Consider the following 72089-nt stretch of genomic DNA (forward strand, 5'->3'; position numbering starts at 1 on the left):
AAAGTAATATTAAAATAAAAACAAAACAGACCTGAATATTTGCATCTGTGTGTATTTATTTTGCTTTTCCTTTGGCCTGTTGCTTTTCTTTCAGTTTGTTTGTTTTGTCCTATTCAGGTCATAAATCCTATGATTTGGAAAGGCTAGAACTCTTTTAAACAATCAAACTTCAAAGTCATGAAGACCCTATCATTGCAGTCTTCAATGTATCTGGATTATTTCTGTTGCAAAGGCCTTGATGCTTATTTATACATCCAGGATAAATGATATTTTATTTTTTATACAGAACAATATTTGAATTTTATATGGAGAAGTATTCTTTAAACTTTGCTTATGCGGCCAACCTCAGTCATGAATATGAAAGAAGAATATTTATTAAGATCCTCCTCTTGGTTTTTGTGGGAGCCACACAGAAGTTACTACACACCAAATTACCAAGTGGCAAAAGCCTGGCAGCTCTTCTCCTTACATTTTGGTAACATACAGTGACACCAACGAGCTGACATTCCCAGGCAGCAGCTTCCTCATCCACGATACAGGATTGTAGAAAATGTATAACACTACTTGCCCAAACCCAGTACGTAAATGTCTCTAAATACTGTCCAATGAATATAATATGTTTAGAACTTAAAAGGAAATTATGACAAAAAGCCAAAATCAGTTGTCTTCTAAATAATAATACTAGTAATACCATCTAGTTAACATTAAGGTATATCTTTGTACACATACATGTGCAAAAAATCTCCAAGATATATAAGCATATTGTACAACATGTACATGGGTATTTAAGAGAAATGAAAGCATCTCTAGTAATTTGACAATAATAACTGTAAATATTAAATATAATACAAACATTAACTGGTCTTATATAACTAAATGTATTTGAATGTTCAGTTTTATTTTTGTTGATTTATGTATAAATTCCTGGTTTAAATTATTTCTACTCAAGGAAATTATTAAATATGCTTAATGTGCATATTAGTAAATGTCAGTGGGAAATAAAGGGAGCATGATCTTCTCTATTAAAGCATTTGCAAATAAGGTTGGAAACCTCACATTGTATATATATATATATATATATATATACATATATATATATATATATATAATATATATATATATATATATATTACTCAGAAAATGGAAAGGACCATTAAAGAGATTGTCAATAGAAGTTTAAAATACTGAGTTAAAGTGACTTGCTCATTCATATTGTTTGCAAACTCCTTTCTTTGAAAATAATTATCAGAGCAATTATTCCTTCACTTCATCTACAATTTGTCTACAAATTATCATTATAAATCCCTTATGATACTGAGTTGTGGGATATTTGCACACTGTGTGAAGTTGTATTTCTGTCATTGGTGTAATAAAAAGCTGAATGGCCAATAGCTAATCAGGGAGCATAGGTGGGATTTCCAGTGAGAGAAAGGAAGAGGAGGAGGAACATAGACACAAGGGAGATGCCAGGAGACATGGGTAGGAAACAGGGGTTGCAAGAGATGTAACATCATTCTATAGAATGTAGATTAGTATAAATGGATTAATTTAAGTTATAAGATCTAGTTAGGAACAAGTCTACGATATAGGCTGAGCTTTCAAATTAATAAGAAGTCTCTGTGTCATTATTTGGGAGCTGGCAGGTGGGACAGAAAAGGACTCAATACACTGAGTAGAAATCAGTAATTTGTATTGTGTCTCTTTAATTCCTCTGGAATGTCTCAAGTGACTAAAGACTAATAGAAATACAGCTAAGTTAAATATTATGAAGCTGTCTTATCCTAGTGATCATATCATCAATAACAAACATTTATAATAAAAATTTAAAAGTTTAGTTGTTTGTTCAAGATACTATGTAAATGCATAAGAGCCTAAATGCATCCACTCATTAATACAATTTTTATCCTGTATATGGCATCATAATTCATACTGATAAAAAGTCCATAATGACTAAATTTTAATCTATGATTAGCTTACTCTTCTAACCTATTTAAAACATGTTAAAAATAATTCTAGTTCTACCAATATTATTCAAAATCCATATTTCTAAATCTAGATCTCCATGTGTTGGCCAAGACCCATTTTTAAGTCAATTTCAGTCAAATATCTAAGTATAAATGTATATAATTTTCCAGTTAACGATATGTTTGCAATCTAAGAAAATGATCCAAAATGCAAATGCATACATTTTACATTCTCTTGAGACCAATTTAAAGATTTCTCTTCAGAATATAAAATAAATTGCAGGCAGTGCCTGGTTTGGGAGAAGCACAAATGGTCTGCCTTCTCCCTGCTTCTCTTAACTTACCTCAAATGCAGAGTCATCTCCTTTCTCTTTCCTCATACTGGAGTCAGGCATATCTAATGTCCCTAAAACACAAAGAACTAATGTAAATGTGTGATCACAGGTGGCCCTTACCACTCTAGTTGCTAAGTCCAACTTTTACTTTATCCACTTCTGGGGGAAAAAACCTTTACATCTCTCCATCCAATGGGAAAACCAACTCCAGCACAATGTGAGCATGCTGGTCACAGAAAGTTGCCACCACAATGAGACCATGCTGGCTACTGACAGTTGCCACTACAGTTTTTGGTGATATGTTGTGTACCCTAGTAAACTTGCTTGAGGATAAGAGGACAGAACCAGCCACTAGATTAGACATACAGGTCAGGCAGTAGTGGCACACACCCTTAATCCTATCACTTGAGCAGCAGAGATCTGTCTGGACCTCTGCGAGTTCAAGGCCACACTGGAAACAGCCAGGCAGTAGTGGCACACACCTTTAATCCCAGTATTGGGAAGCACACACGCCTTTAATCCCAGGAAATGATGTCTTGGCAGAGAAAGGTACATAAACTGAGGATTTCATAGAGTTAAGAACTAGTGCTGGCTGGCTGCTCTGCTTCTCTGATCTTTCAGCTTTCACCTCAATTATCTGACTATGTGTTTTTTATTAAAAGACCAGTTAAGATTCAAACAACAGTTCTCACAAGAGAAGGTCTTGGAGTCCACTTCAGGCCACAGTGGTTGTGTCCACAAGTACAAACTGATGATCTTACCTAGTCTCTACAGTTTCCGTGGAACAATCCAGGTATTTATTCTACATGACTCTTCATAAGGTCTCCAGGAGAATGGAGGCCCCCTTGCCCAAAATAAAAATAAAATGCACCTACAAACATAGACTTTATTTCTATTTTCTCCTTCCTAGTTCTTTTCCAGTACTTTTTCATGTGTGTTCTCTCTGATCACCATAAGGATCCCATCTCCAAGTCTCCACTCCCTACGGCTTATCTTAAAAGATCAGGTATATGCTGAATGGCACTGGAGTAGGTAAAAGCTTTATTGACATTAGGCAAAACAATGGCTAGAGAAATGGAAGGCTGCCTCCCTGTTTATAGTTTTCTGAAATGGAAGTGTTAGAAGTTCCAGACACACATATACTCTTGCACACCTCTTTCTTCATGAGCTATTTTCTAACTGAAGCACTCTTCTCCAGATTTCTCACTTGGATGACATCTTATCTACAAGAAGCAGCTCACTGGATGCTTTCAACCTCAAAGCCAAGCTTCTCCCCTAACGCGCAGCACAGATGCCATGTTCTGACCCTCAACACACACCCATTTTGCCATATTATGAGTTATTTTAGGACAAAACACATAACTTACTTGCCCTTGAGATTCTAGGAAAGTTTAATGTTTGGAATGGACCAGGCTTTTAAAACAATAAATGAGTTAATACTTTCTGCTCCCCCCAAAAAGCACTTAGAAGATGCCAGGCAAAGTTTTAATGGTTATAGCTATATTACCTCCTTCAATCCTCGTGACAGCTCATGGAGCTGGCTACTATTATGATGATCATTTTAAAAATGGGGAAAGTAAGGTGAAATGAGGCCAAGTGACCTCAGTCAGAGAGCTGTCAAATGAGGAGGCCAAGACCTATCAAGGCTAGGATGTGTGCCCTCATTACCATCTGTCATTGAGTTGCTTGAATTAAATATTAAACAACAGTATTGGCTGACTTAAAACACAAATGTATTTTATACTACTTTACTTTGATATTCATCATATGGGCTAAATTCTGTTTTGTCTCTAAATAGTTTCAATGAAACAAAAATTCTCAAACATACAGCATCATTTTTCTTACACTGGCATTAATTATAAAACTAAATGACTCAGGGTTTGCAAGCAACCAATACAGATTTGCTTTCTGACATATTAGAAATCAGTCTAAAAGTCTAGCTAACCCACAAAAAAGGAAGCCCCAATGGATTGTTAATAGATTTCAGAAATTAATATTCTTTGATAAATACTAGCTATTATTTATGAAAGATACATGATAAATGTTAAACTCTCAGTATATTGTTTGACTATGTAAATAAAACCAGAATGTAAGGTTCCTAATGTATATCCAGTTAATGGCAGTGAAATTGGTAAATTTAATGGAACAAGCTTCCAGTGATGCTGCAAGCCATGTTTCACACTCTGTGTATCACACTGTCTCCTGTTGACAGTGGCTTATAATAGGCACGAACTAAAATTAACGCACTATTTAATCTGTAAATGTTCTGTATTCTTAGCCCTTAGCGATGGAGATATGTTGGCACATTTATCTTATATAATCCCTCTTCCCTCTCAGTTTTGAGGTAAATTTAACTATTATGAAAGTGTAGATTGTTCACATCATTGTTGGGGCTACAATAATTTTATATCTACCTAAAGAAATCAAATCTTATTGTAATTATCTCATCAAAAAAGCCTCCAGAACACATCTAGGATATAGTTAATCACAAGAAGATTTGATTTCATCTTCTACATAAACTTGGAGACTAATTTTAAATGTAGAAACATCAGGCCAAAACCTAGATGCCAGACAAAGCACCTAGAGCAATTAGTGAAGAGGATGGTGAAAAGAGATTGGGTTTCTTAGTCAAACTGCTTCATGTCCTGTTTCCTTTTGAAATTTAGATTGGTTACATAGTTTGCTTTCTATACTGTCATGTTCTAAGTGAAATTATAACATGCCAACAGATTATAATTTTTTAATTATAATTTCCCTCCATGTTTTTTCTAGATTCTAGTCAATAGATTTAGCAAAACATGAGAATCTGAAGAAAAACTCATACTCAAGAAACACTGGAGTAATAAGTAGACCATTTTGCCAAGTGAGTGTTGTGAACATGTGGATCCCTTCAAATGTGCTCTTTGTATGCTCTTTTCCTGTTAAGTCTCCATAAGCTGCACATTTCTCACCAGTGCAGAGAGCTTGGCGAGACAGTTCTTCAGGACTCAGTGATCAGTATGCTGTCAGAGATGCTCAGCAATCAATTTTCCCTCCCCAAAAAAGTTGAGTTTATCAAAAATGAGCAAATAACATCTTCAAGGCTTAAATCAGAACAATTTTGTTTATTAAAATATACTTATATTTAGTTAGTTAGTTAGTTAGTAAGTGTATGTATGTATGCATGTGTGTGAGTTGCTGTTCATGTAAGTGCAGGTGTGTACATGCCATTGAATTCATATGGAGGTCAGAGGACAACTAGTGAGAGCCGCATGTCTCCTTCCACTATGTACGTTCTAGGGATCAAACTCAGGTTGTTATGTATGGCAGTACATACCTTCACCCACAAAATCATCTCTCTGAAAAAAAATTAATGAGAATTTTACAAAATGAACACTTTGAAAAATTTAGTCAAGAGAATTGAAGCTACATTATTGAGTGATTTTAATGAGTATACTCTATTTCTATAATTTAAATTAATTTAATCTATATCTTTTTGCTAAAGATATGGATTATCTAAAGACATATCCAACTGCTAGAGAATAATATAAAACATAAATTTACTTTAATATTTCCTTAGATTTTTATATGTAGATTTTAAGAAATTTAGATTTTTTTTCAGCTTAAGTATCAAAAAATTAGGAACAGCATTGAAAAACATGTTATTCCAAATAATTATTAACAGGGATTAGAAGACAGATTTGAAAAGGTTATAATTTTAACAAGATAGCTTAAAATCTGATTTATTATAATTTTTTTCAATTCAGTATTATTACAAAGGTTTATGTATCTGAATTTCTTTGTGTACAAAGACATGAACATAAATAAATATATCCTATTGTATCATGCATTAATATATTCTGGTGTCTGAAACATATGTATGTGCCATAATGAATAATGTACATACTTACTTAAAACCATTATTGAAATCACTGCAGTTTTCTCCCAACATATTTCTCACTCAGTGGATGATGCAACTACCACAGCTAAAATCGTATAAAAGCATATTTATTCTCAAGACAAATTGTGTTCAAAACATAAGCAATACATTGCTGTGGAGGGCCTGCTGCTGATGTGAAAATTATTCATATTCTCTAGTTCTGAGTATTTATCACCCATTTAGCTGTGACTGGTAAACTATCTTCAATGCATCACTATATTACAAAAATAATCATCTTTTGCATGAATTGGGAAGACAAAAGAAATAAATGGATTTGAAAACCCAAAAAAATCCTATTCAATACATAATCACATTTTCATTAACAATTCAAATTTACTGTGGAAGTATCTCTCAGAGACACCAGGCAGAAATGTATCTGAACAGTAAAATACATGTGGGCACAAATTCACCCTTAACACTGACAGGATGCACTGTCATTGAGCCAAGCTCCAAGTGTCAGGATGATTTTATTTCTCACCAACTGGTTATCTATGTTTTTCCTGTTATGGTATGTTTGGTAGAAAAATAACCTTCCAAAGAAATTCAGGTTCCGATCTCTAGAATATTTTGTTGTTTTACTTTACATAGTAAAATAGAATTAAAGCAACAGATGTGGAAGAAATAGCTAGTCAGTTGACTGTAGAAAGAGGGTATCAACTTGTGTTAGCCAGGTGGGGCCAACATAATCACAAAGGTTACAAATATAAAACAGAGAGGCCAAAAGGAAAAATAAAAACAATGAAGAAAAAGGAAGAAAGGAAAACTCAGACATGGGCAGTCATAGAGTGAATCAAGGGATTCAGACAACCAGTACCGATGGGATGTGAAATAAAAATATATATCACTGTTGACAGTTTGATTTTTTTTTTGATTTCCCATTGATGATGCACGTCTTTGGATTCCATCTTCTAAAAATGTCAGATAATTATTATGTAAATTTATGTTGTGGTCATCAATTTTTAACATGTAAGAGTGTTTTGCTTGCATGTATGTATGTGCACTTCATGCATGCCTGGGTCCCATGGAGGTTATAAGAGAGTCAGATGTCCTGAAACGGGACTTAAAGATGGTTGTGAGCTGACATGTTGATGGGGGTAGTTGAGCCTTGGTCCTCTGCAAGAGCAGTAAGTGGTCTCATATGTTTGTCTATCTTTTCTGCCCAAAGTCATGGCCATTTTTAAAGCATACACAGGAAAATAGTACAGTATGCAAAGGTACATGCACCCTATGAGTATCACAAACATGCATTTGCATGAATACTGAATGAATTAAAGGGAGATAATGAATTATGCTTGCATCCTCTTTCTTAGTTGCTGAACATACAATTTGTATTGTGGAATCCAGTGTATTATAATGAATCTCATCCCTGCCTTCCCCTAAGAGAACACTGTATGCAGTAGAAATGAGCAGACATCTGAATCAGTCAGGTTGATGGTACAGAGCACTCTAACAAAAGGTCTCAATGACGGCCATTTCAGGACCACTTAGTCTTTGAATTACTCATCACAACAATGATTCTCTATGGGGATGGGAAGTATAACTTTGCAGAATTCATGATCCTTACGCGTATGAGTAATCTGTAGAAGAATTTAGTCATCTTTGAGGAAAAAAAATCCTGAAAGAAAACAATAAAGCTAGAAAATAAATTATGACTTTGAAATGTAGTCCCAATAACTACAGTTTTATTAGCAGCAAGTCCCCATCCTTAAGTGTAGAAAGGGTTAATGGTTTACTTTCATTTGGTGTTATCTCTCTGTGAACTGGTGATAAATTGGAGAATGAGACCACAGGAGCCAAGCATCTGCATTCAACCATTTATATTGCTATAACAAACTGCAACAATGGGGTAAAGAATCAGAACCTGCTCCTCATGGTCCCAGAGGCTGTACAGATACCTGCAATCTGCTGTCTAGTGAGGGGCCCATTCCCCACAAACTGTGCAGTCCAGGAGTTCTCACAGAGCAGGAAGCAGTGGTAATTCTCCATTCCCCCCTGCAACCCTTTAAGAAGATATTGATGCACCCATGGTGGGGGGCTTCATTATTTTATCACTTTCTACAAGGCTCTATCTTCCAATACCTCTACAGTAGGCATTAAGTTTAGATACCTAAAGTTTAAGGATAATTCATAGCACAGTAGCCTTAAAACTATTTTATCTTTATCTTGAAAACAGTTGATGAATTATCTTTACTCAAATTCTAAATCTAAGTCCAGTGAGCTGAAAACTAATGTCACTTGAAATACTATTTCTCTCAATTTGTTAAACTGAGCTGGAATGAAAATGTCAAATTTTAGTATTCAAATCATTTTTATGAACTTTATGTGGAAGACTTAGATACAAAGTCACTAAAAATGCTTATAATACAAAATACTATTTATTTGTTACTTTCTATTTTTACTTTTTTTTCTCCCTAAAGGTAAAATTGGGAAACATGCAATTTGAAGATTGCCATTCTCCATTTTCAATGTTCTTCAAAGCAATATTTTAAGTTGAAGCATTTCCAAATAACCTCTGTCCCTGCCTATCTAAATATCTCTATCACATACATACACATATGCATGCAGACATACACACACACACGCACACACACACACACACACACACACACACACACACACACATACTTGTAGTACATTTTGCTTGCTATTAGCTCTCTGTTCATATTTATATCAACACCATTTTAGATATTATTATTCATTTTTATCTATGTTGTATTTTCAAAAAAATTGAAAACAGCTGGAGACATAGTCTACTCATAAAAAAAGCTTGCTGAACATGCATAAGAAGATAGTGATATTTTATTTGTTCTAAAATGTGGTTTGTATGTTAATAAATAAAGTTGCCCGGGGGTCAGAGCTATTAGAGCCATAGCAAAAGCTGGGCAGTGGTGGTGCACGCCTTTAATCCCAGCACTTGATAGGCAGAGCTAGGTAGATCTGTGTGTTCAAGGATACAGCCAGCATTGGAGACACATGCCTTTAATCTCAATATCAACCATAGAAGACCTGGAAGTCTGTACAGACAGGCAGTGATGAGGCAGTCATGTGGTTGGGTTTACAACCAATTAGAAGGCAGAACAGAAAGTCTATATAAAGACAAAAAAAACACAGGAAGTACGTCTCTTGGCTGAAGATGCTAGCTGCAGCAGACAGGTAAGGCTCTTAGCTCTGATCTCTTGGCTTTCTTCTTTGCATTGGTTCTGTGTTTCTTATTTATAAGACGGTTGGTTACATCTACATAAGAACCTGAATTCAGATCTCTAACAAGCACATAAAAAAACAAGGGATAGCAGCATCCATCTGTTAACCCAGCATTAGTGAGCTATAGGAAGTGATTGACAAGGCCTGCTGGCAAGCCAGTCTAGATGAAACTGTGAGCTCTGGGATATATGAAAGATTTGAACTAAAATAATTGTATCTACTTAGGGAAATGACAAAATGTCAGTCATGCAAATATAATGACCACATTTTAGATACCTAGAGTCAAAGTAAAGGCAGATAGCATAGTACATATCTATAATTCCAATGTGTCTATGGTGAAACTAGAGGTGGAGATGTAATCAGGAAATGAGGCAATGCCACTTTCTTTTATTAGTACAAGTTTAAACTACATTCTAAATACCTATCCTAATACCCATGGATAGGTGTAAGTCTCACCCCTCATCAAAGAAGCTTCTTTTTGGAGCAGACAGAGATCATTACATATAGACACAGTCAGTTAAAATACAAACAACTGACCATAGGATGCTCAACCCCAATAGATAAATCTACACCTAAGTTTCATAGAACATGACAGAAAGATTGCAAGAGCCAAGGGCCAGATTCATATAACAGGAAAGCTACATCTAGAAAGTATCAACAATATGGCCACCTAAGCAAGACATAAATGATAGCAACACTGGTTGACAAGGTGATAAGGAAAATCTCATAATTCCCTACTCATAGATGTTGAGCTGCAAGTGATTAATGACTGCCAAAAGAAGGATAATTCATATTTTTAAGGAATGAGCTCCTTAGTTGGTTTCCCAATATCAAATAGTTAATCCTAAAAACATATATACACAATCAACACTATATGGATTCATCACATTGTATTTATGCATTTATTCAAACACACAAATATGTGTGGGTATATAAGTGTGTGGGTTTGTGTGTCTACAGTAATAAAGAAAATAATTCCTGAATTATAGAGAGTAGAAGAGGTTGTGGGGTAGAGTAGAAGGCATGCAATTATATATATAAATGCATATATATGTGAAATAAAAATAAATTTAAAAATAATAAAAGAAATATTACCTAAAATGAGTTGGAAGGCAAAGACTGACATTTAAGATCGTCTTCTGAACTCCACATATGAAAAGCATATGTCCATACTCACACACTTACAAACATACACACACAATAATGCTCACACAGGAAGATACACACACACACACACACACACACACACACATGCACACACACACAGACAGACAGACAAATGTATAGACCCCAAAACAGAGAAAACAGGCACATTTTTTTGTTATTATTTCAGGAATATAGATCTGAAAGTTGAAATATTCAAATAAAAATATAAAATTGTGACCATAGAGAATTTTCACTCTTTTCTCCAAGGTTATTTCTTTCCAAAAACTCCCTAAGAACAATCATGTCTCATACCAGAAGGAAACTCCAAATCACAGGTAATTGTGTTAAACATCAGCATATTCATTCAAAACCACAAAAAAATTGTAAAAACATCAGCAAATAGCAGCCATCTTTACATTTCAAAACAGAGCAGTGTGAATATTCACATGTAGAGCTGGGAGAAGATTCCATAATGAAACACTGCAGTACTTTGTGTGAAATGTTTGTAAAATTAAAAATAACAACAAATTATGCAAAATTTCCAACAGCAATGCCTAAAATCACAGTATGAGCTTAGTCATTGCTGGAGTCCTGATTTGCCACACATCTATAATAATATGAACTGTGGGCTTATGAGAAAATATTAACATTAATAAATAAATATTTAGTGCTATAATGGGCTATAATAGGATTTCATGGGTTGTCTATAATTCCTCTATATAATCTCATGATATGAAATTGTGAGTACTCTATTTGCAGATATCCACATTCATCAAAACTTTTCATGACAGCTTATTCTTGCTTTGAGCAGAGCATGACAAATTATTCCACATGATTCCTGCTCATGAAGAGCTTTTTAAATTTCTTCTTTGAAGACAAAAGTCAAGCCCAACATCTCATAGGATAAGATCACAGATTCTCAATGCAAATTCCTCCAGTACATTGCCTTTGTATCCTCTCTTGACTCCAAGCTTCCATGAGTGCTTTGGACAGTCTGGATATGTCAGCTCTTTCACCAACATGCCACTGCCATTACTATATGCAGTTGGTTTGGTGATAAGGTATGGAGAAGGAACAACAACCTTTAACTTCTGATTAAATCTTAATATTCCCAGGTCTGTACCACAGGGAAATGGCTATCATAAGTGTCTCTGCAGTTATAACTTTTTCCCTTAAACTTCTTCTACCTATAGTTGGCTGCATCATTCATTTTCTAATAATTTTGTGCACAGGATCACTGATGCCTATGTTTTCTCCACAAGAGGTAGTAAATGAAGACAAAGGAGGTTCCTTGCCTACAGTTCAAATAGTTTCAGAACTTGGCTTTCTCCTAGAAATTATGCTTTTGATATGTTGAAGGCTCCATCAAAATCCATAAGCATTGTTCTTTTCCCTTCCCACCCATGCCCCAAAGGAGATCTTTCTTAAGCCTACACCATAAAAATCTGATGAGATGGCTGATCAGGCTACCTATCCCCTTTTTAGGAGTCTTAGCTCGAGTCATCCTTGTAGATTCATGGGAGTTTCACTTGCACCAGGTTTCTACCTGACCCCAAAATGTCCCCCATCAAGACATTGCTTTCATTCTCTCCACCTCTATCCCACCCCAAACTCAATCCTTCATGTTCTCATCCCCATCCACCCCTAGTTTACCCAAGAGATCTCTTCTATTTCTCCTCCCCAGGGAAATTGATAATTGAAACAAAAACTACAGTAAATACCCTTGATGAGCACATATGCAAAAATTCTCAATACAATACTAGAAAATCAAATACAAGCATGTATCAAGAAGATCATCCATCACAATAAAATTGTCTTTATGGCTTAAATATAGGGATGGTTCAATGCTTAAGTCAATAATATAAAAAAATGTATAAATGAACTTAAAGATAAAAAGTAATCACCTCAACAGATGCAGGAAATGCCTTTGATAAAATGCAAAATTCTTTCATGATAAAGGTTTTAGAAAAAAATAACACTGGAGGGAACATACCTCACCACAATAAAGGCTATATGTGAAAAACCCACAGCCAATCTTATGTTAAGTGGAGAAAAACTTGAAGCAGTAACCTTAAAATCAGAAATGAGGCAGGGATGTCCAGAACCTCCAGTCTTTTTCAGTGTAACATTGGAAAAATATAGTTGGGGCAATAAGAGAATAATAATAAATTAAAAGGAGAAGTCAAATCATCCTTATTTTCAGATGATATGATAATATACATAAGAGACACTAAAAATTCCACCAGAAAAATGTCAAAAAACAGTAAATAATTTCAGCAAAGTGGGAAGCTACAAAATCAACCTACAAACAACAGCAGCCTTTCTACACCAATAACAAACAAACTGAAAAAGAGATTATGGACACTTTCTCATTTTCAGTAACATCAAAGACAATCAAATATCTTGGAAAGAGCCTAACCAAGGAGGTGAAAGACATCTACAATGAAAACTTAAAATCTCTGTAGAAAGAGATGAAAATGATACTAAAATATAGAGACATTGCGTTTATGGACCCATAATTATTATTGCAAAAATGATCATTCTACCAAAAGAAATGTACAGATTCAATTCAATACTGAATAAAATACCAATAATATTCTTCACAGAAATAGAAAAAAATTCTAAAATTCTTATGGAATCAGAAAAGACCCCAGAGTTGTAAATCAATCCCAAGCAAAAGGAAGAATATTAGAATAATTGTTATTCCATACTTGAAGCTATAGCTACAGTGATGGAAAATGTGGCACCAGTACTAAAACAGACATGTAGACCAAGGGAATAAAATAAAAGATCCAAACATGAGTACTCAGAACTACAGCTATGTGATATTTGACAAAGAGGCGAAAAACACCTTGCTAGAGAAAAGACAACATCTTCAACAAATAGTACAGGAAAAGCTGGATGGCCATAAGCAAAAGAATGAAATCAGACCAGTATTTATTACCCTGAACAAAAATTAGATTCAAGTGGATCAAAGACTTCTATCTTAAGCCTGAAAAAAATAAAACCTCTAGAAGAAAATACTCGATTTCCAAACCCTTATTGGACTGGAACCTGGAAGTAATAATGTATGCTTGTGTTTATATATAAACTATATTTCTATAATCTCTAAAATTTTCATAAACAAAAAAATTTACAAGAAATTCTCTTATTTATTCTTCTTCAAAATCCAAGAAAAATTAACTATGAAAACTTTATCTTGGTCAGGAGGAGAAAAGAGAGGAGATCTCTGGTTGGTATGTAAAATGAATAATTAAATATATATATATATATATATATATACAAAATAAAATATTATAGGGAAGAAATTTACAACATATGACTTGTGTGTTTTATTTTAGACCAATAAAACAAATATAACTTTTAGAAATATATTTAAATATGGTTATAAAGTATATATGTGCGTATATAAATTATATATGCTATATATAAATTTTATATGTGCATATATATATATGTATATACATGTATATGTGGTGATATTATGTCCCCCAATATATTTTGCATCCTAATAAACTTATCTGGGGTCAGAGAACAGAACAGCCACTAGACAGACTTAGAGGCCAGAAAATGGTGGCACACACACTTTTAATCCTAGCATTCTGGAGTCAGAGATCCACCAGGATCTCTGTGAGTTCAAAGCCACACTAGAAACAGCCTAGCATGGTGACATATACTTTTAATCCCAGGAAGTAATGGCAGGAAGCAGAAAGGTATATAAGGCATGAAAACCAGGAACTAGAGTATGTTGAGCTTTTAGGCTTTTGTGCAGCAGTTCAGTTGAGATCCACTCAGATGAGGACACAGAGGCTTCCAGTTTGTAGAAATGAGATCAGCTGAGGCATTGGTGAGGTGAGGTTAGCTTTGGCTTGCTCTGCTTCTCTGACCTTCCAACATTCACCCCAACATCTGGCTCAGAGTTTGTTTTTATTGATACACACACACACACACACACACACACACACACACACACACACTCTCACTCACACATACATTACAAGGTTGATTTGTAGCATGAATCTTAAAAGTTCTTATTAATAAAATCAAACCCGAGGCCAGTTATTGGGGTTAATGCTGGTAGATCAGAGAGACACAACAAGCCACAGCTACCTCACCTTGCCGGATCCTCAGTTGATCTTGTCTCCTCAGACTGGAGGCCTCTGAGTCCTCATCTAGAATGGGTCTCAGCTGAATTGCTGCTCAAAAGCCTGAATGCTTAACTAGCCAAATGCTTAACCAGCCAAATGCCTCTAGTTTCTGGTCCTCACGCCTTATATACCTTTCTGCTTTCTACCACCATTCCCTGGGATTAAAGGCTTGCTTTCTGGGACTAAAGGCCTGGTGAGTCACCATGCCTGTCTGTATTCTTGAACACGTGGATTTCTGCCTCTGGAATGTTAGGATTAAAGGCATGTGCCAGCACTGCCTATCCTTTATGTTTAATATTGTGGCTGTTCTGCCTCTGATCCCAGATAAGTTTATTAGCATGCACAATATTTGGGGGAATACAATACCACATTGATTCGTTAGCTATTCCTGAAAATAAAAACTGTGGTATCATTTGAAAAATTAGTAAAGTTCAAATAGAATCATGTTTAATTATAGTAATATGCCAATGGTGCAAATGTGCCATGACTACGTAGGATGGTAATAATGTTGGTATTTGACTTAAAAGTATTGGAAAACTTTCTACTATCTTTGCAATTAAAAAAAAAAAACTAGAATTCTCAAAAAATAAAAAGCTGCTGTCAACTGAATATTTACGTTACCTCAAATCTTTATGTCAAACTTAATGCTCAATTTTATGGTATTAATTCCAGTGGGGCCTTTGACAAACCACTAGGTAATCAAGACGACCTAATGATAGAGGACCATGATCTCTTTTATGGTTTTACCATATGAGGACACTGAAAAACAGAGTTTTAGAAGAAGGCTCTCACCAGTCCAGAATATCAAGGAGTCTTTAGCTTGGAGTTTCAAAGCCTCCTGGACTATACAAAGCAAAGTCTGACTTTACTAAACATCCAATGTCTGCTATTTTGTTATAGATGCTTGAATATATTGAGGGAAAAAGTAAATTGGAAAGTTTCTCATCAAAGTTAAAAAGAATGCCAAACTATTCATTTCCTAGAAGTAGTTTATGTGTTTAAAAAGCTCTTTAGATGACTGAATAGTGGAAGAATTCCATCAATCTGTGGGTCCTGCAGGAATGAGAATATGAGACCTATTAGAGGATGAGAGTCTAAAGAGTGAAGGAGGGGCAGCAAATAAATAAATTAATTAACTAACAAATAAATAAATAAATACAGAGTTCAAGAAAAGGAGGGGGGTTCTTATATCATTCCAGCAACATTTTAGGCAAAGTAAAAGATGCTACAGCTGAAACATGAGTATATTTTATCAAACAAAGCCATAAACATTGGTAGAATTAAATTCTGCAATAGATATAGAGACCATTAGAAAACCATTAACTTTTCTCATTCTAGACTCTTTCAACTGTGAGTAGTTTTAATTCACACTTTCTTTTTTTTTTTTTTTTTTTTTTTTTTGGTTTTTCGAGACAGAGTTTCTCTGTGTAGCTTTGCACCTCTCCTGGGACTCACTTGGTAGTCCAGGCTGGCCTCGAACTCACAGAGATCCGCTTGGCTCTGCCTCCCAAGTGCTGGGATTAAAGGCGTGCGCCACCACTGCCCGGCAATTCACACTTTCTTAATTTTATGGAGTTTACAAAGGCAAACTTCTCATTGTCTTTGGATATGATAGAGTTTAAAACTTCATTACAAATATATATATTATTATATTTAAAGGAAATAACATTTTGGAGGTACATTAGATATGCCTTAATACTTACTCTGGCCAATTACTAAGTTTCAAAAGAAGCAATTAGTCAAAGGACTACAACTTATGTAGTTTTCAATTTTATGACTGTAGTTAATGTTCTCTTTAGTACCTGAATAGTTTTTCTGTAAACACCAATCAGAAGCAATATGATATACTGAGCTGCTCTGCACAAGCACAATCAATTCAACAATTAAATTCTAACAAAATAGGGGATTGATATCCAATTAAGAGAATTAAAAGTTATATTCAGTTGAAAAGATAAAATAAAAACTATATATATATATATATATAGTTTCAAAATTATATAAATGTAGTTTCAAATTTATATATATATGTGTGTGTGTGTGTGTGTAAATAGTTTCAATAGTTATATATAGGCTATAAGGTTATAAAAATGAGTTGATTGTTATGGAAAAAGAAAATACAATATTTGTCATTGTAGTGGTTCCTTTGAGTAGCTGGCAAAATAATTATTACTGACTTGAGTAACAGTTACAGAACATTTAATCTCATAATAAATCTTCATTTAGATTTATTCATGTGGTTATTAATATTTTATTTGCATTATAATGTATAGTTCTGTCCTCATTTCATTTCTGTTGCTGTAATAAAATATCCTGACCAAAAAAAGTGAAGTAGAGTAGAAATCTTTTATTTTGATTCACATTCCAAGACAAGCTGTGTCACTGAAGGGAGAAGAAGATGGCCAAAGCTTGAAGAAGCTAGTCACATCACATTCATAATCAATAACAGAGATAATGAATGCATCCATGCTTTTGCTCAACTATGTTTCCTTATTCCCATAGAGCTTTGAACAAGAGAATTGTGCTTCCCACTCTCGGTTGAGTCTTCCCACACAATTTAAGGCAATCATGACAATCCCTTACTTACAGAATTACAGGTCAACCTGACCTACAAATCATTCTTTAAAACTCTTTCTCAGATCATTCTTGGCTGTGTAAAGTTAACAATAAGTATACATATGTAGTTTAAATGAACTTTTATCATGTGAGCTTGACATCCAAATGCCAAATACCACCTGTCAATAACTCTGATGCCAGGCATGAGAAGCACTCTTTTGTGATATTGGTCTTGACTGTCCAAGGACTTTCAAAGCACTGAAGACTATTGTTACTGAACTTGGCTGCCTCCCAAAGATGGGAAGTATGCTTCTGAAGACACCATACACTTCAAGAAACAGGACCCAGAGGCCCCTGAGCTGTAACTTACCTGAATGCTTCCTTACTGATGACTAGCTTAAATGGTACCAAAAGGAGCCATGGAAGCTTCCAGACAATCCTATTCACATATGAAACCTATGAACCACCACCATTGGCAGCATAATCCTAAGGGTGCAGTACTGGCAATCATACCAGGGAAATAATCAATATCTCTTTAATTGGCCATAAGACCAGATCACCACGAGAGAAACTATGCCTAGTACTAGAAACCTAGTCGTTAACTCAAAGGTAGTGAAATCATAGATGCTGGAGAACCTACAACTAGAACTTTACTACATCACCAAAATCCCTAATTATATTCTTAGCAGTTGTCATTGTACACACAGGTAAGTGTAGATTCACCACTCATCAAGAGAACTCTTTGCAACAGACCATTAAAGAAAAAAAAATCAATCAAAATACACAGTTGTATACCCAACCCCAGTGGATACATCAATGAAGCATTCCTGCATTTACGGCTTTGGGAAGCTTATAGAAGAAAGGACAGAAACACTATAAGAACAGTAGAACAGGGAGTTTTCTGTCAGAGTATGTCTCCTAGTATAGGCAGAAGATAAACTTATAACGTCTCACCAACATAATTGTCTAAACATGAGCTAAAAAGGACCAACCACAATAAACATGTCAAAGTGCATGGAGTAAAGCCCAATAGGCCTCAACCCTACGCACAAAAAATGTATAGGCCACCAAGAAATGCTGAAAGTAGGAGAAATAGTCTTCAAAGAAGAGCACACCAGCTGATTATCCAATACCAAATGTTCTGCCCTGAAAATATACATGTGAGTGAAATTACTCAGACTGAGCAAGTTATGTTTAAGAATACAAATGTATATATGCATACCCACATAAAATTTTTTAAAAGAAAGGCCATGAAATTGGAAAACATCAAGGAAGGGTATAGATGATTTAGAGGAATGAAAGGGAAGGAAGAATGATTTAATTATATTATAATATCAAAAATAAAACAATCTATCACACTATCTATAAGGCAATATTATATAGACTATGCAATTTTATCATAATAATTGCCAATATTTGTTATATTTTATTTTCCTCTTTGTCATATTTGGTTCTAGGCTCCCACTCACTGAAGTCCACTGGCCTCTGCAGCATGAAGATGTTATTGTGATGGTTAGTTTTAATTTTCAACTTGGCACAAAGCAATCTGTGAAGAGATTCTCAATGACTGAGTGTCTAGTTTAAGTTGGCCTGTGGACATGTCTGTGGCGGATTCTCTTTATTAAATTAGTTAATGTGAGAAGCATAAATAAAGACATCATCCTCTGCGTTTGAACCCTGGAATGGATAAAGAAAGGGGAAAGCAAGCTGTGTGTGCCGTGCCTACTTTTATTCTCTCTGTACTGGCTGCTTTCAAGTTCCCTTTCCACTCCCTGAAATGACTGATTGCAACATGGGATTGTGAACCAACAAATCCTTTCTTCCTTAAATTGCTTTTCTCAGGAAATTTTTATTAGAACAACAAGGAATGAAACTAAAAGAGGTTGGACATTCAGTTTTGTATAGCTAATCAAACAAATGGCTTTGGAAAAGAGATGTGTCAATAACTAAGCCAGAGTTTAAAGATTCATCATTGTCTCCAAATGAACAAGAAAAAGAACCATCTAGAATGATGATTTCAGTTACTATTACTTAGCGCTTTAATAGGCAAAATCCTAACCCTTCTAAACATGCAAATAAAATACATAGCTGCAATTTTAAACAACAAATTGAGGAGATAGCAAGTAGGATGTTATGTAAGATTCCAAAGAAAATCTCAGTAGACATACATGTTAGCCATTAGAATTTCGAAATGGATTTATAAATGTCACAAAATGCATCAGTATCGCTAAGACAGAAATCAAATGCATTCTCATTAGATTAATTTGCATTTATATAAACAAACTTGTAAGTGTTTAACAATTTATAGAATTGTCCAATACCTAAAATCTGTGAAAGAGCTAAATAGCTTCAAAGAACACACTAGACAGGAACACTCAGAAACCATTTCACTCTTTCAAAGACTCCAAAAACCTTTTGTGACAGAATAAAGACCATGCATTATAAAATTGAATGACTCACTATACAAATGTAAAGAATAATGTGTTGTTGGAGCTCAGGGGATTGAAGAGACAGGGTGAGGTTGAATAGATGTGTAGGGGCGACCTCATGAAAATTCATTTAGCTTTGTTTGGCATTAGGGAATGGGCAGCAACACATTTGAATGAAACAGTGGTAATTTCCACTTCTGCTTCTGCAGTGTAGGAAGACTGTTGCAAACATTTTTGAGTTAGCTCTGCAAAAGGATGTAATCAGCCCTGAAGGTTCTTCTTTTCTAATAATGGAATTTCTTCAACCAATAAAATCTCATTGTTAAATAGATTCTACTGGTCTTTATATATATTTAAATATGTAGGCAGGAGGACTCTCTCTTGGAGCCCAACAAGGAATGTATACATGTATATAATCCTATTTGGATTTCTACTTCTCTATCTTTGAAGTTCCTTATTTATTATTTGGTTTATTAACCAAAACTTAACATGTTCACTATGTGATGTCAAATTTTATTTTACTTTTGTATTAGTGTCAAGAATTTTGTTTCTGTCTTAACTCTTATTTGTACCAATATACGTAGTAGTATATTTTTGATTTTTAAAATTATAATTATAGTTCAGAAAATTCATAATTCTATTTGTTAATTGGGGGTACTATACATTATGGAAGGTCAAGTGTAAGATCATTTAAACTGTTATTTGGGAGCTGAAAAGTAACCTAATTTTTATGAATGAGTATAGTATTAAAGTAATTGTTCAAAGGAAACTTAATCACTTTTTAGTAGGTGATTTCCTTTCAAGTTCCTGTGATTTCCTTTCAAGTTCCTGTTCTTAATGCTCTTGACACAATTAACTTTCAAAATAGATAGCAAAAGCCGGGCGTGGTGGCGCACGCCTTTAATCCCGGCACTTGGGAGGCAGAGGCAGGCGGATCTCTGTGAGTTCGAGGCCAGCCTGGACTACCAAGTGAGCTCCAGGAAAGGCGCAAAGCTACACAGAGAAACCCTGTCTCGAAAAAAAACCAAAAAAAAAAAAAAAAAAAAAAAAAAAAAAAAAAAAAAAAAAAAAAAAAAAAAAAAAATAGATAGCAAAATATTATGTTAAATTTGACAAATTTTCCAGAGCAGAAGATCTATTTCATAGAAAACTATAGACATTCTGGCTTTCAGGTAAAATCTATTAGGCAAAATTTAGTCCTTAATTTGCAAAGACACATTTGAATTATTGACATATCTTTCATTAAATCCACAAAGGTAGCTGAGAGTTCTGTTTATTTCAATTACATTCTCTTTCTACCCATTCATGTTGAAAAACTGGATGACTGAACTAAAGCTTTCCCATAGTCTGGCTTTTAGATCTTATTTAACCATCCTGCAGTTCAACATTCTCCTCTGTCCTACTTTCCTCCTGACAACGGATGAATAGGTCCAGATAATTGGTCTAAATTAAATTTTGTTTCTTTAGCAACTCTAGGTAGTATATGGCAAGGTTATAGAAATATCATAATGCTTAAACACCTTCAAGTGACTATAACAACTAAGACAGCTTAATACCTTTAAAAAATAATATGCTATCAATTAAAAAATAGTTGGTTTCTAGTACCTTTTCCCCCCATCTCTATTTGTATTTAAGGACTTCATGAGAACATTCCTTTTCACTGTTGTATTTTCAAACCATGATAGAGTGAGATACTGGAGAATGAAGAGTAATTTCCCTGAGTATTAACCAATTTTCATGACAATAGATTTATTATGTAATCCACCCTAATAAACAATTCTATTTGCTACCATATAGTATCCAGGGATGTCTGTTCAATCTATTATACTTATTAAGCTTACTGATTCTCAAATGAACTCATTTTGGTAAATGAAAGATTCCCAAAATTGACTTGAGTAATTTTAATTTGATGTTATCAGTTTTTGATCACATACATGCTTTTGTGTATGACAAAATTTGCAGACTCAATTGGCATGTTTCTTTTTTAAAATTCTATTATTTTTGAAACTAATATATTTACATCATTTAAGCCTTCCTTTCCTTAGACCAAAACCATACATATATATACATATATACATATATGTGTGTGTGTGAATGTGTGTGTATATATGTATATATGTAAAAATAGTGGGTTTTTACTAGTATATGTAGTATGTATGTATTACAAATTCTTAGTCTTTTTTCCAGATATTTTTTATTTATTTATTTAATTTTATTTTATTTTACAATACTATTCAGTTCTACATAACAGCCACAGATTCCATTGTTCTCTCCCTTCCTGTCCCCCTCCCCTTCCCCCAGCCCACCCCCTTTCCCACCTCCTCCAGAGCAAAGCCTCCCCCAAGGACTGAGATTGACCTGATAGACTCAGTCCAGGCAGATCGAGTCTCCTCCTCTCAGATTGAGCCAAGCGTCCCTGCATAAGTCCCAGGTTTCAAACAGCCAACTCATGCAATGAGCACAGGACCTGGTACAACTGCCTAGATGCCTCCCAAACAGATCAAGCCAATCAACTGTCTCACCTATTCAGAGGGCCTGATCCAGTTGGTGGCCCTTCAGCCTTTGGTTCATAGTTCATGTGTTTCCATTCGTTTGGCTATTTGTCCCTGTGCTTTATCCAACCTTGGTTTCAACAATTCTCACTCATATAAACCCTCCTCTTTCTCGCTAGACTCCCGGCGCTCCACCCAGGGCCTAGCCGTCTTTTGTAGGGGTATCTTTGTGGATTTCTGTGGGCCTCTTTAGCACTTTGTTTCCTTTTCTCATGTGGTCTTCATTTACCATGGTCTCCTATTCCTTGTTCTCCCTTTCTGTTCTTGATCCAGCTGGGATATCCCACTCTCTTTCCCTGGACCCTCGCCCTTCATTGCTCCCACTCACGTCCAGGTTGTTCATGTAGATCTCAGCCATTTCTCAGTCATTGGGCTATCCTCGTGTGTCTTTCTTGGGGTCCTGTTTTCCAGGTAGCCTCACTGGTGATGTGAGTAGCAGTCCAGTCATCCTTGTTCCACATCTATTATCCTCCTACGAGTGAGTACATACCATATTTGTCTTTCTGAGTCTGGGTTACCTCACTCAAGATGATTTTTTCTAGATCCATCTATTTGCCTGCAAACCTCATGATGTCATTGTTTTTCTCTGCTGAGTAGTATTCCATTGTGTATATGTGCCACAATTTATTTATCCATTCTTCAGTTGAAGGGCATCTAGGTTGTTTCCAGGTTTTGGCTAACTAGTCTTAATAAAAACCTAGAGCCAGCTATCAGGGTGAAAGCTGAAAAATTAGAAAAGCATAGCAGCCAGCCACTAGAAAGACTTATTACCTCTAAAAATCCTTAAACTGAAAGGGCTGAGCTCCTGTCTCAACCCTGCCTTATCACTTCCTCTCTCCATCCAGCAATATTACTTCTTGTTTCCTCCTCCCAAGAGCTGGGATTAAAGGCATGTGCCTATCAAGTACTGGGATCAGAGGCGTGAGATACAAACTGCTATGATTGGAGATGTGTGCAACCACTGCCTAGTCTCTAGTGGCTAGCTCTCCACTCTGATATCCAAGTAAGATTTATTTGTTAGAGTACAAATAAAGTATCACCATAGATACATATATTCCTAAATATATAAATACTACCTACTCTGTTTATAACGTTACTTATATGTATAGGTTTTTCAATCAAACTTTTAAAGCAAATATAAAAATAAATTTCGAAAAGCACCTACAAGAGCAAAATGTGACATGTGGAGTATAAATCATTATACAAATTGCATAAAGGATGAATATGTAACCTCTTTAATAGTATTAAAGAAGAAAAAAAAGATCTCATTTTGTTGATCTATCCAGAGAAAAACAACTTCCCTAAATGAACATAAGGAAAAGTGCTATCATGTGTTTTCACAAATCTTATATGTAAAAAAATTTTTTTAAATAAATTTTACATAATGTTACTTCCTGAAAAAAGGTATATGTGTATGGTAATGGATATGTTAAATAGCTCAACTTAGCCAACCACAATGCAGACATACAAAAAGCTTCAGAAATTCTAAATCTGAGAAAATGTGCTATCAGTAGACATTATGTAAGGAAAATGTTCAAGAAGGACCTTCAGAAGGTTATTCCAGATGGAAGCTTTTATCTACACGAAGGAATGAAGAAACCAAGAAAATGAAATGTGGGCAAATAAAAAATGGCTATTCTTTATCATTTTTAACAACAGTTTAGAAGACAACTGACTGTATATAACAGAGACAGGACAAGGTGGGGTCATCTGTCAGCACCTACCTTTTCTTTCCTCACCAGCACTGGCTCCATTTATCCACACACAGTCAACTCACATCTGTTTTTGAAGTAATGTACTTGCCCCTATAATTACACAATTTCCTTTCTCAAAGTTCTACTGGGTAGTGAAGAGCTTATCTTGCACTCATTTCATATCTAACACGTGCACACAGATACATACACACACACACACACACACACACACACACACACGTACACACACGCAGAGAGAGAGAGAGAGAGAGAGAGAGAGAGAGAGAGAGAGAGAGAGAGATTTATCTCTAAATTCTCTGGATGTAGTAGATTAAATATGGGCTGATAGTGAAATAATATTATTTCTCCTAATGATTTTTTCTTATCTGAATTCATTTTCTTCAAAACATAGCCTCATATAACTGTAGTGGATGCTCATAGATACCAGAAGAGATCAGGGTGGAAACTACAAACATTCTGAACATCCAGTTGCCATAAAATTGTGTTGTATGCAATATTTTTAGCATGAGTGTTTAAGCCAATGTGAAGAATTTTAAAAATGTATTTGAAACAAAGGTCATATATTTGGATGTTTTATTTTTAAATATACACCAAATGTTCCTTAGTATCAAGTAATAAGTGTTTTGGACTCCAAGCTAGTGTTCTTATTAAATATTATCTTGTTAAAATCAAAAATTCAAATTAAAATAAATTTTCATTTGCATTTGTATAGTTTAATACATGCCATTCATATGAAGTAAAGCATTTGGTACTTAATTAAAACCTGTTATGTGTATTATATATATATATATATATATATATATATATATATATATATATATATACTCTTGATAAAACACTGATAATTCCCCATCATTCACTGACCTCTCTAGGACTTTGAATCTCAATTTCATTTTCTATAGAACTTGAGTCCTGGGATAGATAAATTTTCTCAGACTTATAGATTCATGAAAGAGTTAAAAAATGGCTAAATCAATTAGAGTTGGCAGTTTACCTTTGGAATAAAGATATAAAACAAACCAATATATGAATTGTCATTACTAGTTCAAACATTTCCTTAAGAAAAACAATTTGCACTAAAAATCAAGGTGCCAAATTCCAAGGAGATAAATACTTTATATTGCAAAAATGAGAATGTGGTGTTAAATTTTCCATGTTACTTTTCTTATTTCATTTCAGATACTTATCCAAATAATTTCACCTTGTCTCAAATCATTTTATAAATCAATGCTTTAAATGCATTTGATTATGAGTTCTAGTCTCGATTACATTCACAAATGGTGATCTATTGTCTTATATTGATGTAATATATTAAGTAAATTTAATTAATCAACATTACCCTGCATTATGTGAACAAATGTAACTTAAGTCAGTTTACTAAATCTAAATAAAATTATAGCTTTAAAAGGGCAAAAATGAGCTGCTAATGTTTGATAACATGCCTTGCGATAAGACAATTTAGGCCCTAAGGGAAATGACAGTACCATTCGCATTAGCTGAAGTTGCTTTCTGCAAGCTCAAAAGGGAAGTTGAACTGTGGTAATACCGTTTTTTATCTTGAAGGCCAAAAGTGGTTTTGAGAATGTGTGCTATCATTTCCTTCAACAACTCAGTACAGAACCAATCTTGAGTTCCTCATTTCTACACTTGCAGAGGCAGAAACACAGCTCACATTCTTTCCTGGTCTTTTCTCCTTCTGTGAGCTCCTTGGAAAGGCTCAGAACAGTGTTTTATTCACCATGTGTAACTATGAAATAACATTCATCGGTGGCAGAGAGACGGACTAAATGCATCTGACATCTCTTGATCGTTGGGACAGAATATGGAAATGTCACTGGTTTTCTTTTCTCAATTAAGCATGTGTGAATCAAAGGAGAAAACTTTTTTCAAACTAATGCATGGGTCAGGAAAAGAAGAAACAAGCATCGAGGCCAAAATCAGGTAAAATTAGAGACGTTTAGGTCAACCTTGTACTTTAGAAAGCACGGTTGAGGAATATGTGTTAGCTCTGACTTTGTAAATACTTTGTTGAAAATATATTGATTGAGTGCTGCAATTGAGGGTGGAAGCTTTCTTATATTTTTAAACTACTGATGTTTAGTCTAATTTAACTTCATTTTTTAAAAGGTTTACAATTTTAGCCACACCAAAACATTAAAATAGCAATTAATAAAACAGACCCTCAAATACTTGTTTGTTGACGTTCAAAAGAACTGTATGTGGCGTGCTCTACGCTAATTCCTCTATTTGCTATTTAAGTAAAATAGATTAAGTAAAAAGAAGGTGTATTTCTGAATGGAGGTGGGTGTTTATCAATTCCAAATTTTTTGGGGAGGTTGAATAAGACTTCTGTGACATCAGAATGATCCTGAATATATTATTGCTTTTACAGAGCTAAAGAAAAAAGAAATAGGCTAAGTCTTCTCCTACAGAGGCCTGACTTCCATGGGGAGACTCACACCAGCAGATCTGCCCTCCTGGCCAAAGAAACAAGGTGGGGATCATCAATTCCCTATGAGCATAGTTTTCTGGTTCTATAATTCATGATTAAGGGAAAAGGAAATGAGAGTAAATATGCTATTGGAAATTAAATAGTAACGTGAACACAGTGCAGTATTTCATTTCCCAAAACAAAGAATAGTTCTAAGATTCAACCACTTTCACAACCCAAATCAAATAATTAGAACTTTCAAATGTGTCCTCTCATAATTAATGGGCCTGTCCATTTTAAAAGATATCCTTTATAGCCCATTAATTGATGAAGTATTATTTTGTTTAGATACTGTAAATTTGTCACCAGAAAAGTTTACTTATCTATTTCCTCAGATTAAGAACATATCTCATGAATGGCAGCAAGAAATACACAAATAAAGGAAGTGTTGTAATTTGGTTAAGCATTTTCTTAACTCAAAAAAATAAAAATAGCCTTATCTATTATCGTATAGTTATTTAAATTTTGAATGTGTCTAGTTAAAGATGCAAAAATATTTCACTTTCTGTTTTATTGGCCTCTCTAATCATATCAAAACCAGCTTTTACCTTACCCCTTGAAACTTCACCAATCTTCATGCATTTAAAAGAAGGAAGAAAGAAAGAAACATACAAACAAAAACCAGCACCTTGTAGTTTACAGATTCAAGGAAATTGCATTTAAAAAAAAAAAAAAAGAAAGAAAGAAAGCACTGGAAAGACACTGTTTATGCTTTCTTACTTGCTGAAGTTTTTAAAATGTAGTTTATCTGATCTCTCTGTCTCTGTCTCTCTATCTCTGTCTCTCACTTTCTCTCAAAATCTCTCTCTCTCTCTCACTTTTAACTTAACATATGACTACTCTTATTTAAAAACTAAAACAACTTTGACACTTTGGGAAAAACTGCAATATTTCATTGTTCAGCGGGAAAATGAAAAGGAAAACTGAGTGCTGTTGAAGAGTCCACTGTCAGTTTGACTTGAGCTTAGAAAGGCAGAAGGAGAGAGTCTGCAGGGGCGTCAGAGGAGAGCGCAGACTGCTGAGCTGCTGTGCTGTGGAAGGATTCAGAAGTGAACGCGCTGCTCACTCCATCAAACATTTTGTTTTCTGCACAGAGTCTCCCGCGAAGAAGCAGTGAAATGGGCTGAATCATTTGACAAACTGCTTTCTCATAGAGGTTAGTGGTGTTTTCACCAAGCCCTCATTCCTTAATAAGACATTAAGATTACATATCTGCAATTATCAAAGGCAAATCGTCATCAGAGGTTTATATACCAGTTAGTAATTTGCAGTAATCTGAGTTCTAGTCGATGGGGGTAACTAAGGAAAAGAGTAGGGGCTAATGGAAAACATATTTTTAATTTTCTTACTTATTTCAGAGTTACTTATTGTTGGTGAAATATTAGTTGTATCTTTATTCTTTAGTTAGCAGCTACAACATTTAAATTTTAAATTACTCTTATTTTAAATTTCCTAATATTTGAAAGAGAACTGGTTTTATTGAAAGTATATTTAATACATTAACCACATTATTTTATTCTTAATAATCAAAACCTTGAAGTGGCTTCTTTGATATTTAGGGAATCCTCATGAAGATAGCTTTTTAAGAAAATTCCAATAAATTCCTATAGGTAGCCCTATAATACATTCATTTTTAGTTTTTTTTTTTATTTTTGGTATTAAAATTACATTATTCCCACCTTCCTTTCCTTCTCACAAACACTCCCACGTAGCCTTCATTGCTCCTTTTCAATTTTATGACCTAATTGTTGTTATGTGCATATTTGTAGATCTATTTTAAGGCATAATCTTATATAGAAGTTAAGAATCAGGTGCTTATTAATGCTTAGCATTGTGCCATATTTGGGGGGAACACGCAGAATTAGAACAGGCTTGATTCTTCAACCTTAAGTTTGGGTCAGGGGCAGGAAGCCAGGATTTGTACTTCAAATACCAGGTATGCAAACTGTTTATCTGAACGCTGTTTATTTTTCTCAATTTTCAAAGTCAACAATCTGCATTTCATATTTAATGGGAAAACACATTTTATTTTCCTTACTGACCTGTTCAACAGAGAAAGTGAAACTTCATCAAGACTAGACACACAGGAGTCCTGAGCTACAGCTTTTCTTTGTCTGCTCAATGCTGTATCTTACTTTCCTCTTTGAAACTTCATCCCTTTCATGCTCCTTCCCCAGACTATTCCAAGAACAGGACAGGAAACCACTTCACACTTTAGCATGGCAGACCCAGTGGGCTTCCCATCCTCAAGTGTGTGCTAGAAGAAATGTTTATCATGACCAGGGGAACTTGGAGAGGAAAGCAGACACTGGGCCTCTTTCATCACTAGGAAGAAGCAATTTCTCTTGTATTTCCTCATTTTCCAGCATATGCATAATGCTGAATACATTCATTGTTTATTGAAAACATTTACAACGATTTCTTCTGTGCCATACATGGTGTCACACCTTCTAATCCCAGGACCATGGTGCTGGAAACAGGAGGATCTGATTTAAGACTAGCCTCATTTACATAGTAGGTTTGAAGTTATTCTGGGCTATGATAACCTGATTCAAACTCTTAAAATGTTTTCTTCTAATGCTTTCATAAATACAGTAAGTTATTGTTCATCATCACCCCACTATATATGTAGAACATACAAGTCATTCTCTTCCAACATAAATAAATTTACACTCAATCCCTAACGTCTCTGTAGCCTCTGTTTCCTTGAACCCCTTTTAGTCTTGTTTATTCTCTATATTCTACTCTCAATTTCTATTAGTGTGTGGTGACCCCAACTCTTTTACTTCTATGAGATAAACTTGTTTATATTCTACATGAAGCCTCTGCCTTTATACCTGAATTATTCAACATAGCATCTTCCCATTTCACCCATATCACCACCCATATTACAAGATGCATACCTAAGTCATCTTCACTTTTTTTTTGCTGTCAATATTTTACTTCAAGCATATACAATTTCCTTCATAATTTCAACTTATAAAGTATCTCCTTTTTAGAATTTTCTTTCAGTTAACATTTTGTACACACTAGTCTTTAGTCTCCATTAATGAAAATTATCTTAAAGAAAGATTCTTCTTTATAACTGAGTGATGATTTGTAGCGATATGTGGTTTTATCTGTGGAGCCTCACAGGAACATGAACCCTGAAAAATAGTAAGAGCCTACATACTAAAATTAAATTTGTTTCTAGAGAAGTTATGCCGGATCTCCTCTAAGATGTGAGATGTTTTTGAAACATAAATGGCTGTATAGTCTTGGTTGTGCTCTATAATCTCATTGGCTTTCAGCGTCCACATGTAAACTTAGAATTTTTTTATTTCCCAAAGCAGCAGATTCAAGAAGTATTAAATGGCATGATGAATAAGAGACTAACAAAGAGTAGCATCTATACAAATACAAATGACTGTTTCTGTAGTAAATTATATTATCACTTTAAAATAATCTTTTTCTATTTCCAGTAGGTTATAAACTAGACAACCAAGAGAAAGGGGGTTGGAATTTCAATTGGAAGTGGTGTTTAAACTGGATTTATTATTCTAATTAACAACCTGCTATATAACAACGCCATCATGCCCTCATCATCCAAAGTGAAGAAATACTAGGACATGAATTAGTCCTCACATCACATTCTGTAATTCTCATTTACAAGCACTGAAAACCAAACAGGCTGATATTTTTTCCCTAGTGGTGGAAATATGAATAAGCTGTAAACTACCCACAAGTTAAGGTAAAAGAATGTGATGTGAATTTAAACACTTCATCACTCACCTACTTGTATATTAAAATCACATCTTACAAACAACGTACTAAATAGTTATAATAAATTCACAAATTATGCTACTAGTTTTACTTTACTGATTCAATTATTTTTTGTTGCAATGATAATTGTAAAACTAAATTATGAAACTTCAAATAATTACCTAACATACTCTTGATTACAATATTGAACTTAGTCCATTTCTAGAAATTTGGCACTGTGGAGGATAAAAGAAATTAGATGAATAGTTGAAAAGTGATCCTATGGAAAAATACATGCACACGTACACAGACATTTCAAGAGAGACCCAGATACTTTAAGTTTTATATAATTTCCCTGGGATTAAATGGGTTGGTTACTGAAGTTCAGTATACCATATCTGTATAAAAGTACAAAACATTAAATTTAGTCAAAGAGGAAATGAAGTTAAATATCAAATGAGATGCAATAGAAATCTGATTACATTGTTACATAAAATGAGCTCCTGTGAAAACCAGCATAGACTCACTAGGAGTAGTGGTTGTATTTATTTAATACAACCACAGAATAAGCAATGTCGACTCTATTTTCAGAGGGTTCATAGAAGTTCCAATCAAGCAGGCAGTCTAGGCTTGAGAGTTTACATTTCTGACTGATTCAGCAAATCAAAAAAGTATTTCTTTATTAAAGCATATAACTCAAAATGGGGAGAGTTTAAAAAAAAAAAAGACAGACAAGACCCACCCACTGGAGTAAAACAGGAAAGTACCTGGATTTCCCTTATCTCAAAGAAAGCAGAGCTTCTAAGAGGTGTTTGGATAATTATCATCTTCAAATGTGTTTATATTTATTTACTTTATTATTTATGTGTATGAGTGTTTTGCCTTTGTGCAAGTATGTACACCACATGTGTAAGAATAGGTCTTCCATTCCCTGGATCTGGGTTAAAGATGATTTGAGCCTCCATGTGGGTACTAGTAACCAAACCTGGATCCTCGGCAAGAGCTACTAGTTTTCTGAAATGCTGAGCCAGCTCTACAGCACAATTTTGATGATTTTCTTATTCACAGTTTAATTTTAAAATTAAATTGAAACACATAGAAAAGTGAAATACAATAAAATGTGCATTTGGTAAGGACTTTAGTTAATATATAAAAACAGTTTCATTAATGTTATTATGCATCAAGTTAATATAAGGTATTAGTGGCAGGAAAAATCAAATATAGAGGATATGAAAACAATGTGTGAGTATCAAAACCTTCCATAAATACAAATATGATCTAAAATAAATTTCTATTCAAATGAGCTTAATGATATATTGCAATTTTTAACATAACAGAATCCAATTTTTGTTCCTTATTTGTTTCTATGACAACATTCAGATATTTTTATTTTAAATCTTTATGTCTTAGAAATTTATCTGAAGTTGAAAATGAATCATAAAAAATATAATTTAAATGTATGGATTTATTAATTTACAAATGCTGTTTAATAAATCAAAATGTATTCATGTATCAAAAAATACTATCAGAGTGTAGTCATTAATTTCAAATTACATGGACTACCTTTATAGAAGTGAGACTTATCACTATGAATTTGAATATTATATGTGAAATAATGCAAATGAAATGTGTATATTATACACACATGCATACACATATATGTTGATATATACACATATATATGCTTAGAGAAACATCTATATGTTTAGAAAAAGCCAGTATTTTGACATGATACAAAAAAGCAAACAGTTCAGGTAATAATGAACAAAACGTTGAAAAATCAATGTGAGGGCATGTTTTTGGAAACTCTTATGTTGGAAAGCTGACTCTGATGGACAGAAAGGTGGAATCTCATCAATTGGGTACCTACAAGGACTTCTCAAATAAAAACCTATACACTAAGGTAAGGACCATGTTGGAAGGAAATTTGATGATCTTGCTGAAGTACTGATTGTGTACATATAATTTAGAATGAGAAGGTGAAAAATAAAAGGATAAGCCAACAATATCTAGGTTTTCTCTCTATTAAGTGGAAGATACTGTTCCTGTTTCAGATGAGAAGTGGAAGGTAAGGCATGTAGAGAGTAACAGGTTACTGTTAGAGACTGTTTAGTTGACATAAAACCTTATCATCAGTTTTTCACATTTGTAGGCTCATAGCTAGAATATGTAAGTGACTCTGGCATATAGATAGACAAGTTGCAAACTCTCACAGGGGGATTTAAAAGAGAATGGTACCTTCTGTGAGAGGTATCTCTACCAATTGCAGATATTGAACAGCTTATTTTAACTGCCCTCTTTCTAGTCACTACAAACCTTCACAATATATTTAACTCTTTTCATTATGATTAGTTTATTGCAGACCTTTATACCTTTAGTTGTAGCTCTGATAAGTATTTTGCTGAAGATCACTTGTAATATTAAGGATAGGAACAGAATATGTCAGTCATTATTCTTTGGATTTAAAGATATAAACTGATTAAACTATGGAAAATGCTAGTTGCAGACTTTGAGTAGGGGCAGTAAGGAAACCCATGCTTCACCTTAGGGGAAGGAAATGACTATCTCTCCTTATACTTTCCACTTTGTGGTTTTTCAAGTTATTCTGTAAATTTCTATTACTACCAGTTTTCTGAACAATAAGGGGCTCTAGAGTTCCACAGAATTAATTTCTGACTCAAGATAACCAACGTCAACAGTTTTGTAATCTAGCTAAAGGCTAGAAATTTTAAAATTCCATCTTTAATTAAAAATTGATCACATGCTTAAATCATTATTGCAGAGGAAACCATGTACTCTATGGTAGCTCAGACCTATGAAGTCAAATATTAAAGGAGAAACTATTCAATATGGTACTTAGGATTTTATGCTGTACCTAGGCTTCCAACTTTAGAGTTTCTTGACTTGTTTCATTTGGTTTCTTGGCATCTAAAAAATACTACAACAGATGTAGGAGGTTCAATTTAGAAACATTGAATTATAAGAATTTCATGTTTGTATGACACATGGAGTCAGCTTCTTTCAAGCACTTGTGGTTGCTGCTCTCACCATGTCTGCCTTGTAGAGGGGGGCTTAGGATGTGGCTGCCTCTGAGGAAGAAGTGTTTCCATGGTGGTCTATACACTGCCATCCAGAGTAAGAAGAACAGAATGTTCAAAGTTACTAACTATGCTTGCATATAATTTTTAAACAAAATTTATTTAAATTTAAAACAAATGAGTGTCTTTCTTACATAATTCACTCCTTTCCTGAGTTAATATTTGTCACTGTTATATTATTATCTCACCAAAGCCATTCACTTAAGTGACCATGTCAAGATCTCACAGCACACCCAACCAGGACTTTCCTTGATAACACTGTCACTTAGTTTTGAATGTTTATACCAGCTCAAGACCAATCAAGGGGACAAAGAACTTTTGCATATTGTAACAGAGAATAATGGATGACAGAGCCAAACTGCCTTCTTTGTGACCAAGTGAAAGAGTATTTGTAAAATAACAGTTATGATCTTTTTCTAGACTACTTCCACTTAAAGGTAATGCAGGTTGATTCCCTCTGCTACTCCAAACAAAACAAATGACTCTTAAATTACCCTTTCTTTATCCTTGCTACACATCTGTCTGTTCTGTCTGCTAATTTCCATATGAATCAATTGGTATTCTTTCATTGTCTTCACGGACACTTATTGGCTAAAGTCATACAATATTGCATAAAATAAGCCTGAGTTTAATTTCCCATGCCCTCTTCTTTCCGAGCAAATTAGGTACCTGACATCCACTTCATCTATAAGCACATAGGGTTTAATCACACATGTTTTATTTATGAAAATAAATAAATCCATAACAACAAAAGTAATATAACAGTGTTTCAAGTTCTCAGCAATTACTCAGAAATTTTGTAATAAATAATATTCCTGCATTTAAATCCCTCTCATAGACCTCAAGTTCATACTAGGTTATTTTCAATTAAAATGGATCAAAGATTATTTTCCATTTAATAAAATGTTTAGATATATGATCCATGACAATTCTTTTTAGGTATAATTATAAATATGTTGTTGTAATTGAAAACTATTAATATGAAAAGCAATGGTTGTGTTCTGAAATGAAGACAATTACTGATTAACTGATACCATCAGTGCTTTGTGTTCAGTCTGTTTCTACATGACAAACAAATAAAGACAATTTGAAACAAAATGCATTAACCATTTACTGAGGTCAGAGTAACTGCTCAAAACCCAAATAAACAAACATTTCATTTCTTATTTCCAAAAGAGATATGACTGGAATAGAAAATTGTATTGGTACAATATGACAGGTACTTGATTTTTTTTTTTTTACCAACTTTGCTTCCATTTATATTTAAATTATGAGAAAAGAATAAGTGAGGACAAGAAACAAAAAAACCTTTTTATTACACAAGAGAATAGATAGGAAATGTGACATAAACAGAACAATCCCCAGTGATAGATTTTTTAATAACTGCAGAGGGTACATTTTCATATGAATATTCTGTAGTTTTATCATTGAAATTATCTGGAAATGTTCTCAAAATCGTTTTTGGTTTTGACTCCAATTATTTTCTAACATATATTTGAAAAGCTTCTACAGAAATTGAGTTTGTTAAGACTATTCAGTAGAGTATATCACCACATTGAGCTTCAATAAGAAATAAGAATTTTGTCAGAAAACACAAAGACTCTGGGTGTTCTGACAGTATTCATTAGAGACAAATGAAGATGAGAAGCTACTTTAAGAATCAAGTCTAAGAAAAACAGAAATTGACTTGGAAGAAACATCCAAATATTTTACAAATTCGAAAAAGGAAGGAAGTATGGGGAGGGGAGCAGCTACTTACCTTAGTGCCTAATATTCGTTACTAGGTCCTGAAGATGTTTGCTCATTCATTGGTTGGCTTGTTGGCTCATTCATTGGTTGGCTGGTTTTATTTATTTATTTTTTGTTTGGACGCAAAGCTTGATTTTATTTTGATTATTTTGATATCTAATGTGCATACAGTATGTTCCAACAAAAATTCAATTTTGTATCACTGTACACAATATACAAAAATTCAATCCAATGTAAAATAATTAAAATTGGCTGGTTTTATTTTATTCCTGATCAGAGGCTGAGGGGAAAGGCCTCGACCTCCATTTTAGCCACTTACTCCCCAGATTGTTCTTTTGTAGTGGTTTTCCTTTGACAGGAGAGACATGCCCCACACTTCAAATTCAGCTTTAACTTAGCAGTTATAAAGTGTTCTTCACCTTTCACTTCTTATTTTCTTTCAAGTTCATTATAGCATAAAATGGAAATCAAGAAATGACAAAGAATTGCAGAAACAGATGTAACCATAAAGCTATGGTTTTAGTCATACAGATAAAAATGGAAGATGTTTCCCTCTGTTAACAACCAGTAGCTGAACAATGTTTATGTCACTTGCTTTTAAAATTATCACCTTGCTTTCCTCTGTCATCTGAAGCATTGAAAGAATGTTGCAGTTTGGTGTTTGCTAATTACAGGAAGAACCCCTTGGACAACAGTAGTGACACAAACTTTTGCATAGAAGTTCAGGAACTAGGACTCAGGTAAGGGAAAGAATTAAGAATGCATTCAAGAAAAATCATGCAGCAGGTCCAACATGCTAGTGAACCAAAGTAAAAGCAAGACTTCTGGTTACTGATTCTGTTAGTTCATTTTGATAACTTTTAAGAGTTAGAAATCTTAAGGCCAGAGATCAGTGAGTTTTGCTATAGAAACTTGTATATTTTCCATATTTGGACATAATGTACTATTCATAAAAATTCTTCCAGGAATCTTGTCCATTTCTTTTTCCCTTGAATATTTTGGGGAAAGCACATTGCTCAGTGTGAAAAATAAACCTGTAAAATAATATACTGACTGAACTAACAAAACAAAAGGAACAACCCTGCTGGCTGCATCTCTGTGGTCAGTTTGCTGACTCATTCAGTCTGCAATTGGCAGTTGTTTTTGAGCTGACAAGTCTCATGGCACGTAAGGACTGAATGTGCCTTCTACAAGTTGCTAGTAGTTTCAAGATGTCTCCTCAGGGTATTTTAGTCCGGCATTCCACACTTTTTCATTAACATGGAATTCCCAATATTGGCCATTCAAGATCCTTTTGCTACAGAAAAGCAGAACCTTGCTTGCCCGTTGAAATCTCAGTTCAAGAAGTACAGAAACTATGTCACATTTTTGTCATGAGTTTGGGCAGCCTTACATTGTTCTAATGCTTAGCGATGTTGCAGTTTTCCTGGTCTTTCTCTGATTACTGATTTCTTATAACTCTAATATATTAGAAAGATTAATTGAAACAGAAAATGTAATCACACAATGTGTCATGACACTACAGATGGATTCTATGTGTTGGAAAAATAACTGTGGATACACAAATCATAATTTGGGGGTTTGTTTCCTGTTGTTGCTACATCAACTTTCCATATTAATGGTAACTTAATCCCAAATCCATTCTGACAATTCTGTAGTTGAGAACTTTAGTATAAGTGCCATGACAATAAAAATCAAAGTTTCATTAGGCAAACATTTTCCTGGAGAATCTAAGTCAAAATCTCTTTATCACTCATTTGGGTCATTGACTAATTATTCATAGTTACATACTAAGATATTTGCTCTTTTCCTGAAAACAAAGGAAAATCCTACCTTTGAGAATTCAACACATTACTTGATTCTTATCTGCCATATTCCAGCTTCAAAGAGCTCCAAAGGCAAAAGCAGTGATACAAATGTGTTTGTTCTCCTGTCTCTTCCATGTTTAAGACTCTCGACTAGCTTGGATCTACCTGGTTTCTCTTTCCACCTCACATCCTTAACAAAGTCAAACCTTCAGGGTTCCTTTGTTTATGTCAGGTTACATATCTCCAGATAATAGAATTTTTGAATCACTTAAAATCAAATCCATGGACTTGTATGTGACCAGCAGAGCTCTATCACATACTAACCAGTCCTAAAATATAAACCGTTTGAAAACTATTATACTCATCCTATATTTCAGATTATAATGTGTCAGGATAATCTTCCTTGTGCTTGTATACTTGGAATGTGTTTGATAGGTTTTTCTATAACTGTCACTTATATTGATTTAATGAACAATTTATATGTGTAAGATTTGTCTATTGTGATTGTCTACTCAATTATAATTTGTTTTATAATTTTTATATTTCTGATGACTGAGCATTTAATAATTATGAGATGGAAATACTCTTGATTTTGAAGTCATTTTAACTGGCAAATATGATATTTTAATCACCTTTCCTAGGCTTAACTTCTGCCTTGTATACATCTTTTATCTTCATCGTCTTGATTTGTATACAATGGTTCTGTTTAGTCCACTTGAATATAACATCATTGATAGAGATGTAATTTTATCTCATGTCTTACTATTTATCTTTATTCTGTTATTATTAGTAAAACAAAGCCCTCCTCTTCCATGTAGTTTAATAGCCATTTTATATTTCTTTCTATGTATGATAATAGTCTACATACTAAACTATTGATTCAAATGCCTAGAACACTTTTAACATAGTATGCAATTAAGATGGAAACAGATGCAGACCCACTGCAAAATATTAGGTGGAGCCTGAGGAATGCTACAGAAGAGGGAGAGAAGGTTTGTAGGAGCCAAAGGGGTCAAGGACACCAAAAGAAAACTCAGAGAATCAGAATCGACTGACCTGGACTCACAGGGGCTCTCAGAAACTGAACTGATAACCAAGGAGCCTGCATGGGACTGACCTAGGTACTCTGAATAGAGGTTGTGATTGTGTAGCTTGACCCTGTTGTGGGACTCTTCAACAGTCGGAACAGGGCTTGTCTCAAACTTTTACTGGCATTCAGACTAGGATAAGAAAAAATCTAAATGCAGTTTTAATTTGCATTTTCCTGATGGCTAAGGATAATGAATAATTATAGATATTTCTTAGCCGTTTGTGTTTCTTCTGAGAATTCTCTGTTCAGATGTGTAGCCTAGTTTTGAACTCAGTTGTTTATTTTCTTGGGGTTGTGTGTGTGTGTGCGTGCGTGCGTGCGTGCGTGCGTGCGTGCGCGCGCGCGCGTGCGTGCGTGTGTGTGTGTGTGTGTGTGTGTGTATGTGTGTGTGTGTGTGTTGTCTCTCTGTCAGATGTACTGATGACAAAGATTTCCCCCATTCTGTAGGCCACCTCTTAATTCAGTGATCAGTTTCTTCTGCAGTTTACTAGATTTTTAATGTCATGTTCTCCCAAATGCTGATTTCTGATCCCATCCCCTTGGTGACTGAGTCTAGTTATAAAGTCCTTACCTGAGCCTAAATCCTATACTATACATCCTACTCTTTCTTCTAGAGTTTTCTGGTCTAATAATGAGATATTTGACCACTTGGAATTGATAGTCATTCAGCTTTTTTTAAAAGTTTTACTTTCATTCTTCTACATGGAGATACACAGTTTTCCCAACACCATTTCTTAAAGGTGCTGTCTTTTTTCTAGTACATATTTTTGGCATCTTTGTCAAAACTCAGGTAGCGTGCATAGACTTACACCTGGCTCACCAATTGCATTCAGTTGGTCCATGTGCTTTTTTCCCCATAGTATTATGCTATTTTTACAACCATGGCTCTCTGGTACAATTTAAATCATGCATGGCGATACCTCCGTCAGCATTTCTTAGTGTTCAGGGTTGTTTCGAATATCCAGGGCCATTTCGTGGGTAAGATTGTTTTTATTTTTAACTCCTCTGAAGAATTGCATTGGGATTTTGATGCAAATTTCATTGAACCAAAGATTTCTCAGAGAATGGTGGCCATTTTTGCAATATTCATCATACCATTCGATTAGCACAGGAGATTTCTCCATCTCCTGGTGTCTTCTTCAATTTATTTCCTTCTATTTTTGAAGTCTTGATTGGATAGGTCTTTTATTTCCTTTCTAAGGTTTATTTCAATGTGTGTTTAGGCTATTAGGATTAAAACGATTCCCCAAGGTGTTTCTAATTATGCTTGTCTTTGACATATAGGATGGATACTTATTTGGGTTGGTCAATTTTGTCATCTAGTCTCTTTGATAGAAGAGTTTATCACTTCCAAAAAAAATTTGTTGACGTTATTGGGATATTTTATTTGTAAGATTATGTCAACTCTAGGTAAAGATTCTTTAACATCTTTCTTTCATTTTTTATCCCTTTTATCTTATCTTGTCTTATTGCTTTGAGCATTTTATTGAATAAAAATGTTATAAGTGAGCACCTTTAATTTATTCCTGATCTTAGAAAAAATGATTCAAGTGTTTCTCCATTTAAAATGATGGTATTTATTACTTTGTTATAGATAGATTTCATTATGTTGAGATATGTTCATATTTAGTATCTCCACGGTTTTTACCATGGAGGTTGAATTTTGGGAAATGCCTTTGTTGCATCAACTTGAGCATAGGTTTATATATTTTAAACCAATGCTGCCTCATAGGGATGAAGACAATTTGATCATGGTGCATGTTTGTTTATATGGTACTTGAACTTGGTTTTCACTTATTTTCTTAACATTTTTTGAATCTATGTTCATTGGTGAGAATAGTCTATAAAGCACTGTGTTTTATTGCTTTTCATATGGCTCCATTTTTATCTTGGTTTATATGGTTCTGTCTTTATCTGGTTTCCCACAGCTCTGTCTTTATCTGGTTTCTTCATATCAAGGAAACATCTGATTTGTAAAAAGAAATTAGAAGTTGTCTTACTTAAGGTTTCTATTGCTGTGACAAATAACCATGACAGGAAAGCAAGTTGTGGAAGAAAGAATTTATTTGGCTTACACTTCTGTATCATAGTGCATCACTGAAGAAAGTTAGAACAGGAACTCAAGAAGGGCAGCATCCTGGGGGCAGGCACAATGCAGAGGCCATGGAAAGAAGCTGCTTACTGGTTTGCTTCACATGGCTTGCTCAGCCTGCTTTCTTACAGTACCCAGGACTATCAGCCCAGGGATGGCACCAGCCACTAAGGACTGTGTCCCCTGCCCTCAATCACTAATTGATAAAAGGGCTTACAGATGGATCTCATGGAGGCATTTCCTCAATTAAGCCTCCTTCCTCTCTGATGACTCTAACTTGTGTCAAGTTGACATAGAACTAATACAGAAATGCTCCTTCCTTTTCTATTTTATAGAATAATTTCAGTAAAGTCAGTGTTAGTTCTTTCTGAAATGTTGGGCTGAATCCATCAGGCTCTAGGATTTCTTTAGTTGGGACATAATTAACTGCTGCTTTCATCTCACTGATGGTCGTTGGTGTGTTTAAATAATTACATTATATTGGTTTAATTTTGGTAGGTTACATGCCTCTAGAATGTCATCCATTTCTTTTATATTTTACAATTTATTGAAATAAAACATTTTAAATATGTTTCAATGATTCATCAAATTTCCTTAGTATCTGTTACAATGTCTCCTTATTCGTTGCCCAATTAATTAATTTGAATCATTTTTTTTTCTATTTCTTTTGGTAATTTGGGTAAGGGTTTGTAAATTTTAATCACATTTTAAAAGTCAACTCTTTGTTTTATTGATTCTTTTTATTAGTAGTTTTATTTCTATTTTATTAATTTTTGTCCTGACCTCTGTTACTTCTACATATGGTTTTCAGAATTGGCTTGTTATCATTTTTTGTTTGTTTGTTTCTTATTTTGATGCCTGAAGGTTCACCATCTGGTTGTTTATTTAATATCTCTCTGATTTTTCATTTTAATGTAGACACGTAGTGTATTAACATCCTGTTTGAACTCTCTTTGTTGTACCTCATATATTTAAGTGTGCTGTAGTTTTATTTTCATTTAATTGTAGAATATATTTTATTCTCTTCTTGATTTCTGTAATTACCTATTCATCACTCATTAGTATATACTTTAAGCTCTGTGGGTTTGCATATTTTCTGTACCTTCTCTTGCTCTTGATTTCAAGTTCCATTCCATTTTGGTCAGATAGAATGCAGGGTGCTGTTTCAACTTCTTATGTGTATTTTGTGTTTTTAATCTCCCAATATTTTAATATGTCATCTCATTTAATATGTCAATCTTTTAAAGATTACATGGGGCTCTGAGAAGAAACTATATTCTTTTGTGTTTGGGTAGAATATTCTATAAATGTTTGTTCGATGTTATATAACATCATTTCACTTCTGATGTTATATAATTCAGGAGTTTATTTATTCATGTTTTGTGTAGTTGATCTTCTTAAAGGTTAGAGCATGGTACTGAAATTACACACTATTACTAAGTTGGGACAAATTTGTGATCTTAAGTCTAGTAATGTGTACTTAAGAAAACTGTATGAACTTTATTTATAAAATACATGTTTGTAAGTGTAATATCTTCTTGATGGGTAGTTCCTCAGATCAATATGAAATAACCACCACTATCCTATGTGACAAGAATTGGTTTGGAGTCTATTTGTTAGATAGTAAAAGAATAATACCTGCTTGTTTCCATGTTGCATTTTCTTGGAATACTGTCTTTCATATTTTCAATTTAAGCCCTTGTTACTCATTTGTGCTAAAGTATGTTTCTTAGAGGCAACAAAAAGAAAGAATTTGCTTTCAAACTCAATGTGATATTCTGTCTTTTGATGGGCAAACTGAGTCCATTGGTATTTAGAGTTATTATTGAAAGTTATGCATTGCTCCTTGTCATTTTCTTTTACTTCAATCCTGTTTTTTGTTTAATTAGTCTTTCTTTTGTCATAGCATCATTTATTTCCTTATTGTAGTCTTAGTTTGTTTATTTTTCCCTTTAGACTGACATGTTTCTTCTAGTTTCTTCTGTAAAGTTGGCTTTAGTGGCCACAAATTCCTTTAGCCTCCTTTTATCATTGAATGAGTTTCTTTATTGATTAATTATGATTGATAGAACTGATGTGACAACTGTGATCTTTCAGAGTTTGAAACATGTCAATATTAATCAAAGACTTTATGTTTGTTAAAAGAAAATACACTTTATTAGCTAGAGGAATATTTGAAGTTGGGAGATTTTTTTTTGGTAATTTCCTGTCTTGTGATATAAATCTTTTAATAATATTAACTGAAAGAAGTTTTATTGTTTCTGAAGCTGTTTGACATCTAATTTTTCCCCTGCAAGTTCAAAAAAGTATAAAATTTACAACAACAAAGAAAAGTTTCAGAAAAAAACAAATGTTGACATAAAGGGAGACTCTTAAAAAGGGGGGCAGACAGTACTGGAGAGAAAATAGAAGAATATGACATTCTCAATTCTTAAGTTTAGGTTTACTGGAGAATAGAGAAAGCTAAACTATGAGATACAGATTCAGAGAATGGACCAGATACCAGACATGAAGATAAAGTGTTTTAAAACCTTACAAATCTAAAATATATTTTTCTAATAATTTTTATTTGAGGGGATTATAATTACATTTCCTACTTCCTCAAAACCCTCCCATGTACTCCTGGCTATCTAATACCAAACAGTCAATCCTGAAAATATAAATACAAGTGTCATCATGAAGACTGAGCATGTAACATTTGTATATTTAGGAATATATGCATATATATGTACTGCATGTGACTATATGTATTGTTTTGTGTCTTAGCTGGGGTTTCTATTGCTATGAAGAACACCATGACCATGGCAAATCTTAGGAAGGAAAACATTTAATTGGGGCTGGCTTAAAGTTCAAAGATTTACTCCACTATCACCGTTGTAGGAAACATGGTGGGGTGCAGGCAGACATACTGCCATAGAGGTAGCTGGGAGTTCTACATCTGTATCTGCAGGTGACAGTGCCACACTGGCCTGGCTTGAGCGACTGGGACCTCAAAGCCCACCCCCTAGGGATGCACTTCCACGCACAAAGCCACATCTCCAAATGGTGCCACTCCCTATGGAACTATGGTGGCCATTATGTTCAAACCACCACAGTTAGGGTTTCTATTGCTGTGAAGAAACACCATGACCATGGCCACTTTTATAAAGGAAAAAATTTAAACGTAACTGGCTTATAGTTTCTGAGGTTTGGTCCATTATTGTCATGATAGGAAGCATGGCAGCATGCAGGCAGACATGGTGCTAGAGAAAGAACTGAGAGTTCTAAATCTTGATAGGCAGGCATCAGAATGAGTGAAATAATGGGGAAGCCTTGAGCATCTGAGACCTCAAATCCTGCTCACAGTGACACCCTTCTCACAACAAGGCCACACCTATTCCAACAAGACCACATCTCCTAGTAGTGCCACTCCCTATAGGCTTATAGGGTTCATTGTTATTCAAACCATCACATTGATGTGTGTGTTTGAGCATGTGTATAAAAAAAGAAAAGAAAAGAAGGCTACAAATTTGCAAAGAAATATTTTAAAGGGAGAGTTGGTTTATTATTATACAATTATCTATCCAAATGTTCAAATATGGCTTACAAGGCCTCCCCATGTAACAATCCACCCGTGACAACAGAAATTAAAGAATTTTTAACTAAAGTGTGGAACAAAATTCAAAGAAAATTTGTCAAAGTATTTTCATTCCAACCCCAAAGTGATCTCCTTTTTTTTTTTTTTTTTTTTTTTTTTTTTTTTTTTTTTTTTTTTTTTTTTTTGGTTTTTTGAGACAGGGTTTCTCTGTGTAGCTTTGCACCTTTTCCTGAAACTCACTTGGTAGCCCAGGCTGGTCTCGAACTCACAGAGATCTGCCTGCCTCTGCCTCCCAAGTGCTGGGATTAAAGGCATGCACGACCACCGCTCGGTCTTCGGTCTAGGGTATACGAGTAGCTGTGCTCCCCTGCTAGAACCTCCAAACAAGCTCTCAAAGTGATTTCCTTTAAGGAAGTTTATCTGAAAGTCCACATGAAGTATATTTCCTTTCTCTCAAGCTTCTACAATGCAACTCCTATTCACGCAAGCAGTTTCAAATTTTTTGCACTGATTACAAATGAAAACTTATGTTTAAAATACAAATGATCAACATATAGTGTATTTAATTTTTCAGTAGTTTTTATAAAAATCCATGAACTCAAACTTACGATCCTCTTGTCTCATTCAGTGTATCCCACTTACTAAAAAGGAGACTAAGAAAAGATAGTATCAGGTGATAAGTGAGGACAGAATGAAGACACAAAGATATAGAGAGTCATAAAAGATGACATAGACTGAACTATCTTGCTAATTTCAATTTTGTATTTTTTCTTTTGTCATAAATAAATATATCAAAATGTTGATTAATTGATTTTTCCCTTTTTCCAATAATAGATTTTTTTCTCAAATAACATATCCTTATTATGGTTTCCCCTTCTACTCCTCCCACACACTCCCACATCCATGTTCTATCTCTCATTAGAAAACCAACAGGCTTCTATGTAGACAAATTTCTAAATGATCTTATTAAATAAAAAACATGGAGCCAGAAATTGGGGTTAAAGCCTTAAAGAAATCAAGAAAACATGGAAAGCTACCAGCCAACCTTACCACACCAACTCTGCAGCTTCCAAATGTATGTGGCTTCCTGTCTACTAAGGCTTTATGACTTGCATTGGCTCTCTTAACCCAGCTACCTCACTTTCTCTTCCTACACAGCTCTGTCACTTTCTGTCTGTCTGAACAGACCTCCAGGTCTCTATGGTTGATACTGGGATTTAAGGTGTGGCTCTGTTTCCTAGTGTGGCCTTGCATACACAGAGACCTGCCTGCTAAGTGATAGGATTAAGGGCATGTGCTACCATTGCCTGACTTCTTTGTTTACTTAAAATGGCTTGCTATTTCCTCTGATCTCCAGACAAACTTTATTAAAGCACAAAATAAAATATCACTGTATTTCAGCTCAATGAAAATATCATCACACTTCTAAGTGATAATAATAAAATAATATTTTTATTTAAAATAATAATAATAAAATAATAAATAATAAAATAAAATATACTAAGATAAAACTAAAACAAACATATTAGATAAAAATATAAAACAGATAACATTAGCCCAAGAAAAAGCCCAAGAAACAGATAGAGATGGAGAGTCTTAATTGTTTTGTTACTCTGTAATCCCCATAAAAACACAAAACTGGAAGCCTTATATATACACAAAGTACCTGGAAGGGGAAAAAAAACAACCACAGGGAAAAAACTAAAACTAAAAGATAAAATTTAAAAAGGAAAAGAAAAATCCCTGACACATTATGAAACAAAGAACTTACAAAAATGCCATAAGGGGTTATTTTGCTGTCTGTCTTCTGTTGAGTATGAAGCCTACCCTTAAGAGAGGTTTGTTTCCTCAGTAAGATATCCTTGGGGAAACTAAATATCCATCTGCAAGTGGTTATCAATTGGAGATGGCTTCTGGGTTAGGGAAAGGGGCATGTGTCCACTTCTTCTTTTAGCTCTGGACCCTCTCCAATGAGGGCCAATATAGTCCCTGTGCATGCTGCTTTGGTCTCTGTATGTTCATGCATGCATCAATCCTATTGATTTAGAGGATCTTGTTTCCTTGATGGCCTCCAGTCCCTCTGGCTTTTGCATTTTTTCTTCCTCCTCTTCCAATAGATTCCCTTATTCCTGAGAGGAGGCATTTGATAGAGACATCCCCTTTAGGACTGAGTGTCCTAAGATCTCTCACTCTCTGCATAATGTCTGGCTGTGGGTCTCTGTATTTTTTCTCATCAGCTACAGGATGAAGCTTCTCTGATGATGGCTACCCAAGGTGCTGATCTAGGGGGTATAGCAGAATGTCATTATGACTCGTTTTATTGCTACATTCCTGTTGTAGACCATTAGTATTTCTTTTTACCCTAAATGCCTGGGCTATCAAGTCTCAACTTCTTGGTCACCCAAGCACTGTTGGATATTGGCTCCACATCATAGAGTGGAAAAGTAAGTTGATTAAGTAAAATCAATTATTGCTTGGTTTCTTTTATAAACTTTGTGCCACCACGGTACTAACACATCTTGCAGGCAAAGAACACCATCGTAGATCAAAGGGTTTTGTGGGTGGGTTGGTGTTTACATTTTTCCTTTGGTAGTATGTTGTTTTCTCTTCATCGCAGCAGCTACACCTAAATCTACTGCTGTTTCAGCTACTGACTGCCCTGCTGCTCAGGTGAAGGCAAGTCCGTCGGAACTGCCTCTGCTGCTGCAACCAAATGTAGTTTTTAACTAAGTCTTTAATCATTCTATTTTACTAATAAAGATGCAGGAGCCAGATACCGGAGTGAATGCCTGATAGCTCAGAGAGACTGAAAAGCAACCAGCTGAATTTCCTCTTTAGCTGACAACTCACACTCGAAATTCCTCCCTACTACTTACTCCCTGTGCATTTCTGTATCCATTTTCCAGGCTCTCTCTAAATTTCCAGGACTACTTCTTGTCAACTAGTTGTTGGCTCTGCCTCTTGACCCAAGGTTTTACTTAATTAACACAAATTTCGGGTAACAGTGTGATCATGTATCCTACAACAGTAGTATGCAGAACACACTGTTTCTGGTACCAAGAACACTAGCTAGTATGGGTAAAAGCTTTAGGTAGACACTGACTCAACTTTTCCATATTCAATGCATTATGTAGTTGTTGTCTTCAACAATAGTGCCTTTCCATTCGATCCTCCCATTCCAGCCAATAACCTCAGTTAAAAAAAAAAAAATTCTGTAGACCAGAAAAAAAAGAATAGCCAAAGTAGTTGAAAAAACAGAAGTTGAAAATCAAAATATCTTAGAGTTGAATCTAAAGTTTGTTACCTTTTACCTACAGAAGTTTTACATGGTTGAGCATGAATTACTGACAATGATCACAAATATTATCATCCTCATCATTGCTACCACTACCACCAGCACCATAATGGAGTAGTTACCATGCACCAGGCACTTTTTTTTTTTAGCACTTTGCATATGTCAACACATTTAATTCACTGGTTGGCCTTGTTATGTAGATATCATATTCTTAACTTTAAATATAGAGAAACTTAATTGAATGAAGAAAAAGTCCATTCAAGGACACATAGGAGGTAGGTGAACATAATATTGAGTCAAGGTAATTTTTTATAACTTATTGACTGACCCAAACACTTATGGTGTAAAGGAAAAAGGATAAAAACAGCCTCCTGTGTTTAAAAGTTCCCATGATATAGGTCAAGTTGCTAATTTACATATGTGTCTTATTATTTTATCTAAAATATATACTTCATACAATATTCAGAAGATAGTATTTGATTTTATATTCTTCACAATTTTCATTCTCTTTCCATCATGGATTATTTCCTCTGAAGCATGTGAGAAGTCTCCTGGAATATGTGAGGCCTGAGCATTTAAACCTGTTCATACTCAGGACTGGCAGGCAGTGTGAATTTGGTGGACAGACTTGGGAAAAGAAGACCATGTAGAACTTGGATATGTAGAGACAATGGAAAGAGAACTTCAGGGTCCCCAGTAGAAGAAGCATGATCTGGTAGTGGGCAGAATGGAATGCACGAGAAAGACTTCAGAAGTTTACAGAATTAATTCTTCTGAGACATGAATAGAAGAGATGTAAATTGTGCTGTGCAGGATGGTTCTTTTTACTTTTAGATTTAAGAATTTAGGTCTAAGTATGACTTACCCTTATTTCATAGAAACAATGTCCTCCTTTCAATTTGCTCAAAAAGTTGTTTTATATGAAGCCCTCCACACATACTGGTTAAATATGTGGTGGGGCCATGTAGCATTAGAAGGACAATAACTTACTGTTAGTACTTGTGTATGCTTTAATATCAAGCAGGGCATTTTCCCACCATGACTGTTTCATAGTAACACAATATTATTTGTTTTTGGTAGATGGACTGGATGCTTTTACTAGATTTCTTAAAACTGAATTCAGTGAGGAAAACATTGAATTTTGGGTAGCCTGTGAAGATTTCAAGAAATGCAAGGAACCTCAACAAATCATCCTAAAAGCCAAAGCAATATATGAGAAGTTCATTAAGAATGATGCTCCCAAAGAGGTACAGTGATGATGGAAAACACATGTAACATTTTCACAGGGTCTGTTTTCACCAAGGTGGCCACCTCATTCATTCCACCAGAGACCTCAAGATTTCATTAAAGTGAAACTGGTGAATTGCAGATGTCTACCTATTGACATAATATAACATTATCATGGGTGAAAAGTATAAGGCCAATGTTCAGAGTTAGACCAAGAGTAAATAAAGTTGCAACATTCGGATCCTTTCTATAATCTGTATTAACAATATTAGCAGAAACAACTACTTATTAGAAACTAAAGATTTCTGAAGTTGATAACAAGACAAACAAACATGTAAAATACCATGTAAAAATTATGTAGTACTTTACAAGGTTATACTGAGCCAGCAGCATTAAAGGTGGTTAAAGGTGTTTATCTCCAAGCCAGAAGACCAGAGTTCAATGCCCAGACCCCACCTGGTAGAAAAAGGGAACCAACTCTGCAAAGATGTTCTCTGATCTTCACACTATTCTGGGGCGTGCATGTCCCCAAAATAATAAATAAAATTTGAAAATAATTTTATCTTTTCTACCTACACGAAGTTTTCTTTGTCCAAAGGAATTACTTTATCAGTTTGGAATAGGCTAAAAAAAAGATATTTAATAGACAAAGAATGTGACTCCACTTTGGCAGTATTTCAACTGAAAAACAATTGTTGTTTATTTTGATTATAGCTAACTAAGTTGATCCTATGGTATAGTCAATAAACTGATATAGTTTAGCAGCTATTATTTGACTGCCATAAAAAATTAAATGGTTTGATGTTTCTAGTCTGTATTCAATAAGTAGTATTTCCACTTCCAGGATAGAACAGATGCTCTCTCACTGTTCAACTACAAGTTATTACTATTGTTCTACATTTTGGTCATGAGACAAATACCTAAGATCATTCAAATTAAGGAAAGAAGAAAAGAAAACATTTTGTCTCAAATTTCAGAGCACATATGGTTCTATTGATTTGGGTACTATAGCAAAATTCTATGTAATGGCAGAAATGGTATGGCAGAGAAACTTGCTGAATTTATAGTGTCTGCAGATAAAGAGAGGAAGGCAGGAAATGGGAGACGACAAAAAGGGATCAGGGAGAGAGATCAGAATTCCAGTATCCCCTCAATGCAGGACTTCAATAACCTAACTTCTTTCCACTACATCCTAAGGATTCCATCACTGTCCAATAGTGCCACAGGGTGGCAACCAAAACTTGATTATTATAATTATATTAACAACTTTGTGGGAAATTGTTAAAAACCAAAGTTACTACATAGTCTATAAAGCAATACTCTCTACATGGATATGTTGCTCTAGGAAAGGGTGTTTGTTTAGTTATGTGAAAATATAGCAGATTATATGGTTACCCAAAAGTGGAACACAGGATAGTTTCCTGAAAATATAATATTAGTACCAGATACATCAACAAGAGTATAATAAAAAAAAGTTAGCCGGGCAGTGGTGGCGCACACCTTTAATCCCAGCACTCGGGAGGCAGAGGCAGGCAGATCTCTGTGAGTTCGAGGCCAGCCTGGTCTCCAAAGCAAGTTCCAGGAAAGGCGCAAAGCTACACAGAGAAACCCTGTCTCGAAAAACCAAAAAAAAAAAAAAAAAAAGTTGGGCTGGAGAGATGGCTCAGAGGTTAAGAGCACCAACTGCTCTTCCAGAGGTCCTGAGTTCAATTCCCAGCACCCACAAGGTTGCTCACAACCATCTGTAATGAGATCTGGCACCCTCTTCTGTATACATAATAAATAAATACATCTTAAACAAACAAACAAACAAAAAACCAAAAAAAAAAAAAAAGTAAAAGGATATTTTATGTTTAGAACACACTGATCTGTTGGCACATTTTTTTGCTTGTAGGGAAAAATAACATGATGGAAAAAGTAGCAACTTGAACAGAACGGTCTTATTGGTATCACAGCTGTGCCCCAAGCTTCTCATTCCCTATAACTTAAACACTTTCAACTTCTGAAACTTTAGCTCCCCTCTGTGAAACTGGTGAGTTAATGTGATGATCATATGATAGCTACTATTGCATTATTCAATTGTGCTGAGTTAAAATAAGCATAACTATTAACAAAGAGATAGGAAGTGAGACACTAGCCTAGAATACACCACCATATCCCTAGACCCTCGCAGAAAATACCCCAAGATTCAAACATGCCACAGCCCCTTCAACATTGTAAGAGCATGAGATGTTCTCAAAGACATTGTATTAGTAGCCTATAATTGTTCCTTTTTCCCTATTGATGCAGGTTAACCTTGACTTTCATACCAAGGAAGTAATTGCTAAGAGCATCACAGAGCCAACTTTCCAAAGTTTTGACCCAGCACAAAGCAGAGTCTATCAGCTCATGGAACAAGACAGCTATCCGCGCTTTCTGAAGTCTGAGATCTACTTACATGTGCTAGAAGGAAGACCTCAGAGACCAACCAATCTGAGGAGACGATCGCGATCATTTACCTACAATGAGTTTCAAGACGTAAAGTCAGATGTTTCCATTTGGTTATGAGTAAAAGTAATGTATCTTATTTTGATGGGAAATGTATACATCTGCTTCTAAAATATAGCTTATGTATTGTAAGAAATGATCACACTTTTAAAATAAACCAAGCAAAAGCATTTTTAAAATGCAATAACTTTTATATTAAAATAAAACCGAGAGGCAGAGCCAGGAGGATCTCTGTGAGTTCAAGGCCAGCCTGGTCTACAAAGCAAGTTCCAGGAAAGGCACAGAGCTACACAGAGAAACCCTGTCTCAAAAAACCAAAATAATAATAATAATAATTCATAGTATATATTCATGAAAACCTAGTTTGATATTCTATTCATAATAAAAAACCTTTATTTCTTCAATAATCATCAGTAAAAAGATATCAGCAAAGCTTTGTAAAATGTTGAAGTATAATGTAAAGTTTGCAGTTATGTCACATTTAGTTTGGATTATTTTTCTAGGTATAAACAGTGTACTTAGATAACTATATATCCATATGATATTGTACAGAATGATGGATTGCAGCATATAGAAATGATCCACTTCTTATAAAGTGGAAATTTGGACATCTATTGTTGCATACTGATTCTGACTCCAGAATAGCTGTCTATCATTTCCACATTTAAGCCAGCAACAAGGGACCATATAAGGACACACTTCTCTCTACCAATTAAACAGGTTAATCATGACCCAGTTAGATATGTGAGACTAGACTTTGTAGTCATATTCACTGTAAATGGTGAACATCTTTCATTAGACAGAGCTATACCACTGGACACTGGAGCAGGCTCATATTGACATATCTCTACAAATCCACTAAGTGGACAATATTGTCTCCTAGTAAATGAACATGCCACTGAAATTACACCAGTCAGTGCCTGAATGATGATGACCACATGCTTTCACAGAAGTATATATATCTTACATTTGGAATTTTAAGGTTGGGGTAGAAATTTAAAATGAGAGGCAGTGAAAAAAGAAATCTAAAAACTTGACAACATTGGCATCTGCCAATTCTGTTCTCTCACTATTATGTTCTTCTAATTCTTGCCTAATACTAAATTATGAAGTAAGATTATACTAATAAATATATGTCTCTATATTACAGAAATATTTAATTGCAATGTGTTACATGGTCTGTAAATGTCTGTATTAAAGATGGCATATTTTCAGATTATTAAAGGCTATCATTTTAGTTGAAGTGTAAAACAAATTCTACCATCTAAATAATAAACTGTTCAAACTTATCTATTAATGTCATTTATTTCACAAGATATTTCTCCCAACATCTTCATGTTCTTATCTTTGAATGACATTGAGATAGAAAAATCTTTTTATCTATTATGTCATTGATATTAAAATTAATAATTTACACTTTTAAATATGGAAACAAACTACTATATATTTCAAAGAGCCATGGGGAAGGTGATTCTTAATTTTTCTTAGGCTGATTTATACTTTTTATAGGAAACATATCTCTTCTATAGAATATAATTGAATTATATACTTAACTAAGATGACACATGATTTCTATTCTGATTATGAAATTTATGGATTGATTTTTACTAGCATTATTTTAGAAAATACATACACCCAAGATAGATAGATAGATAGAATTTATTTATTCAGAATTTACCAAGTAAGCTTTAAAATAGTCACAACAGCCAAATCATACATGAGCCTGAGAAACTGGTACTCTGTCCTTGAGGCCGGGAGCCTCAGTGGGAGTAGTCTCAGAGCAGCTGTTATCACTAGGGTGCAACAGACTGCTATCCAGGCCACAAGGCAGGATGCTGCAGTCTTCCCAGTCTTGTGCCTTGAACAGGGGAAGTTCCTGAAAAACTGCTGGTCCCTTTTCCAGGATGAATGTTTGGAAACTCTTGTTCTACTGACAGCTCAGGAATTAGCTGCAGAAGCAAAAAAACAAAAATGGAGCAAAACAACTCACTGGCAAAAGGAGAGGCCACATGAGCGAAAAATTAGAGAGAGAACTTCCTTCAAAACTTTTTTAAACCTCCAGATCTTAAGAGAAAGATCTACCTTCATTAGAGTGTCCTACCCACATCAATCAGGACAATTCTTTAGGGGAGGCTCCCTACTCAGGTAATTCTAATATGTGGCACGTTGATATGAAAACCAATTATAATAACTTGTAATAATTATAAAAATAATTCAATTGTCTGTATTAGATATTTAGTTCACTGGGACAAAATACCTGGCAGGCACTGCTTGAATATAGAAATTATTTATTTTAGCTCACGGTTTCAGTCTATAGTTCTTTGCTCCATGGATCCTAGGCCCCTAGGTAAAGCATCATAGTTGTAGCAGCATGTGGGAGAGTCTGTGCCCGCAATGGTGAACTGGACTCAGGGAACACGAAAAGAGAAAATTCTGAAGGGGTGTTTCCAGGGTCCCACTTCTTCCAGCAAGACTCACTCTCCCCAAACAGCATCAGTAACTGGAGACTAAGCAGTCATGAGCCTATGAAGAACATTTCATATTCAAACTATAGCATTCTTTATTGGCTTATAAAATATTTAGTGAGTTGTGTTGAAAATATAGCAGTATGTCTGGACTTCAAAGAGCTTACAATCACTGATGGATATAACATAGAAAGGGAATGGAAGAATGATTAGACAAAGGAAGAAGAAAGACATCTATGTCAGCACATAGCTCTGGCTGAGTGAATGGCAATGAGCATAAACTGACACGTGAACTCAGAGACTACAGTTGGAGCTCCCTCAAGGACTCTCTGAATCTCCAGAAACTCAAACAACATCTACAAGCTGTCTATGATTTTTCAGACAAGGACTTGGGACTTCTAACTACTTCCATTCTTTGGCTTTAACAAAACTATGATGCACATATGAACTCACAGAGAATATGACAGCATGCACAGGGCCTTCATAGGTCCAAACCAGACAGGGTCCTAGTGTGGAGAGAGGGAATTGGTCAGGAGATCCAATACCTAACTCACCAAGAAGTTATCTCCAACTGACAACCACTTGCAAAGGAAAAATTAGTCTTTTTCATTGGAGTCTTATGAGCACATAATCTCACTTAAGAGTAGGTCCATGCTTAGCAGTAGATGGTCAACACACACACACACACACACATACCCCACAATGGTATTTTTTTTAGACTTTTTTTTCTCAAATTGTTTTGTTTGGGGATTTTTTTAAACTTACCCTTTGCTTGTATATTATAGATTCTTAATTTGTGATTTGAGAGAGAGAGTCTGTCTGTGTATGAATTTCTTGTGCTTTTTCTTTGTGTTTTCTTTCATTCTTTTTTTTTGCTTCCCTTCTCCCCTTTTTGTCTAAAGAGAGAGAAAAAAAGGTTGAGGATGGATGAGTGGAGAAGTGGGGAGGATATAGGGGGAGATGAAGGAGGTGAATCCATGATTGGAAAATATTGTATGGACAAAAAAAATCCTTTATTTTCAATATAAGTAAAAGAAATTAAAACAAATCTTAAAAAGTGTCTGTGAAAGGCAAATAAACATAATGAATAAAAAGAAGCCAGATTAATATTAGGAATATATATTTGTCTAATAATAGAGAATTTTTTACAGAAAACTTATTGGCTTGGCATATAGCTGAGTGCTGCAGTACTTACCTAGCATATACGAGGCCCTAAATTCAATAATGCTTAGTATCATAAAGACAGAGACAGAAAGAAATGTTTTCTATCAGCTTAGCAGTTGCATTTGACTCTACTAATATTTTAACTACCATCTGCAGCCACATGGACCGGCAGTCAGTGCCCCATGGGCCACTCAACTAAGTTATGGAGGGAATTCTGGTCCTGTAGCCATGGCTCTGCTTTGTCCATGACATGTAGGTATTAACTAAGTCTCTTTTGTTCTATTTATCAACAAAGATCAGGAGTCAGATATTGGGGTGAAAACCTACTGGAGCAGAGAAGCAATCAATCAAATCAAATCAAAAAAGCTGACCTCTTTTAGTGAGAGAACCAGAAAGAGAGCATCTCTCTCAACACATCCCAGAGGAAAAAGACTAGGAAATCTCTAAATCCCTCCTTAGTACTTCCTGCGTGTTTCTCTATCTGTCTCCCTGGGTCTTCCATGCTCTCTATTGCTAAAGCTTATCAAATAGTCTCTGTCTTTGCTCCCTGATTTAAGATTAATTTTATTAACACAGTCTCAGAGTTTCATAGTATGATCAAATATCCCACAAGAGAGACCAAAGAGAGAGAAGGAAAACAAGGAAGGAAGGAAGGAAGGAAGGAAGGAAGGAAGGAAGGAAGGAAGGAAGGAAGGAAGGAAAGAGGGAGGGAGGGAGGGAGGAAGGGAGGGAGGGAGGAAAAATAGAAGAGAGAGAAAGAGGAAAAAAGAAAGGAAAGTGTAGCAGGAATCTTAAAAGTTATTAATAAAATCAAACCCGAGGCAAGTTATTGGGGTCCATGCTGGTAGGTCAGAGAGACAGAACAAGCCACAAATGCCTCTAGTTTCTCGTCCTCACGCCTTATATATATATATTTTTAAACAAGAACCTTAAATCTAATCTCCTTTGCTTAGCCTTTTTCTTATCCCTTGACAATAACTTGTAACCAACCCCCCTAAATACTGAAAATTATCCCAGACCCAAAACCCATTAAAAGAACCAAAAAACCACCCACCCCACACCACCTCTTTGGGAATGTGGGCGACATAGTCTTAAAATTGCTTCCTGCTGGGTATGGGCGAAGTTTTCTTTATCCTTGTAGTTCAAAGCTGATCTGTGGATGATGTTTGTCAGCTTAATGATATTATTATTGTCCACGTGGAATTGTTGTTGTTGTGGGGCCCCATCTTCTTTCTGGAGACTTCAGTTGATGTTAGGCCTGGCCGTGATTTCCTGCAGAAAACTGATAAGAGACTTGAACACAAAGACATATATATGCAGCTAATTGAAGCCTTTTTTCTAGAATTAGTTAGTACTCTATATGACCATTCATATCTTAACAAAGTTTAAAATGTATATATATTAATCTTGTAAAATTTGATATAAAATTTATACTTTGAGAAAAGTTTAAAGAATCAGAATAGAATCAAAGAGTTGAGATTAGTAATAGAATAGTCCCTTAATTAATTTTGCTTTTGTCCTGTACCATAGCAGAAGATGGCTCTTATTCTGGCATGATACAGGGAGTTTGCATTTTCCTTTTAACAACATGCTTGATTTTAAAGAAGGAGAGAGCCATTCTCCAACTCCAAAGTCAGCTTTAAATTTTAATTGAACTGGGACTGTTAGAAAACCAATAGTGTTAAATCTTTAGAGAAAAGCAGAAACAAACATTTAGGAAGACATAAAATTTTTTAGATAATATATACCCATACACCGTTTCACTCGGTTTCTTGGGATAGATGATTTGTTCCTTTTCTTCAGTTGTCTCATTTGTCCAGTGTTCTTTCAGATTCCTTAACCTTCATTCTCCTAAAAGACAAAAACAAAAAAAAATAAATAGACGAACAGACAGGAAATAGAGCCCTCATTCGGGAAGCTGGGACACCTCAGGCGGAAGGGTGAGATTTTAGCTCTGAGCTCTGACCTCTCAGCTTTCTCTTTTGAAAAAAAAAAGGAGGCGGAGAGACACTGCAGCCATGACCAGCAGCATGTGAAGATGCCAGTAAGCCACCAGACACGTGGCAAGGCATAGATTTATGGAAATGGATTAATTTAAGCTATAAGGACAGTTAGCAAGAAGCCTGCCACGGCCATACAGTTTGTAAGCAATATAAGTCTCTGTGTTTACTTGGTTGGGTCTGAGCGGCTGTGGGACTGGAGGCTGACAGAGATTTGTCCTGACTGTGGGCAAGGCAGGAAAACTCTAGCAACAGGAAAGAAGGAAGGAAGGAAGGAAAGAAAGAAGGAAAAAATTAGGAATATTTGAAATAGAAGAAACCACAGAAAATAGAGCTTGAATTTTCTGACAAGTGAAATGAATAGAAGAATGTCTTTAACACGGTCAATAAGACAAAATAACAGTCTACAAAATGGGAAATATCTTCCTGAACCCCACATCTGAAAGACGGCTGATCTCCAAAATATATAAAGAACTCAAGAAACTAGACATCAAAATACTGTACAATCCAATTTAAAAAAATGGGCTACAATGCTAAACAGAGAATTCTCAACAGAAGAATCTCAAATGGCTGAAAGACATTTAAGGAATTATTCAACATCGTTAGTTATCAGAGAAATGCAAACCAAAACAACTCTGAGATACCACCTTACACCTGTCAAAATGGCTATGATCAAAAACACTGAAGACAGCTTATGTTGGAGAGGATGCAGAGCAAGGGGAACACTCCTTCACTGTTGGTGGGAATGCAAACTTGTACAGCCACTTTGGAAATCAGTATGGTAGTATCTCAGAAAATTGGAAGTCAATCTACCTGAAGACCCAGCTGTATCACTCTTGAGCATATATGCAAGGAATACTCAATCATACCACAAGGACACATGCTCAACTATGTACATAGCAGCATTATTCGTAATAACCAGAACCTGCAAACAACCTAGATGCCCCTCAACCAAAGAATGGATAAAGAAAATGTGGCACATATATACAATGGAGTACTACTCAGCAGAGAAAAACAATATCATGAATTTGCAGACAAATGGATGGAACTAGAAAATATCATCCTGAGTGAGGTAACCCAGACTCAGAAGTAAAAATATGGTATGCACTCACTCATAGGTGGATACTAGATGTAAAGCAAAGGATAACCAGACTAAAACCCACAGCTCTAAAGAAGCTAGCTAACAAGGACCATAAGAGGGACACATGGATCACCCTGTGAAGGAGAAATAGATGAAATCTCCATGAACAAACTGGGAGTTGAGGGGAGCAGTGCGGGGCAGGGGATAGGGAATAAGGACATAAGGGAAAAGGATGTTCGAGCTGGAACAGGGACAGAGTGGGAGAGCAAAGAAAAAGGTACCATGATAGATGGAGACATTATGGGAATGGAGAAACAGGGTACTAGGGAAGTTCCCAGGAATCCACAAAGATGACCCCCCTTAGACTACTAGCAGTAGTGGAGAGGGTACCTGAATTGGCCTACCCCATTATCTGATTGGTAAATACCCTGACATCATAGAGATTTCATCCAGTAACTGATGGTAGCAGATGCAGAGATTCACAGCCAAGCACCAGGCAGAGCTCCAGGAGTCCAGTCCATGAAAGAAGAGGAATTCTATGAGCAAGAGGCATCAAGATCATGGTGGAGAAACCTACAGAGACAACCAAACCAAACTAGTGGGAACTCATGAACTGTGGACCAATAGCTGTGGAGACCCATGAGACTTGATTAGGTCCTATCAATAGGCAAGAGAGAGATGTTTAGTTTGAACTATCTAAGGGAGCCCTAGCAGTGGGATTAGAATCTGTCCCTGGTGACATGAGCAGGCTTTTAGGAGACCAGTGCCTATGGTGGGAAAACTTCCACAGCCTTGTTGCAGGGGGAAGGGCTTGGACCTGCCTCAACTAAATATACCAGGCTCTGCTGACTCCCTACCTCCAGGAGGCCTTACCTTTATGGAGGAGGAAATGAGGGTTGGGTTTCAGGAGAAGGCTGGAGGCAGGAGGAGAGAGAAGAGAGGGATCTGTGGCTGCTATATAAAATGAATAGAAAATTTGCTAATAATAAAAAAAGAATGTCTTTAAATGTATCACATACAAATCATTTCTGAAAATACATGCAGTTATTGATAATGAACTGCATGCTTTGCTTGTCTCTTGTTTTAAAAAGAAAAATTCCTTTAAATACTTATATAGATTTTGGGTTAATTATATAATTTTCCATTATTGAAGTATAAACCAAAATTAACAGAGGCCATTAATTGTATGTATAACAGGTCAAATATTGTCTAGCCAAATGGAATAAAAGGAGCTTTATGTAGAAGGCAGGGCAGTGTTTCTGCAAAGAATAAAGATTTTCAAATGAAGCATATGTAAATTTAGACTCTGGCTGTGTTACTTTTTAAAGGTGCAATAATAAGCAAATTCATATAGAAAAAAATCATTATTTTGATTTGTAAATTACAACAAACCATTTTCGGTGTTCTTACTGTAATCAGGATTTAAAATATTTGTAAAGTATCAAGTATAGAATAATAGACTTTAGACTTTGATATGTAGAACAAATTATGGCCACTATTTCCTGATGTCTTGGTTACACATCAACAAATATTCTTTGTACATAATGAGTTATTCATTAATAAAAATGTAGAGATAGATGCTGATTGCATTAAAATATTTATTATTTTTATATTAGCTAGAAATGTAAATAATGATATCTTGTTTAAGTGGTAAGACATAGAAACATTTGAATCAATATTTTCTAAAAGCAGAGAAAAAACAATCATTTAAATTTTGTTATATTATTATTTGAGAACTAAAAAATAAATTACATTGAAAATACATCCCACCAAAATGATCACACTTACATGTAGAAGTAACTAACATTCATTGCATTAATTTTATTTCTTTTATGCTATCTTATTTGCTCTTATATTCATCTTCTCAATTTCTTAATTATTACTTATTCAAAAACATGTACTGCTATATCACCTGAAGTAATTTCAATAATGGAAAGAAAAGGTAAAAGAATGAAACATGTCTTCTGTAATATGTTGAATGATTTAACAGATATTTAATGAACAATTTTATTTGATGGATACCTTCAGCTACACCAGTATCAGTGACACATGCATAAGCTTAATATCATATCTTGGAACACATTTTTTTTTTCTGATTTTTATTTAATCAGAGAGTACAACAAAGTTCCACAATATTTGTCATACTTCATCATTGTTTCAGTCACTGTGACATAGTGAAATTGCAAAAATGAATAAATAAAGGCCATCTATCATGGAGGATAGCATGTCTAATGATCTTATATGAACAGACATATAACTATTATTTCAATATCATATGCTGAACATTTGCATATATCTTGCCTTACTTTTGTCTGAAATTATAGAAAAGCATCTTTCACAACATAGTAAAGCACCAACTTCATGCTTTTCTGTTTCACAATATGTCCTAGCACCTTCTTTAAGCACTGGGTTAAGTGATGACTCTTTACAGGTCCACAGAAATATGCTTTTAAAAACATCAAAAGACAGACAACTTTCACCCCAGTGCTTTGGTGTCTGCATCAGAAGGATAGTAAATTTGTGGTTAGCCAGAATTGCATCGAGAGACTAACTCAAATAGAAAAGAATGTAAACAAAATCATTACCTGGAGATTTTTTCTGAGATTATGAAATCACTCACATGATGGGGTTCGTTATAAAATCCCTTTGAATAGGAAGGCATAAAATTCAGGTTGTATTCAAAGAAATTCACTTAGCATACAGGCTTTAGCAGTAACATTGAGATACAGTGATAAGCAATTATTGTTCAAAACAATCAAATACATGATAGTGAAATTATGAAACAAACTCATTAGAAAAATCACAATTTGCTTCCTATAATTCTATGCACTAACCTTATTTATTAACCTTTACATTGTGATGCATGCAGTAGAAAGTGTTATCAAAAATAAATAAATAAATGTAAACATGACCCTGTAGAAAATAATGAGTTTGCATTTTGTCCCATGAATATCTTTTTGATAATCAGCCCAGAATTTGTTTTGTCATATTCTATTTTCTGTAAGTTTCATATTTCCTTCTGGTAGATATTTTGCCAAGAATTTGCTAGTGAGAAAAGTTTCAAGTTTTTATACACCCACATAGACAGCTTAGATATTTTAAAGCATAATAATAATTATAATTATTCTTTTATCTACAGGATAGTATTATTCTTTCTGATGTTGCATTGGAACAAAATCCATTAGGCAAATAGTTTGATTGACATATTAATCAAAATCTATATTTTCCTGAGTATTTTACTAGAAAAAAATGAGATTGAGATGAGAAGAGGCACATATGTCTCTAATAGTAATTAATAACCTGTGAAAAACTATTGCTGAGCTTTAAAAGTCATGTGAAATGATCAATTATCTTAATCTCCCATATTGCTAATATTATTGATTATGTCTACTTCAACAAAATCAGTATCTTACAGAGGAACCAAGTTGTTAAATCTACATGACTTTATTTTTTTATACAGAACACTGAAATCCTTAGAAACTTAGGACTAACTGGTAGCTGAAAAAAAAAATTAGTCAACAGTTAAGAGCCCTGGTTTCTCTTCCAGAAAGACTGGGTTCAATTTCCAGCACATACACAGTAGCTCACAACCATCTGTATCTTCAATTCCCGAGGTCCTGATGCCTTCTAGCCTTGATGGGCAATAAGCATGCATATAGTGCTCAGATATGCATATAGGCAAAACAACCATACACACTAAATAAATTGATTAATTTAAATCACTTTAAAAAAGAAATTTAGGAGAAATTTAAATTTGGAGTTGCACTTTCTTGTATCATGAAATCAGAAAACATACCTCAAAAGACAACTTAGTGATACTGCAGCATATACAATACTTTAAAAATAATTTAGAAAGTGATTGACCTAGCATTAATTATCCTTAACACAGCAGTAATGCTTATATGGAGATAAATTCATTAACCTCAATGTCATATACATTAGCAATGAAAAGAATATATAGGCAAAATTATCTTTGCAATAAAAATTAAGAATGTAATGACACTAATCATAATCTCTAAGCCCACAACATACAAAGTGGTAAAGAATCAAGGAGAAAATAGGACTAAATCTACAATCAGTCATACAGTAGTAAACAAGTGTGAGAGATACACATTTTTGAAAGAACACCTGTTCTCTCCAATCCAGAAACAAATCATAACATGAATATATTCCCTTGTGTTTTTTTTTAAAATAAACTTTAAAATTTTACCATTTAAATAATAGATTGAGTATGAGTAATAATTATCAGAGAATTCTATTGATCACAAATAATATTTTAAAATAAGATACTGTCTGAAAAATATTTTATCAGCTTTTAAAATATAAACATAGGCTATCACTATGATTGGAAAGTTTGGATTAGGAGTAAAATATATGAGTCTTAATCATGACCAATGATAGTGTATTTGAGGAAATCATAGGCAAAAAAATGCAAGAAATGTTTAATTACAAAGGAGTGAAGATGAGTTTGAGAAAGGGTAAAAGAAAATCCCAAAGTAGACCCAGAAACAACTTCTTAGTAGCAGCTCTCTCCGTCTCCCACACCCTCCCCCTCTCCCTCTCCCACACCCTCGCCCTCTCCCTCTCCTACACCCTGCCCCTCTCCCTCTCCCACACCCTCTCCCTCTCTCTCTCTGTCTCCATCCAAATAAGTCAAGATTGTCAGGTATATTTAAATAAAAATAATGATTTTTAAGGATTTAAAATTTACTATTCAAAACATGACACTGCCCTGAGAAGAGAAATGGTTTTCATATCTCAAAGCCTGAATTAGACAAGTGAAAGATTTCTTTTTGTTGTTGTTGTTGTTATTGTTAATTAAATATTTTCATTTATTTTACATTCCACCACAATTTCCCCTCCCTTCTCTCCTCCAATTCCCTCCCGTATTCCCCTCCATCCACTCCTCCACTGTCCCCACTCAGAAAGGGTAAGGCTTCCCATGAAAGTAAACAAAGTATTCCATATCAAGTTGAGGCAGGACCAAGCTCCTTCCCCTGCATCAAGGCTAGGTGAGGCCAGCAGGCAGAAGGAATAGATTCCCCAAAGCCAGCAAAAGCACCAGGGATCAGGCCATATCCTACTGCTAGGAGCCCCACAAAGAGACCAAGCTACACACATGTGGAGGGACTAGTGAAGGCTCCCCAACTGTTGGTCCAGTGTCCTTGAGCTGCCAAGAGTTCAACGCAGCTGTCCCTGTGGGTTCCTCTAAGTTTTGCTTGTCCCTTGACCACAGTGCAAGAAACCAACGAGTGATTAGTTCCTTGAGGATGTCACATCCCGCAGGTCTGAGTGAGTACTTACTTAATCTCTAGAGTAATTCAGCACAGCAGGATAGAAAGAAGTTCCATGAGAATATGACTCAGATATCACCCAGGACACACTTCTGATGCCCTCAATGCTGGATCCCTGCTGCCTACTCTCAAGATTGTCCTTAAACAATAAAATATAACTTACTAATAATACAGACTATACAAAACCTTCACACAACTTACATGATTTGCTCTAATAGAAATTAAATTTTAGCAGAACTCAACAAGAAACTTGATTTTTGCTTTGAAAAATATTATTCCAATGTATGTTAGTAAGCTAGTATGTAGTTAGTAAACTCACATAATGGGCAAATGATGAACTATAATAAAATCAACGGTGTGGAACTTATAAAAGTTAAAAATACTACTTGAGTGATGATCTTTGAAGCAATGGATACTCAGAATTTATTTTATAAAAGAAGTCAATTATATTTATTAGTATATCACTCAAATATTAGACATAATATATATACATAAGAATATAAAAATTATGTGTATGTATAAATGTATGGATACATATATGATATATATAATTCTTGGCTTCCAGATTTTTTGAAGGTTGATACTTCATACTATGATTAATACTAAAATTATACATTTTATTAAATAAACATTCATATATTAAATTATTGACCTCTTGCACTCATTTTAAAGACAAATTTAGCTTAAATTTTAGCATTTAGCCAGTTAATGTTAATAAAATATAATTGGAACAACTATTTTTTCCTTATTTTATAAAATGTCTAAATAATATAATTTAATGGATTATATATGCAGTACATACTAGTAATTTTATGTTTACTAGATTTTGGGTCATCTATAAAATAAAATAGTAATCATTAATATTGCCTAAAATTAACATAATAAAATAAATATGTAAATTTTATTCTAATACCAAAAGTTAATTTTGTCTTCGACAATGCAAAGTGGAATCTAGGGCAAAGTGTGATGTGGGTTCTTTGCTTAAGTATCTTCAAAGGGCAAACGCAATTCATACCAGATGCTATGAGCAACAAATCTATACAGATAAATAGAAAATAATCTTCATTCATTTTTATATTTTATTCGCTTATTTTTCAAAGCTTTAATTGCACTACAGCAAAACAACAAAATATCATATTAAACAATTAGTAATCACAAGAAAATTTAAGCTGCAATAGAAATTCTGGAGTGGAGAAGCTTCTAACCAGCAAAACAAACCTCACGAAAAGGTTTTCAGCAGTCCAGCCTGGAAAGCAGGTAGTCGAAGAGCAGATCTTCATTTCTCCCTTCACCTCTTCAATCCCAATCCCTCAGTCTTATGCCCAGCTCTACAGCACACCACCTGCTGCTGCTCCAATCCTTCCTGCTTCCACGTCCAGAGGATCACACAGATCTTCCCCTCCATACTTACTTCACTCCACCCCGGAGTCATTACTTTGTCCAAGCACCTAACTCCATGGGGCAATCTCTGAGAATCCACATGACACTCCAGCCAGCAGTGGATCTTCACCTCTCCCTCTTTTCCTCCAGACGCAGATCCCAGGTCTCACCCAAACCTCTGTAGCAGAACATCTGCTGCAGCCTAAACTATCTCTCTGCCCCTGATTCCAGCTGATCACACAGAACTTCTCCGCCAACCTTCTTATTCACTCATTCCGTCATCCTAGCCACCAAGTAAGCAGGCATTCTCGGGACCCCACTAGTTGATCCTGCCAGAGAAGCAAGTAGGCCAGCTAAGAAGTTAGGCAAGCTATAAGATCTTCGCTCTCCCTCCTCTCTGTTAAACCCGAGAATTGTGCAGAGAAAGACTGAGTCCAGGTTTGTGCAACTCAAGCAAGCGTTATTTCAGGGTGCATCCAGGTTTGGCCTGTCCTGCTGCCATTCACTAAGTCAGGATTTTATAAAGCAACCCTGCTGGCTACTTGAGGTCACTGTTGTAGGAGAGACAACGTGTTCACAGGGCTGTCACACACTGTAAGAAAAATACAATAAAAGGAAGGGAACATGGGTAGATGTACATCATGTGACTGGGGTTGCAAGTTTATTTTCTGTTGAAAAGCATTTTGAGTTTATATCATATCTAACGAGCAGAAACTTATCCTTAATTATAAATAGAAACCTTAATTTGCAAGGACTTAACACAGGACAAACAGGATCTTATTTTTACCTACAATCAGAAACCCTAACCTGCACAGGAAAGACAGGAACTTCATTTTAACTGTCTTAACTGCAAACAGAAACTTTAACCTGCAAGGCATATTGTTCTTGCTTTGGTCTCACATTCTCCTCCATACAAAATCCCCCAGCCTCATCCCCAGCCCTGCATCAGACTACTGCTTGTGGCATCTCCTCATTTTCTGACCCCATTATTAGGGGACTAAGTGGATCCTGATGGACAACCTGCTTCCCTCCCTCCTGTGGACATCCTCTCCCTATCCTCTAAGACCATCACCATTCCAAAGTGTCAGCTCCCAATAACAAGAAAATACATATTACCCAGAACCCGCAGTAACCACACATATCAGGATCCCCGAAGAATTTCCTAGCAATAGCACACAGTCACAACTCTCCTAAGAGTCAGAGAGGGCAACAGAAACCAAGGAATAAAATACCCATCAAACAAAGACATAACCAGATATCAGCACATGAATTACAAACCTCCCAAATCTAGATACCTAGATGCCAACTTAAAAACACAACCAGTAACATCCAGGCCAGGATGTCTCAAGTAGAGCCCAGCAACTTATGATATCAGGCCCTGAGTGTCGTAACATAGCTGAAGGCTAAGACAAAGACCTTAAAATAACCTTTATGGATATGCTAGAGATCATTAAGGAAGAAATTAATAAATCACATTAAAAATCATTGAATACACACAAAAAAATTGGAAAGAAATGAATAAAAGAATTCAAGATCTAAATGTAGAAATAGAAACAATAAAGAAAACCCAAACTCGGGAAAAACCAAGAATGAAAATGTAGGAAATGAAAGAGGAACCACAAAGGCAGTCTTCACCAACAGAATATAAAAAGATGGAAGAGAGAATCTTAGGCATTAAAGACATAATATAAGAAATGAATATCTTAATCAAAGAAAATACTAAATATAAAAAATATCCTAGCCAAAGATATCTAGGAAATCCGGGATAGTGAGAAAAGACCAAATCTAAGAATAATAGGAATATAGAAAGGAGAAGAAACCCAGGTCAAAGGCACAGAAAATATACTCAGCAAAATCATGAAGAAAATTTCCCCAATCTAAAGAAGGAGATGCCTATCAAGGTACAAGAAGCATACAGAACACCAAATAGACTGGACCAAAAAAGAAATTCCCCTTGGGACATAATAATCAAAACACTAAACATACAAGATAAAGAACATTAAAGACTGAAAGGGGAAAGTATCAATTAATATATAAAGGCAGACCTATTAGAACAACACGAGACATCTCAATAGAGATTCTAAAAGTGAGAAGGGGCTGAGTAGATACTCTACAAATTCTAAGAGACCACAGATTCCGGCTAGGACCATTATTCCCAGCAAAACTTTCAATCACAATAGATGGAAAAACAAGACATTACATGGTAAAATCAAATTTAAGCAGTATCTACTTACATATCCAATCATACAGATGATGCTAGAAGGAAAACCACAGCGTAAAGAGGTTATCCACACCCAAGATAGCCAAAGAAATAAATAACCAAAGGCTAGGCAAGTGAAAGAAGGGAAAAAACCAAACACACACACACACACACACACACACACACACACACACACCACTACCACCACCACCAACAACAACAACAACAATAACAAAAATAACAGGGAACAAGAAACATTGTTCATTGATACCTCTCAATATCAGTGGTCTTAATTGAAAATCCAGACTAAGAGTGTGAATGTGAACCGTACCTATCATTCTTCCCTTCATCCAAGAAACACACCTTAACATCAAGGATAGACATCATGTAACAGTAAAGTTGGAAAAAGATATTCCAAGCAAATGAACTCATGAAAGAATCTGACATAGAAATTTTAATGTTGGAAAAATATTTGGAAATATATTTCCATGAAAATTCTTAAATGTGTGCACCAAATACAGGGGCACCCAAATTCATAAAAGAAACACTACTGAAGCTTAAACCACAAGAAATAATGAAACTGATAGAAGAAAAAAGTGGGGAATAAACTTATCTTCTGAACAGAACAGCAGTAATGCTGGCGCTAAGATAAACAATTAATACATGGGACTTCATGACTGAGAAGCTTCTGTAAGGAAAAGGTGACATCAGTAGGACAAAGTAGCAAGCTACAGAATGAGAAAAGATTTTTACCAACTCCACACCTATAAGAGGACTAATAATCAAACTATATAAAGAACTCAAGAAACTAGATACCAAGAAAACAAATAGCTGAATTTAAAAATTTTGTACAGATCTAAACAGAGAATTCCCAATAAAGGAATCTCAAGTAGCTGAGAAACACTTAGAGAATGTTTTGCATCCTTAGCCATCAGGGAAATATTAAACAAAACTATTTAGAGATTCCATCTTACACCATTCAGAATGGTTAAGATCAATAATACAAGTGACAGCTCATGCTGGCAAGGATGTGGAATAATCAAGAGGAACACTAATCCATTGCTGGTAGAAGCACAGACTTAAACAGACACTATGGAAATCAATACGGCAGTTTCTCAGGAAATGGGGATGTGGTCTACCTCAAGACTGTGCTATACAATTCTTGTTCATATAGATTCTTCATCCTACAGTAAGAATCCAAAAGATTCTTCACCCTACAGTAAGAACACTCACTAAACTATATTCATTGTGGCTTTATTAAAAAATGGCATCATGAAATTGACAGGCAAATGAGTGCAACTAGAAAAAAAATCATCCTAAGTGAGGTAATTAAGAAATACAGATTGGTGCATAGTTCATGTGTTTCCATTCGTTTGGCTATTTGTCCCTGTGCTTTAGCTAACCTTGGTCTCAACAATTCTCACTCATACAAACTCTACTCTTTCTTGCCAATTGGACTCCTGGAGTTCCACCTGGGGCCTGGCTGTGGATCTCTGCATCCGGTTCTCTCAGTCATTGGATGGGATTTCTAGCATGACAATTAGGGTGTTTGGCCATCCTGTATCAAGCCCTCTGGATAAGTGAGACAGATGATTAGCTTGATCTGTTTGGGAGGCATCCAGGCAGTGGGACCGGGTCCTGTACTCAGTGTATGAGTTGGCTGTTTGAAACCTGGGGCTTATACAGGGACACTTGGTTCAGCCTGGAAGGAGGTGACTGGACCTGCCTGGACTGAATCTACCAGGTTGAACTCAATCTTCAGAGGAGTCTTTGCCCTGGAGGAGATGGGAATGGGGGGTGAGCTGGGGGGAAGGCAGGGGAGGGGAGAACAAGGGAATCCATGGCTGATATGTAAAATTAAATTAAATTATAAAATTAAAAAAAAAGAAATACAGATTTGTGCCTGGTGGTGGTGGTGACGACTGCGGCAGCGGTGTACACCCTTAATCCCAGCACGCAGGAGGCAGAGGCAGGTGGATCTCCATGAGTTCGGGGCCAGCTTGGGCTACAGAGTGAGTTCCAGAAAAGGTACAAAACTACAAAAATAATAAAACAAAAAAAGAAATACAGATTAACAGTCATCTATAATAGTCAAACTTATTGTCATGTTAGGTATGTTTTCAAGGTCATAAACATATATTTAGATAGAGCGATGGTCTTCAAAATTTCAAAGACCTAGAAAATATGACATTTAATATGTTTAATATCCTAAGGTTTTTATGACAGTGAGACACATCTGCTCCTGGAAGCACCAATTTACTTCAAAGGAAGATTATGAACATTGAATAAACTCCGTATGGAGTTTGTTTTCTGTTGCTGGAGAGCTTGTCTCCAGGTTCCACCAATCCCGCAGTCCCAAAATCCATGTATAAAATAATCACTCAGACAGTTATATTACTTATAAACTGTATGGCCGTGGCAGGCTTCTTGCTAATTGTTTTTATATCTTAAATTAACCCATTTCTATAAATCTATACCTTGCCACATGGCTGGTGGCTTACCGGTGTCTTTACATGCTGCTTGTCTCTGCGGTGGCGGCTGTGTCTCTCTCTCCTTCTTCCTGTTTCCCCAATTCTCCTCTCTCTTTGTCCCTCCTATACTTCCTGCCTGGTCACTGGCCATCAGTGTTTTATTCATATAGAGTGATATCCACAGCAGTTTTCTTTATGGCAAAGCCTAGCCATGTGGGCAAAGAAACGGCCCTTGCCTCAGTTGCTGATAGTTACTGTCCGAACTGGACTAGCACAACACAAAAGTGTGGCTGCCAAACTTTGCCAAGACAAGGTAGGAAAGGCCTTCACAATTCCCTGCTTCACAGGAAAGCCTGTGAGATACGCTAAGCCTGTGGGCCAGATGTGGATACCCCAATGCTGCAGAGGAACTTTGGGTGACTGTCCAGGCAGCCTGATGTCTCTGTCATTAGGTAACATTTCATCACTCTGGGGTCTTTGATGGAGTTAAAGACTACTAAATAGTTAAATTTATAGTTTTCCTTAGTTATGATAGAAAGAAAATTAGGAATAAAACTTTGGATTCACAAAAATAGGATAGATAATGGAGTATTTTCTCTGATTTTGCCAAGGTCAAATAGACTGGATATTGTGACTGTGGTTCTTACTTGATAACTGTTTTTGCTGTATGTAATTTTACTATATTAAAGTTAAAACCTTCCTTTTTAATTAGACAAAAGAAGGAAAATGATGTGAAATAACCCTTTGTAAACTATAAATACATATTGCTCTCATTGTTAATAAAAAGCTGGGCAAGATGAGGTTGGGCAAGACAGCCTGAGACAGAAAGAATGCTGGGATAAAGATGGGCAGAGTCAGAAAGGTCTTGAGCAGATGCAGGGAAGAAGTAAGATGAACATACTGTAGTGAGAAAATGTACAAAGTCATGTGATAATGCATAGATAGGAAATATGGGTTAATTTAAAAAGTAAGTGTTAGCTAGTCACAAGCCTGAGCTATCAGCTGATCATTTATAACTCATATTCAGCCTCTGAGTTGCTTATTTGAGAACTAGCAGGCAGGAAAGAAACATCCCCCTACAGCAACCCAGACCCAGAAACACAAATGTGGTATGTATTCATTTATAAGTAGATTGTAGCCATTAAGTAAATGATAATGATGCTACAATTCACAGATCCAGAGAGGTTAGGTAAAGAGGAGTGCTATGGAGGGGACACATGGATCTCCTTGGGAAGGGAAAATAGAATAGATTGTGAGGGTGGAGTGGGAGCAAGTGGGGACTGGAGAGTGAAAGAAGGGGGAAGATTACAGGGAAACACAACTGGAATTGGGGGTATTTTGGGGTGGTGCAGAAATCCTGTGCAGTAGAAACTTCCTGGAATCTGAAAGTGACCCTAGTGAGGACTCCTAGCAATGGAGGATATTGAATCTGAACTGACTATCTTTTGTAGCTAGGAAAGACTTCCAGTGGTGGGACTCATTTGCATTTGGTCTAGTTGCTAACCAAGGAAGTTCCATGGAGATCTCTGAATAACCTAGGATGATGCAAGGACAGAGGTCTCTCTGAAAATTGACTGTAGAACCCCAATGCCAAGGACAACATCCTTAGTGCTCAGAGAATTTGAGCTGTACTGGCTTGGAAACTTCATACCTGCACTCTAATCTCTTTGGAATGAGAAGACACTCCATTAGCTACAGAAAAAGAAACCTGGACACCAAACCTTCAATAAAATCCTACATCTACAATCTATCTTGCCTGCAAGAAGTGCTGGGGCAATGGTGGTGTCAAACTTGTGGGAGAGGCCAGTCAATGTTTAGTTTAACTTGAGGCCATGCCACGATAGGGAGCCATGCCCTAAACTGCTTGGATGGCTAAGAACCAAAGACTGGATAGCTGGATATCCATGCCAGAGATCTGGGATAGAACCAAACGCAATCAAGAAAAAAAAAAAAGAAACAAACAAAATCAATGTTATGATTCCTAATGATACTTCTATAATCATAGATTGGTGCCTTGTCTAATCTTCATCAGAGAAGCTTCCTCCATTAGCAGCAGGGAGAGAGTACAGAGACCTATCAATCAGACACTAGGTAGAAAGAGAGTCTAAATCAGAGGTCTCAATAGGGTCCCTCCCATTGGAGATAAGGAAATCCCACAGAAGAGGGAGAGGAAGGACTTCGGAGTCAGAGGGGATGAGGATACCAGAGAACATGGTTCACTGAATCAACTAAGCAGGACTCACATGGACTCACAGAGACTGAAGCAGCAAGCATTGGCCTGTGTGGGTCTGCTGTAGGTCTTCTGGGCATATGTTATGTCTGTTAGCTTGGTGTTTTTTGTGGGACTCCTAACAGTGGGAGTGGGTGTTGCTCTGACTCTTTTGCCTGCTCTTGCGACTCTTTTCCTTCTATTGGGTTTCCTTGTCCAGCCTCAATATGAGGGCTTTCACCTTGTCTTATTGTATTTCTTTTTTGTTCCATTTGGCTGAAGTCTCTTAAAGGGCTTCTCTTTTCTGAAGAGCAAACAAAACAGGAGTGGATCTGAGGAAGAGGGGACTTGTGGGGGAGCTAGGAGGAGTGGAGGGAGGGAAAACTGTGGCTGGGGTGTACTGTATGAGAGGTTTTCAATGAAAATACAAATAATAAAAACAAATAAATAAATAAAAATAAGAGATCTCATACTAGCAACTTAAGAGCACACCTGAAAGCTTTAGAACAAAAACGAAGAAATCGCACGCAAAAAGAGTTGACAGCAAAAAATAATCAAACTCGGGGCTGAATTAATAAAATAAAATAAAAATGCAAAGAGTCGGTGAATCAAAGAGTTGGTTCTTTAGGAAAGTTAATAAGATCGACAAACCCAATACAACTTAACTAAAATTGGAAAGAGATTATCCAAATTAACAAAATTAGTAATGAAAAGGGGGAAAACCTAAAGAATTATAAGGACATAATTTCAAAATCTATTCTCCACTAAGTTTCTAAATCTAAAAGAAAATGGATCATTTGCTCAATAATTACCACTTATCCAAGTCAAATTAATATCAGATAACAAATTTGAAAATGTCTATAACTCCTAATGAAATAGGATCAGGAATAAAAATTCTTTCAACTAACAAAATCCCAGAGCCAAATAGTTTTTGCACAGAATTCTATCAGACTTTCAAAGAATAGTTAATGACAATATCCATCAAATTATTTCACAAAATAGAAGGAACATTGCCTAACTTATTTTATGAGGCAACAGTTACCCTGATACCCAAACCACATTGTTGATACCCAACAAAGGAAGAGAACAGACCAATTTCTCTTATGAACACAGATGAAAAATATTCAATAAAATACGTATAAACTGAATCCAAGAATTAACTTTTTTTATGAATCAAAAATATCATACATTGTGTTCAAGTAGATTTC

At 35.2% G+C, this 72089-nt stretch overlaps 1 protein-coding gene across 1 annotated transcript; it reads left to right on the forward strand.

Moving 5' to 3' along the window:
- The first annotated feature begins 25499 nt into the window (after nt 1-25499).
- Rgs18 (regulator of G protein signaling 18) lies at nt 25500-50832 on the forward strand. The gene is made up of 5 exons (XM_028884622.2): nt 25500-25903; nt 26355-26456; nt 27548-27609; nt 47984-48150; nt 50420-50832. Exons 1-5 carry the CDS (start codon nt 25785-25787, stop codon nt 50675-50677), a joined length of 708 nt encoding a protein of 235 aa, XP_028740455.1. The 5' UTR covers nt 25500-25784; the 3' UTR covers nt 50678-50832.
- The last annotated feature ends 21257 nt before the right edge of the window (nt 50833-72089 follow it).

The sequence above is a fragment of the Peromyscus leucopus genome, chromosome 15 (genome assembly GCF_004664715.2).
Source record: "Peromyscus leucopus breed LL Stock chromosome 15, UCI_PerLeu_2.1, whole genome shotgun sequence".
Taxonomy (NCBI): Eukaryota; Metazoa; Chordata; class Mammalia; order Rodentia; family Cricetidae; genus Peromyscus; species Peromyscus leucopus.

Excerpts from the sequence above, each read along its gene's own strand:
- Rgs18 (XM_028884622.2), top strand. The coding sequence starts at position 25,785 with ATGGAAATGTCACTGGTTTTCTTTTCTCAATTAAGCATGTGTGAATCA. Across the intron at positions 27,610-47,983 it reads CAAACTGCTTTCTCATAGAG|ATGGACTGGATGCTTTTACT; the intron begins GTTAGTGGTGTT and ends TGTTTTTGGTAG. Across the intron at positions 48,151-50,419 it reads AGAATGATGCTCCCAAAGAG|GTTAACCTTGACTTTCATAC; the intron begins GTACAGTGATGA and ends CTATTGATGCAG.